This window comes from Corvus moneduloides, chromosome 3, assembly GCF_009650955.1.
Source record: "Corvus moneduloides isolate bCorMon1 chromosome 3, bCorMon1.pri, whole genome shotgun sequence".
NCBI classification, from domain to species: domain Eukaryota; kingdom Metazoa; phylum Chordata; class Aves; order Passeriformes; family Corvidae; genus Corvus; species Corvus moneduloides.
The window spans coordinates 59,848,895-59,901,493 of record NC_045478.1 but is presented as its reverse complement, the minus strand read 5'-3'; the positions used below and the strand labels follow the sequence as shown (position 1 = coordinate 59,901,493).

The following is a 52,599-nucleotide window of genomic DNA, read 5'->3' as shown; positions in this document are numbered from 1 at the left end:
CCATTTACAGAAGCTTTCTGGATGAACTCTCAGAACCCATGAACAACATTCTGTGTCTCTCCAGTAACTCTTAGCTCTCTGTGTTCTGACTCTGAGCTACAGCCTACAAAGTTCCACATAGCCTATGGCTTGCAGAGCTGTTGGGATAGATGAAGATTTCATTCCCTGATTTCTGATACAGGTCTTCAGGAGGCACCTTTATAGTTGTTGGCTGTTGCAATAGGCAGCTCTGCCTCAATTCAGTCCTCTCCAGCTTCTTCATCTGGCACAAAACAGCTGCAGCAGAGGTTGGAACTTCACACCAAGACCTGCTCTTTTAAACATTTAATGTCATATGATCCCTTTCTTACACATGGATGTGTTCTGCTCACAGTGGTTTTGGAAAGAGTTTTGTCTTTTGTTCATCTGTTGTATGCAGTTTCCTTGCTGCCCTCCCCTTCAGAAGGGTCTGTTTACCAGCAGTGAGATGTTTATCTGGAGTCCCAGTCCTGCAAGCTGCTCAGAGTAGATGGACCCCTATACTCAAAGCTCCAGCAAAAGCAGCAAGGATTAGGCAACATCATGGCTGCAATTAGTGCATACTAACTTTAAAGATTGGGAAAATATTTTCTATCTTGCAGCCATAGATAAAGATATCAGCTCTGCATTTCATCTAAAACTTCGTCCACCTGATTGATTGTGAGGACTTTGTCAAGCCAAATGAATTTGCATTATGTTTGGCTGTGACAAGCAATTTTACAAGTCCAGTGTAATGCTCAAATGCAAACAATCAGCAGAAACTGCAGATGCCACTTTTAGCAGAAAAAGTGTTTCCACACCGGTAAAGCAATATCAGTAAAATCTATGCTCTGAGCAGACTTGAAATTTTTGTTGCATTTATGTTGCCTGCAAAGACAGGGAGTGTAATAAACTAGTGTGTAGCAGCTGTAAATTCTCTGAGGATTTATCTAACCACAAATACATCGAAATGGGGAAATAGGTCTATATTAAACTGTGCAAGATGCTGCTGGAACTCAGCCACTTCTGCAACATCCTGTAATTAATTTATTATGACAGGTCTGGCAAACTGAAACACCCAATACGCTTGCAACAGACTGTTATGATATAGCTGTTTGAAAACTCCATAGTCACATAAAATGCAGGTATTAAAGGAAAAAGAAAAAAAAAGGTAGCCCAGTATTACCATTATTTCTCTATTATGTAGAAATTTTTCACCAGACTTACATTCACCAGCATGCTGGAGTGCACGTGGCAGAGTCAGTACGTCTGCCTGCATTAGCTGGGAAGGAAATTGTTGCAGAATGTATTGGCTTAGGTCCTACTGTTCTGGGATCAGAAGGAGAGTTAATGAAGTTCTGTGGACATGTTCGACTGAGGAACCTCTTTTCACACATTTTCTGAGTCAGCGCAGGCCTCGCCATGTCTTTTGGTGATGAAGTTAATAAGTGGAGCTAAGACGCTCGGTGCTGGCTTAACTTTCTTCTTGGTCAGTCCATACTTATTTTTCTGCCCGTGTTAAAGACACTTGGTTTTGTTAAATAATAGTGAGAGAGTTCCAATGAAATTGTCTGTGAGTTGCATAGAGAATTAGTACAGATTTCTCACAAATCAGTTTTTTAATATCTCTTGTCGCTCTAGTTCTTACAGAGGTGACTAGAACAGGTTGTCCTTGCATTCAGCTGCTTATCCTAAGTTCATTGCCTCAGCTAGCAGTTAAAACAAAGAAATACTGATTTCCATCTTTTTCTGGGGGCTATCTTCAGTGTTGAATATCCTGCTATTAATCTACAGCTAGACATAGCTAATTCAGCACTGCACAACTGTATAACTTGAAGAAAATCTTCTTTCTCCCCTCACAAATTTTTGGTAAGTAGATTAGGCTGGTTTGCTCCCTTGCTTGCACTGTGTGCTTTAATGTGCACAAGTTAAGCCTTTGCACATCCATTGCTGCAGGTGAGTGCTTCAGAGTACATGCAAGTAGTTATCATCACCAAGTGTTACTCATTTGGCAGTGCTGGTTTTTTTATGGACAGTAATTATTCCCTTAGTTTCACCTCAATGTTTTTATTTTGCCATTGCATCATCAGCCAGCTTTTTTCAGTGTATGTCATCAGGATTTTGACACCTTTGTATAAACACTGTATAAAGCAACTTCATGCTGTGTTCTGCATTCATTTTAGCGCTTGATGGGGATATACCATCATGGGTGTAATAGTGACATCGGCCTGAGGCTCATTAAAATAAATGCCATCCAAAGTCAAGCTCCAGCAGCCTGCATAAGCCTATAACAAGCTTATACAGGGGTGGTTAATCCCCATTGTGGTTTGGTATAATGTCATAATAAAAAAGTGACATCAGGGAAAGGGCAGAAGGGGCCATCAATGTGCTCTGCAGTGTGGCCAAGGGCTCCTGACATCCCTGCTCCTTAAGCATCAGTGCGAGCAGAGCTAAACAAGTCTGGATTACAATGGAGGGTGACTGAAAATGGCTCTTCTGTTAACTGAGACAGAACTACAGAGCCATAAATATCCCGGGGTGGCTTTCCTTGGTGATGCATCACAGATGTGCACAGGCACACAGAAGATGTGGAACAACATGTGGCTCTGCACTGGCTTGCTTCCCAATGAAGGGTGTAGCTTCACTGGACCTTGCAGGCCCTATTCTCCCAAGGAAACATCAGGACTCCCAGTTTAGACCCCAAAACTCCTGATTTGTTGCCTGTATCCAAAGGTTTGGATGAGAAGGTGGTGGGCTGCCCTTAGAGTCAGCAGGCAGCAGGGCGTCCTCACTCCACAGAGCAGGGGCACCCAGGGCACCCTCCCGTGGGTTGGTACTGAGCAGGACCAGGGCTCAGGCTTCCTGCTCCCCAGGGATGAATGCCAGTCACTGAGCCAGCACTGGGAAGGAGGGTGGAAGCTCTAGACAGTGCTTTTGCCTCACACTCGGTTGAAGTGGTAGTTACAGTTGTTTTTCCTTGCTATTCTTTCAGTCAGGGTTAGATTTTCTCTGAAAGAAGAAAAAGCCCTCAATGGCAGCTTTTTGAATTCAGTGTCTCTGGCATTTTGCCCTTTTTACTCTTTGTCAACACAATAATATGGGTTTTCAAGTCATGTTTGGGAACCTGGGCACCTGGCTCTTGCTGAGACTTGCTTGAGGCAGTGTTTTTGACATCAGGTTTGTGGGACAAGAGTTACAGACTTGGCTGCCTCCCATTAGATCCCTGAGTAGCCTGAATTCACAGGGAAAAAAATTGTCTGATAATTCTCAGGTTCTGATTGTTGGTCGACTTCTGTGTTGGAGGACAGAGACCTGTGTAGACATGGTCTAAGATACAATTTCCTGATGGTTTATGCTATCATCTAGCAACAGCTTGATTCAGTTTGCTTCATCAGGAGAGTTAATATTTTTAACACTGCTTAGGACTGACTGTTTTTTCACGCCAGTGAAACAGAAGGGAATACAGAACAAGTAATGCTGAAAGCCATTACCAGCACCACTATCAACAAAGATTTCTCCTGAGCCATGAAAACCTAGGAGAAGAAAGCTGTAAGACTCAAATATCTTCCAGCTTGAATGTACATACAAGGCCTTGCCACCTAATATTTAGCTCATGTTGCTTGTCCTAAAGACACATTTTATAAGGAGAGGAAAGAGTGACTAGTTCAGCACATGGGGGTGACACTGGTCAAACACTGTCAAGGTTTGGTCTTTTTGTAGGATGAGGTTGCTTCATTGAGTCATTTGAACTCCACCAGTTTCCCACGCTAAGATCAGTGCTGTAACATCTGTGAATGTTTTGTGTTATCTTTTTTTTTTTAATATATATATATAGTTTTGTTCCTTTTTTGTTTTGAATGTGTGGTAAAACATACTGGAAATATATTGTATCATTGAAGAAATCTATTCCTAATTTGTTTGAACTGTTGGTATATTTTTCCAGAGTGCTGCTGTATTTTCCTAGAGCTAGAATTAGCTAAAGTTAGATATTTGCTTTCTTAGGACCCAGCAATGGACCAGCACATCTTCCAAATTGAAGATGCATGTGTTTGTGCCTGCAACTGTAGCTGAATGCTGGTTAACCTCACTTGCAGAATTCTGGTGTGAACTGGAGTTTCTTGTCACGAATACGTCTCATAGGGTCAGATTGAATCCTGTAAATTGAGTAAGAACTCAGTCAGAAAGAGGAAAAGAGAATTTTCTGCCATTTGAACCTGTGCAATACCAGCAGAAAAGTGCTTGAGCAGGGCACACAGTCTGTCTGCACAGTGCAGCAGTGTGGAAAACAGGCCTGGCTCTACGTGGATTTGTAAGCAGTGGCACATGTCACACAGGATTAAGGACTCCTGGAAGGACACGCAATTTGTGGTGCTGCTCCCATTCTCCCTCCCAGCCACCCTCAGTTCCCTGCTGGCCTCCTGCCTCCTGTGTAAAACTGCAGCTGAAATGGAGAAATGGGATGGGTGGCAGCATGCCAGCTGCCTGGGCATCAGGCGCTGCTTATCTCTCTGACGGACACCCTGCCGTCCATCCCCGGGGGTGATTCACTTCTCCAGGCACTCGTGCCTCCTGTAACTCAAAGAACTTACTCACTCCTGGACAAATCTGTGCAAATATTGATGTAGCTGCCTTGTTTTACATCGGCCCTTTTGAAGGTGGTCTATTTTGTGTAGGCAGGTTGGCAGCCGGTTTGGCACTGCCATTCCAACTTTTTTGACTAGAAAGGTGTGAGTAGAAGTAGTTTTTGCTTCTTCTGTCCTAAGTTGCTGAAGTATCTGCTCTAGGAAGAAAAGCATTTGGAAATGCTTTGGAAAGTTAAATTCAAAGTTGTGATCTGGGCTCTTAGTGCTGTTGAAAACCAAGAAAACACTTTGTCAGAAGATGTTGAAATGATTATTTGTTTCCACTTTGCTGGGTTTGATTTACAGCTGTTTTTGTGACTTTCAACGGAAATCAGATTAATTAACTTTAATCTGAAACTGTTGTCTAAATAGTCAATGACCTAATTCATTGGCTGTATTTTATCAGTATTTACTGAAAAATACCAGGAGTGATTTTGAAAATATTGAAAAGCATAGAATTACATTGTCACAGGAAATACTGAAACTGTTGACAGTTTTTCACAAAGAACTTCTGTGCTTATTTAAAGACCATTTTTAGGGAAAAATCAAAAGATGAAAAATATTGATGTTGGCTATTCGAATGAATTCACTTATTTGGCAGTAAAACTGGTCTAAGTCAATAAGAGTACATAAGAAGTGTCGTGACTTTTCATTTCAGTAAGATTTTTGATACTGTCTTATATGATATTTTTTATAACCAGAGGGGGGGGGGGGGGGAAATATGGTCTAGATGAAACTATCACGAGGAGTTGATGCATAACTAATTGAAAAAGAAAAGCTGCATTCAAAAAAGAGTTATCCAAGTTTAGTTATCATACCAGGGAGATATTGCAAGTGAGGTCCCTGAGGTCAGTTCTCTGTCACTTCTATTCACTATTTCCATTAATGAGCTGGACGATGTAGGAGTATTTATAAAATGTGTGCGTGATACCAGGAGTTTGCAGGCTGTTCGTAGGACGTGATCAGAATTAAAAATTATGTTGGAAAATGGAAGTAATGGTGCAAAACCGTAAAAAAGGAGCCAATAAGATTTGTGCTAGAGGAAGAAGGAACCAAAGACAAAAATATAAAGTGGCTTTTCAGTTTTATTGCAGAAAAATGTGAGAGGTGACAGGTTCAAAGGCAAACTAAGTGAATCATCAACACACTATAACTGTTTGATAAAAAGGGTCATCTGAATGATATTAGCAGAGGTGAAGTGTGCAAGATCAGAAGATTATTACTTCTTCCCAAATTATGCTGGTGAAGCTTCAGCAGGAATACTTTGCTTTAGTTTTAGGCACTGCATACTGGAGCTGGCAGACAAGCTGAATATGGTTCGGGGAACAGCAGTGGGCATGACAAGAGATTTAGGAACCTATGAAAAGTGTGCAAGGGATTGGAATTGTTAGTGTAGAAAAGATAAGGATTGGGAGACACAATAGGGATGCTCAATAATGCATAGGGTTTTACAGAAAACAAGAAGTTAGGCAGCTCTGTTTGGTATGCCCATGTGATTTCACTACAAAGATTGTCTATTTTTTCTCTCTCTCTCTCATGGAAAAGCTTAGTTTTATCTTACAAGCAGTGTGATGGAACAAAATATAAGTTCTTCTGGATCTATTTAAATTAGATGATCATATATTTCCTTTCTTTCTCTTTGTTATGTGTGCTATTATTAGTTGCCTTTTTCTTCCTCCAAAATAGCATCTGTAAGACTCACTTAGATCAGTGTTGGTGCATAACAACCATTCTTTGAGAAGAAAATTGCAGTGAAGATGTTTTATTCATTATCTCCTCTGTCATAAATCTCTAACTGGAGCAAAACTCCTGACCCTGAATCTTTCTCCAGAACTCATGAGCCCATGGCTATTCAGTTTTAACTGTGCTGCTCCGGTGATTTATGGCATGACCTCAGGTAAATTGAACCTCCACCTCAATTTCCCTGTCTTTAGCTGAAGATACTAATATTTCTCTTGTGGACAGCCTGAGAGTTAATCTATGTAAGACTGCCTTGACAATGTCCAGTCCTCAAGCAGAATCTTAAAAGTTTAGCTGTCACCTACCTGTGACTCAGTAGTTGAAAGATAGTCTGTATTTATGGTGGGACTAAGTTTTGAGGGTTTGGGGATTTTTAAAGTACTTCTGTAAAATCATGTTTTTCAGTCATATGGCTTGGAAAGGCAACTTTGATTATTTTATTTTTGGGGCTGGCACTATCAGGCATGAGAGGAAAAAGCTCTGGAAAAGGCCTTTGTTTCTAAAGGTGGATTACTCAGCTGTAGTTGGACACTGTAACTTATTACAATACACTCTGCTGGCAGTTGTAATAGTAGGGCAAGCCCCACTGGAGCTCCAAAAATCTGGGATGGGAGTCTGGCCAGAAAAACTGAAAGCCTTGAAGTATGTTCCATGGCAAGGAAAGAGAGGTTGCTTTTCCCCTCAGGTTTCTTGCATTCAAAAGTGATAATTACCACCAAAACAGAGAGAGAAGATAAATGCTGGATAAGCTGGCAAGGAAAGGACCCAAGTTTCTGTCCGCTACAAACAGGAATGCCTGCCCAGCACATAGGATGGTGTCTTGATTTGATAGCAAAACAGAAATGTGTTAAAAAGTAGTTGAGGAGACCCTGCTTATTTTACAGAACATGAGATAATAGTGTCATATCAATAGATAGGAGGGTCATGCTGCAAATCCAGTATTTATCTCAATTGTAAGCACTCTTTCATTAAGGAGTGGAAGTGTCTTTACTTTGAAACAGGATTAATAAAGGCTGTGACCACTTAGGCTTTTGAAAAATACGCAGACTTACGTGATGATAGTAGGTAGAGGGCAGTATTCCTGGGGGGTTGTGACTTATGCACCTTCATTTCATTAATTCATTGAGCCATCTGTTTAAACTAAAATAAATACTGTGGTACAGCTGGAAATGTCTCACTGTTGAAGAACTTGGCCTTTTCCCTGTCCATTTCTCTTCTTTTGTGATCTCAGTCAGTGAATGGTTTGTAATGTTCTCACATTTTTTCTTCGTGGTCAACCCTTTCTCCACAACTCAGAATTAACAAGATTTCTGTTCAGGAAACTAGGTACTTGGTGAATGCAACCATTTGGTGGAAAGGAGGGAAATAATAGTCAGGAAATTAACTACACCACATTTTGGTTGCGTTATTTTCCCTATCCTTTCCCATTCCTACAAACCCTCTGAAAGCACTGAATCTACTCGATATATTAGTGCGAGAAATCACTTTTTGCTTGCAGTGGTTTTTTTAGTTTCATGCTACACAGAGTATGTGTGGATTTTATGGCACATGCATTGAATAATCCCACCAGCCTTTCAAGCAATTTGGGTTTTGGTGTCAAATGACGGAAGCTGGACATTTTTTCTAAAGGAGTTGCTGATGCACAGCTGAGTGCACACAATCAGTGCATTTAATTGTCCACAGCGTGCTGCACGCTTGGCCCTGACAAGGCTCCAAAGTGCAGGAGCAGCTTTAGGGACAACTTTCATCTCACACCCCTTACCCAGACTGAGCCCCTGTCAACTTCAAAATGTGCAAGTTCTGCAAATGGAGATGTTTATGAGCTTCACTGCTGGGCAAGTCTCACTGGAGTCCTTGGGGGGTGCTGGGCTTCCCTGCTCTGGAATACCCTGACAAGGACTCCAATTTACCTTTTCCTGAGTTCGGGCAGCTGGACTTCAGAGGGTCAAAACCAGAAGGAGCCCCAGGAGGCTGAGCCTGAGCAGCACTGGCCCCTTGCCCAGCTCAGTGCATGCACAGCCCTTCCAGGGTGCTCCCTTGTCCTGCCTTGGCCACCGTGTTAAAGTGCAACTTCAGAGCCTGGCTTCTCAGCCAGTGGTGCCTCGTGTAGGTCATGCTGGCAGCACCTATTGTTCTGGAGCATTTGAAGGGCATCCAAGTTTTGGCATCATTAGATTATTGCCATGGTGCTCAGGCTGCAGATCCTGAACAATAAAAGGGGTTTTACTTTATGTTCAATCACTATTAGCTGGTATCTGCAGCTTTCATCTAGTCTCCATTAATGAAAGAACAAATAATTCCAGGGACTAAATAGATGTTTGAGCATTCAAATACATGCAAAGTGATATGATTTATAAATGGGAGGAAGTTGTTTTGCAAGCCTAGAATTCCATTTGCTGTGGAATTTCAATTTAACAGTGTGAATCCAGTTAAATCCTGAAATACTACACTTAAGAGAGCAGGTTTTGTCATACTTCAGCTCCCTTTCAGCTGAAGGCTCTTAATGGCTGATATTTCTAAATCCCATTCCATTTCATTAGACGGTAATTATCTGTTAATACTAACGTGGCTGCAAAGAGGAAAACATCGTGCTATTCTCCATGATTTTGCTGATTAAAAAAGGAGGAACAGGCTTGAACTGCAGTGAGGGAGATTCAGGTAGGACTTTGAGAAAACATTGTGTGAGGAACAGAGGTCTGAAGAAACTGGGCATCACCACCACCAAGCAGTGTTTTCTATTTTTATAGCCAAGAGAATATCCAAGACTTGCTGTTGAAATCTCCTGGGAAGGGAAATGTTTTCCCTTTCACTGAGTCTGCACATGGCATTCTTCAAAGCAAGGGATATAGAAGGCACAAGTGGCACAGCCAGGCAAGTTTTACTGCAGCATAGCCAGTGATTGCCAAAGGATTGCATCATGGCCCGGCTTTCCAGCAGTTCCAGCCCTGTGGCAGACTTGTAGCTCTTGGATCTGGAGGCATCGCTTTCCCTGGCACTGCTCCTGAGGGTCAGAGTGGGCGGTTTCACCGAGGGCCGGGAATGTGACTGCAGCTCAAGAATCCCCAACTTCGGTGAGGTGTTTCGAGCTGGCCTCTTTGAGGTGAATCAGGGAGGGCTCAGCAGCTTGGTCAGCCAAGCATTTGTCCCCCATTTCCCCCTCTTTCCTCCCAGACCTGTGCATCATTCTCTGCTTACCAAAACTGCCTTATTTACAGCTACAGAGGCTTTGGCAGAGGTAAGTCTGGGTTTTGTCACAGCTGGAGAGCAGCTGCAGAGCATCCTTATGAACTCTCCACACTGAAAGCTGAGGCACCAAAGACTGAAGGTAAAAACAAGCCCAGATGTTGCCTGCCTGTTTGACTTTTCTGTCCTGCCATCACTCAGCTTTTGGTGGTGGGTAGGATGCTGTCAGAGTTTGTGACAAATCAGAGGGGCAGTTAGTTCTAATTCAAGTTGCTATGGAAAACTAATGTTGGAGGGAAAAGTAACCTGGACCAAATATACTTTGTGCGAGGCAAGAAACCGCACTGCAAGTGAGGTTACACATGCACTCAGTGTGTTATTAGAGAAGGGGAAAAAAGCCCAGTGCATTTTGAGAGGGACCTTTTGAGGTATCAGGTGATGGCAGAAAGAAAAAAGGACCTTCCCCTCTCTGCAGCCACCGTGGTGAGCCTGGTCCTGGAGGGCTGGAGGGACCCTTCACTGATGTGTGGATTCCACTGAGGCTGTCAGAGAGCTAAATACACCCTTGTTAATGACAGCCACTTAGCTAGAGAGTGAAAAGGAGGCAAATGTGTATAATACACCAATGGACATTTTCTTTTTAATGGAAGGAGGTATAAATAGAAGGAATGAGATGAAAATGAGAAGCAAAACTTAGGCTACATGTAAATGGAAAAATCTTAACATTGGGATTACGGGATCATCTCCTCAGGGTAGTAGTGGAAGCCTGTAGTTTAGGACTCGAACAACCAGACAGAGAAGGAGCACGAGGCACCACATTGCAAGGAGCAGTCCTGCGTTTTGCACTTGGATTTCCTCATAAGGCTCCTTTGCCACCACTCTCCTTGAGGATCTGAAGGAATGTTTAATGTTGATGGCTCAGCCAAACTGCAGCTTTGGGAATTCTTATCTATCCTCAAAGTCTTATCTTTTATTTCAGTTGTTTAGATTTGCTGACTTCCTGTCTACAGTGCTTATCCGAGTTTATTGTTCAGTTTTACTATTCCTTGCTTAACAATTGCTTCTTTACTCTTGACGGTGCTTCTTGAGTGATTTCTCTGTTTATCTTTACCACCTTGTTCAGGTGTTGGAAGTAACATGCTAAGCTTGGAGCTGTCTCAGCAATCCAAAGATGCAGATTTTCCCCATAGATTTGCTGGGTTTTTTTACTTGCATAGCAACCTTTTTATTTGTAGCACAGTTCTGAACTAGACATGATTCTTGCATTTCTCTACTCATGTAATTTTATTCTTGTTCAGATAGCTTTCAGGGGGTTTTTTTGATTGGTTGTTTTTTGCTCTGATCCTTTCTAGGCAAAAAAGGGTTAATTAGCCTCAGTAAAACATTGACAGTCACCGGGGACTGCTGCAACTGAGATGAAAAACAAGACTGCACCTGTATGCTGGCAATTTCAGATAGATTCTGGTCAACTATTTTTCTCTCCTGCTTTGTTCTGCCAGCTGCCTCAGTGCTTTGGATGCAGGTGGAAGGATGGACTTTGCTATCTATAAAAAAATTAAATTGTGAAGACCAACTTCCGTCTCACCTCCCCAGGGATCAAAGTGATTGCCACGGAACATGGCAAAGCAGGAAACAGGCTGCACATGGTCTCCACGTGAAAGAAATAGTCTGAGATAGATTTTTCCCTTTTTGCCTCCCTCCTTTCTTTCTTTCCCTTTATTTTTTTGGAAGAGACAGTGAAAGCGTGGAAGGAATCCCAAAGTGATTGACCATGACTGAAGGGACAAGCCACCACTGTATAGCACACACTCTGCAATATCACTACAGCAGTTCCTCGATAGAGGAGCTGTTGCAGCTCCTCCAATAATCCAAAGAAAGGCAAAAGATTGCTTGGGAGCTCTGGCTTATGTCTTGATGTGTGCTTATGAAAGAAGTTCTCACAGAAGCCCTGTAGATTTATGTCATAATATGCCCGTGTATGATGAAAATGAGTAGTCTCTCCTGCCTGTGAAGGTGCCTTCGCTGCCTGTTGTGAGCAGCAGAAAACACGTGGACTCTCTGAAGGTGTGAGATGGATTCTAACAACAACATTTCACTATTAAATAAATCTCCCAGCAGCAAATACTGCTGACACAATAGGAACTTTCTGGTGTTGTGCTACGCTGTCTCTACAGTCAGGCTTTCCTTGGCGTTTTTGACTGGTGCTGTGATAGAAATGAACAACAGGTAAATAGCAGTAGTAAGATCTGAGATATTTAAATGTCAGCAGAACATAAGACTTGCAGGATAGCAGTCCCCATGAAAGGGCTTTCAGCAGGGAGAAAACCCCAAAATATCCATTGGAAGAGTTAAAGAGTTATGCACTGTTGGCGTGGGTTTCGAAAATACTGTCAAAAGGAAAAGACGTGATTTTTTCCCCCTTTTTTCAGTGATATGAACAGATGCTTAACTTAGGTTGTTTTCTCGGGTTGTTGTTTTACATCACTGCTCTGCAAGCCCACGCCTTCAAAGTGCTGTGAAAAAAAATGAAGAGGAAAAAATACAGAAGTTGCTAAATGGAGATCAGTGAGTTACAGCAGCTGAAATTAACCCACATGCATATTGCAATGAAGTGTGTGGGGACTTTGGAGGAGGTAGCTGGGTTGGGTTTGTGTAATTTTATTTTGAGCTGCCTATGACCTTCTAATGCTAATGTGTCTTTAAACAGTGTATATTTGTATGTATAACATATAAATACAAAATAACACTTGGTATTAAGAAAGATTAACCAAATCTTACATGTCAGGGCATGCAGTACCCCAAAAAGAATGTCTTTGCCTCCTCTCCGCCACTGCAGAAAATACTCACCTGATTTGCAGATAGTTTTTGCCTGTCCCTACAGCACCAGGTACCACCACCTGCAGTGTGTGTGAGGCAAAACAGGATAATAGCTGGATGGAGGATCTTACCTGCTTTAGTATATACACAGTGTGCTCCTGTGCCTCTGTGCTGTTTGGGCTTTCCGACATGCGGTGTCAAGGCCACCCTTCGCTTTGTGTAGGAAGTCTTGCCAGTACTCGTTTTGCACCACCACTTTCAGATGCAGTCATGGGACAACACTTTGTCCCACGTGTGTCATGCAATTAGTGAATGCTCCTGTACCTGTGATTGCCCAAGGGTGCAAGTGAGGTTGTGCTTTCTGCTGCAGAGAAAATCAAAGCCTGTAATATCTTTGCATTAGTTCAACCATTGATCTAAGAAGCTGTATCAGGTAGTCTAATAAAAATTTTGCTCTCCTTGTAAACCTTGTCTGACTCTGTAGTAAATGAGTTACTTTTCCTGATAGCTGATGAGAATTTGCTTGGTGCTTGAATGGGCTTCTGAACTTTCTATCCACATTCTTCAGTTTTATCTTATGTTTGGCAGAATATTGGCATCATTAAGATAAATGATTCACTATTTCTCTTTGGTAGGGAGAGTTACATAAAGCAGTTACGATCCTATTCATAGGATGCCTTGTTTTACATCCAGATACATCAGTAATAGTTAATTTTGTCTTAAAAAGGATGAATTTAAGGTTATGTTTAGAGTCTGCATTTTTTACCAGAGGTGCTCTTTGTAAATAGGCATTTTTATGCTGTTGTGAGCTCATATTTGACATAATTTTCAAGTTATTTCAAGTTGTTCTCCAATGCAGACACGTGTTCGGTGTAAGTGCTGTAGTCTGTGTAAAATGGTGGAGGTGAAACCCGAAATGCTCTAATCTGTCAGCAAATAGTGGTAGCAGGAAAGTGAATACTCATGGCTTGAACAAATGAGCAAGTTTTTACCTCAAATGGACTGAGCCTGAAGGCAAATGTGATTTCCTGAAGAGAACTCCCTTTTTAGTTGCACAAGCTTTGGATGGACACAGTTAGTGGAGAAGGCCAGAGCTGGATGCTATGTTGTTTTGCTGTTGGCCTTTCCCTTGCCAAAGCTTTGGGTATAGCCCATGCTGACTGGGTGGGGCTGTACGTGGGGATGGGCTGGGAATGGCGCCTAATGGCGTGTGTTCCGTAGTGTGAACGCAGAAATGTTCTTGGCAGGCAGGTGGTACTGGACATGTCTGATGATGAGGCAGGGTTTGATACTCCACCTACTGAGCACATTAATGGATTCCCTAATTCAGCCCTTTGTGCTTTACACATTTTAGTGTCTCCTGTGAAATATTAAGATTTTTTTCTAGGCAGAAATCCCAGAGCTATCCTTGCCGCACTGAAAAATGAAAACGGACCATTCAGTCTTGGATCCCTGCAGAAACTTACACAAGACTTTTCGTGTAATGAAATATCTAGTTACCATACTGCAACAAAACTGTGCTCAACAGTAATAACCAAATCCATGGGAATGAATGAATGCCACAATGCCGATTTTCAAAAGTAGAAATTACATAATGAATCTTGACATTGACTTAACATAAAGGGACTGCCATAGCTCTTTGAATCCTAAAATAAGATTAAATGAAGGTGTCATATCACTTTCCCTGCCAAAGGTTTGTTTTGGCCGTCAGAAGACAGCAGTGCACAACCACTACATTTTTTTCCTTTAACAGTACTCACCTCTGAGACTTTCCTTCATGTGGGAAAGGTATGTGTGTCTAAGTGATATGAAGCTGTATTTTCTCTCAGTCCCAAAGTACAGAGGTTTCTGAAGTACTGAAACAGTACAGAAGTGCTGAAACAGCATAGGTGTTTCTGAAGGGGTTTCAGAGATCTCATCCCTATCTTTGCTCTAGCTGCAGTTCTCTTGTAGTGCTATTGAACTGTTCCAATAGCCTTAATATGATCAGATATGACTATGAGGAATAAATGCTGATCTGCATAATGAGCTAAGTGTCTAAAATATAAATAAGTGTGGTTAGTGAAGCTTTGCCTATATTAATATGCTTGTTCACTTTACCTGTGCTTAACGCAGTAGGGCATTCTGCATATCTGTTCAGTAAAGGCATTTGCATCTTTTCAATTACTTTGCTTAAATGTAAACTATTGGTGTCAAATGTTGCCCATCTTTTGAATAATCAAAAGGTAAAAGTTATCATTTAAAGTATAAATTAAAAGATCATTAAGGCTTGGGAGTGCAGTACTTCAAAGTTAGGGGAGTCAGAACTGAGGCTTGACATGCAATTAATTCACCCTCCCCTCACTCCCCACTTTTCTGTATATTCATTACAACACTAATCTTAATTATACAGTCACATTTATGTGTGTGCACCCATTCATACACACATTTACATCTGGCTCCTAGCCAGTAATTCCCATTGCTTCCAACTTGCCTTTACACCCACCTTGCTCTATGTCCCTCTGCACTGGTGTGGGGTAACCTCATCCTTGCCATGCAACAGGCTTAGTGCAGAGCAGCAGGAGGCCCCTGAGAGACCAAGGCAGCTCAGCTGAGCCCCTGTGACATTGCACCGGCCCCTACAGTACAGAGCAGGGTAGTAGGTGACCAAGTGCAGCCCCTTACCCTCAGAGGGGTGGTGTGTCCTGCCCAGGAGGGGAACTGCCAAACTGTGGTGAGCCCCTGCTGCTGCTGTGCTGAATGAAATGCTCAGAGGCCATGATTTGGTCAAGTTTATATGAATCCTCATAGGAATAAGAGTCACAAATTACACTCCTGCCTAAAATTTTGAAACCCTGATCCACAGTGTACAGCCAGGAGAGTTTCTTAATTGAAGCTAATATAAAAATACTTAAACTGGTTATTATGGTTTGAGACAAAATGACGGTGGGGAACCTAAATGGGTTTTTAATCACAGTATATGCAATGCAAAACAAAAAGTCAGTTAAAGTTCACAGACTCATGCTATGCTAACTAGGCCTACCAGGGCAAGGAAAAACGAGTTTTCCTCAACCTCATTCTCAGAAAGGGCTGAACCGTTTTTGCTACAACTTTTTTTTTTTTTCTTCGATATTTCTCTTTATTTGTTTTCCATTCTAGAGTGTGTGCTCTAGTCATTCTCCTACCTGTGGTTAGTGTTACTCAAAGAAGACACACTGTAACTGAAACTCTGAGTTCCCTCCAGCTAGTCCAGTACCACCTCAGTTGTCTGAGAATCCTGAAAATAGCTAAAAATAAACATGTTTTTCAAAGTGGACAAGGCTGCCTTTCTAAAATCAGAACAAAAAAATCTTAGCTAAGAGGAGTCTGGGTTTTCATCAGAACCATGCACATGACCAGCTACACTGAAATGTAGTGATAAGGTATGTAAATATTTTTCTACTGAAGAACATTCACCAGGTACATTTTTGGCTGAATATCAGCAATTTTGTGGTGGGGGATGATTGTGCAAGGCATATGAGATGCAAATTGTTCAGTCTTCCCTGTGTGTAGAAGAAACATGTGACTGAATTGTCATGTCTGGAGTAAGAGTTCTGATTTTTTTTCAAATCTTTAAGTAGTAACTTGCTTGAGCCTAAAATAATCAGGACTCAGACTATTCATATTTTGTAATATTTTTAGCAGCCAATAAGTAATCAGTATGTCTTTTTTCACACTTTTCAACCTTCCTTGATGAACAATTCTGAAAAATAAAGCTGTGTCATAGACTACATCAGTCCCAATGAAAATGCAGCAGTTGTGCAGCCCTGAAAGCTCTGGATTCCCTGGTACTCGAACCATGGTGGGAGGACAGACATTCACAGGATGTCCTGGAGCCTACAATTTTTTCAGTCAGACTTTCTAAGTCCTCCTGAAGAAGATGGCTTCGACACAAGTTGACCAAGCATGTTGTCCAATCAGCATGGACAGCTGTGGCTTTAAACAATGACAGCCATTGTTAGGTCAATTTTAAAGTAGGTCCTTAAAGTTAATGTGATTATGCAAATGTTGCCCTAACTACCATGGCTGTCTTATATCCTTCACAAACGAGTGCATTGTCACTTTTCATTATGTGCATACAGCCCTGGTGGTTTGGTGGTATCATTGTATCTCTTGGAAACGGACCATGTAAAGGCCATTCACTGTTGGCACTGCATTGTGCTTTTCCCCAAGCAGACCAACCTTGACCCACAAATGAGGGTGGTAGAGATTTTCAGGCTGAAACCTGTGTGTGTTATTCACATGATTACTCCCATTGACTTGGCTGGAAACTCTTGCAGCAGGCATGGAAGAATTAGGTTAAAATAAGGTTCTGAAATTAAGTCCAGTCCACTCTAAACCATGATGTATCTGAACTAACCTCTGACAACTTTCTAAGATAAAAGGTTTTCTGTTAAATCACTTGCAGCATAAATTGAAAAATTAACACGTTATTCATTGGGAAAAAAACCTCCGACATGTCAGACAACTTCTGTGTATGTTTTTTTTCCATGGTGTCTTTATGATTACTATTATTAATTTTATTTTAATAATGAAATACTCTTTTACGGAAATCTGTGATCACAAACAAGGAAGCTGAGAAATCTCAGGATCTGCGTGTTCTGGAAGGTGGCGGATTTCAGACGACTCATCAGTTGGAGGACATGACTGATTTCAGACTCTTGGTTGCTTTGCTTTCAATGAAAACCAGTGACTTGCAGTTTCAGTTCTCATCACAGAAGATGTTCTCACAGCAATTTCTTGTTTGGATGGTTTTCTCTTTTTCTGAGTGCGAGTCTGGTGTTTGTCTGAGTTCTGTCCTTCGCAACTTTTTGTTCTGGTGGACAAGAGTCTCCATAATGCAAGCACACGACACACAGCCTGTGATAGATTCAGATTGCTGGTTGGGATTTGGGCCTGCTCTGTAAAATAACTTTCCTTTATTTCTAACAGAATAAATAATATGTACATAATATATATAACCAAGAGAGATTTGCATGCGCTTACTTAAGTAAATGTAAGGGAAAATCATCACCTCCCAGGGAAGTCCTCTGCTGACTTGCAGCAGCTCTGTTATGAACACAAACTTCCTTAGGAGATTCAAGTTCTTGGAAACTGCAAGGGCAGCACACTCTGTTGCTTGGTTGTGTTATTCTACATGCATCTTCTCAAAACATCCTCATCGCTGCAACACCTGAACACTGCTCCAGAACGAGGGTGTCCTTGGCCAGCCTGTGTGTACAGTCAAGAGAAATCTTGTCTGTCCAAACCTACACTCGTAGCAGCTGGGCTCTCCTTCTTTCACAGAGCCTGGTTCTACTGGAAAGGTTGGATTAGGGTGTGGAAACCTGCTTTGGTACAGCAAGGCTGAAGCTGCAGCACCCTCAGCATTGTCTTCAAGATAGTACAGGGCCGCCTTTGGAACACTGAGCCTTCTGGAAAACTTCCTGTGCTCTACAACAAAGTGGATTTCTGTTATTGGAAATCCTTTGGAAGAAGTTAGTTATGGGTGTTAAAGAGGAAAAAAGAGCTTTTATCACTGATAGGAAGGCAAACCAAGGTATCAAATAAATTTCCACATTCACTCTGTTCAAGCTGTCACATAAAAACTAAGTTGCTCCATTGATCAACTGCCAGACAGGATGTAGCAAGTAGTTTTTGGATGTCAGACAGACAGCACAGCAAAACTTGGAAGTGACAACAAGGAGGGGGGACTGCTGGCATAATCCAGCATCGTATTTTAATCATCATCCTTGCTGCTTTGTGATGCCTGTGGCAAAATTGTGGTGCAGATGTGTGTCGGGTTCAGTCCTCCCTGGTCATGCTGGGTCTGGCTCTGAGATTCCAACAGTAGCTACTCCAGCTGGCTGCAATGAAGGCTTGTACTAGAAAGCCCTGGGTCTCAGAGCAGTGATGGAGGAGTGTCTATCACATCAGTTCTGTAGCTTATCACCATACAAACTTCATTTGTAATTCGTATTTGTTACGGGTTTTCTGTTAAAGGATGTGGCCACAAATCAGAGGTTGGCAAGGAAAGGATTACTCTAACCTCTTTGATTAAAGAAAGTTAAGGCTGTTCCTGTGTTGTTGATAACTCAGGAGGGGAGCCTGTGAATTGCTGCTCCTGGACTGCCACTGTGGGACCCTCATGGGGCAGCAAGAGAACCCATCCCCTTCCTGGACAGGTGGGCAGCTGCTGAGAGGGTGCCAAAGCTGGGTGTAACATGGCCTGTCTCGCCTATTCCTGGTGGACCTTCCAGCCAGGGGCAAATCAGCCTCCAGAAAGGCTTTTGTGTACCTCCCTGACTGGAGTATGTTACTTGAGATACAACCAGAGCTTGCTTTTCAGCGAAGATGATCCCGAACCTGGGGATACCAAGAACACCACTGTGAATGTGTGAGACCTCTGGTGAGTGGGAGTGGCAGGAGCACATCTGCCATAGGCAGGGAAATGATCCATGTCCTTAGTCCTGGCCAAGTGTGGGCTTGGGTTCACTGCTGTTATGGAGACCAGTGACTTTTATCAATCCATTTGCAGCAGTGTTTGGGCTTGACCCTGCTTTGGGGAAACAGAGATAAGTAGGGGTGCAGAGGGGATGGCCAGTATGAGCAGAGCAGAAAAGAAAAGCAAAGTATAATCTCTTTTCTTTATTATTTCACTGGAAGGTATTTTAGGCCTTTGACTGCAGCTGTTTCTCAGTTTATTTCTTTGGTGCAGGAAGGCTTAGCTGGGCAGGTAGGAGCTCTAACCTCTTGCAGATTTCCATTTTCCTGCCGGCAGCACAGGCTAGCAGTACCTTTATCTGCACAGGAAGGCTGAGCCAGCACCTCAGAGGTCTCTGCCTTGAGCTGCTAGGAACACAGATATCAAAAACCCATCACTGAAATAATGATAGCCTCCCTGCACCTTCAGATAACTCCTGTGCTGATGTACGCTGATGAGAGAGTTAATGAAACATGAGAGAGGTGGCGGGCAGGAAAGCACACCTGCAGGCACCCCTTCAAGGCTCTCTGGGGACTGACTGTATCGGGAGGGCCACAGCAGGCTTGCAGCTGGGCTGGCAGGAACTGGGAGATGCAGAGGTGGTCTCTATGGTTAGTATAGAAACCTGTCTGGGGACAGCTTCCTGAAACTTTCTTCTTTGTCTTCTTCGCTTCTCTGACAGATGTGTGCACAGAGCGCATCTTGGAGCTGTCGTGATGAGTAGTGATTTAATCAAGCAGTAGAAGTTGTTTTCCCCATGAAACAAAATTTCCTAATTTCCTTGGCTGTGAGTTGAGCTAGGCTGTAAGTGTGGATCTGCGTGGTCTGAGAAGTGGAGGCTGTTTTACAAAACAATTAAAAAGTCAGCAATTATTCTGATACCCAAATGGATTGGAAAAATGCCTTCTAGAAATGTCATGTATCAAGAGGGATTGTAAAAAACAAAAACAAGCTCAACAACCTGATCACCGGTAATTTATGGAAAAATAACAGCAGAGCGAATACATTTTGCAGCCCTTAACAATGAGCTGTGTAACCAATGCCAGCTTGCAAACACAGCTGAAGGCAGAATTTGGACCTCTCTGGTCTACCTTCATTATTTCACCTCCATCAGTCACTGAGAGCAAAAAAGTCACAAACAAGTTTATGCTGGTAGCAGGGTCTTCAGTGAAAACTGCTGAGACATCAAAGTCAAGTTCAAAGAAGAGAGGCAAACAAAGGGAACAAGTGCATTTGGTCAGGAAACATGACTTCCTTTTGAATTAAGACATTAGACTGGAGACTGAAAGATGTGACCAGGGTCTTTCCCTGGCCACCCACGTAGAACTCCACCATTGCTCCTGAGCAACATCTGGGCTCTTGACTGACTCCACCCATGCTAGGAAACAAGGACACAGGCAAAATGCAGACCAGTGCCTCAAAACCATTCTCTCCCAAACTGAAATATTTTTAACATGCTCCTTAAACACAAAACAAATCAACAACCAACAAAAAAAAAACCCAAACCCCAACATATTTTAAATAGATTTCTAGGAACAAGCCTTTTGTTCTGTGCTTTGCCATCACACCTGTGTCCGATCAGGAATGAGGTAAAAATACAATTAAATGTGGCAGGAGTAAGAAGAGGTAATGATTATGATGTTCCAGTCACAATCTTACAGAAACATCCTTTGCTTATGTGCCTGCCTGTGTGGGCTTGAGGGAGGGCTGATTGCCATTGACTTAGCTGGCACAGATAAGGATCAAGATTACAAATATGGAAAAAAACCTTCTGGCTTTTTTGAAGGATCACTCTCATGCTACAGAATATTCAGTGCTGTGCTTGCTCTCTGCTTTACCCTCAGCAGATTTATTTTGGCTCCTAACTACAGTCTGGCTCTTTCATTCAAGCTCTGATATTTTTTTCCCAAACCAATTCAAGCTCTGGCCCTTTTTCAGTTCAGGCTTATAGCTGTCACATGGACCTGTGGGAGTTGAATCCCCAGGATTCCCGGCACAGAAAGCTGAAGAATGACAGGGAACTAGCTGGGAAACACCTCACACTCTGGTTTTTTCCTTTATTTTTTGCCCTGGCTCCTTTGCCCCTTCATTTTTAATTAGTGGCATATGCTGAAATGATAATTTAAATTCTTTTCAGAAATCAAAAGAATTCCCACTGACAACATCATTAAGTTACAATTACAGAGAAGAAAAAGGTTAATAGGATTTAGAGCCAAATATCTACTCTCCATTAAAAGAGAACTTGACTGAACTTGCTTTCCTTTCATTTTGGTAGGTTACTCTAGGTTTAAATGGATCCAGGATGGCCATACAGCTGTGCAAAGGGCCACTGCTAGGTCAGGTTGCTGTCATCAAGACCATTTACACAGACCTATCTCAGGACAGCTCTTGCCTGACCAGCTCAAGACGGAATTTACCAGAGAGGTGGGACTCCTCTTGGACCTCTGAAAGGTGTATTTCAGACAGTGAGCAGAGCATGGTCACATGGGGATATTTGCGTGAGAAAGACGTGTAGGAGGTGGCACTTTGCTGTAAAGGAAATGTAGACACTATTGGTGAAGGGAAAATAATCAGCTTCCTGGGTCTAGCATCCAAAGAAAGCCTCTTCCTTTGCCCATGCTGGGCACCACATGTGTGTAGAAACATATGCAAATCTGCCTGAATCTACTGAGTGTTTTGCATTTTCAGTGAAACGAGAAAGGGGGAAAAGAAACATTTTCCTCTGTATTAGCTCTAAGAGTGTCCATCAAGAAGACAATTATTGTAAGAGTTTTACATCTTTAAAATGGATTTTAAAGCAACTGAGGGGTGTAGGGGAAAAAAAAGCCTACTCCTTTTGCTGGGCACCTGCAGGCTGAGCTTCCATGGTTCCCAGCACGGGGATAATGGTCCGTTTAAACTCAGCCAGGATTGGTGCAGTTACCGCTGGAGCTGTACAAGGCAGGAGCTTTGCCTTGAGGTCTGGTTGTAAGCTTGGCATTCCTTTTTTTTTCTTTTAAAGCTGTAACACGTTGCCTAAGCTCTGTGGCATGCCTCAAGGCAGGCCTTTCCCTCTTCCCACGTTGCACACCACCGAGTCCTGCAGGGCGTTCTCATCCTGCACAAGTGTTTTTATGGTGTGAGCCCACAGCTATGGCACAGGCAAGGGCTCCCGCAGACTTCCCCTTCTCCGTAATCCATGCCCGGCCCCGGGCTCCTGCCTGTGGTAACCGCTGAGAAACTGCCTCGGAGCTGGCTCATCCCGGCCCCAGCGTTGGGTTGAGAGCCCAAACCGCACAGGAGGGATGGATATGAAACACATGAAACAACTTAGAGGGGGCTCCTGCAAGCACTAGTCCCTTCTCACACTGAAAGCCAAAAGCACACGAGCAGGGACCTGTACAGAGGGTGAAAAAGGCCATTTTGCTCCTCCTTTTCCGTGCACTGTGTGGTTTGAGGGCCAGCATGTGGCTTCAGCTGGGAGGACTAGGCAGGTGCTGGGTAAGGAGCAAAAAGGACTGGAAGGCACCTTCGGGCCTCAGCACATACATGGCTACTCTTCCATCATGGAGCTGAAGTCTGCTCTCATGAGTATCAGTCTGACTTCAAAGTGCTTGCACCAACTAACATTTCAGCCATTTATATTCAAGCTACTCAATAAAACACCTTTTTTTTTTTTTACAGGTTGCCTTTTTATTTGTTTGTTTGTTTTGTCAGGAGTTGCTTTTATCTCTGGTCTTCTTAGGGCTGAAAGTCCCTCAGCATGTCAGCTGTGTGAGGCTCTTGCAGGTCTGTCCAATTATTTGCTGTGAAGCACAATGCACCAGGGTTTCAAAGTATATTCTCACCTCTGTTTTCTCAAGACAAGCATGAAAAAAGCCTGTTCTACAGTTGTAAGAACTTCAGAATATTTTTCTCTTATTCAATTGGTTCCTGACCTGATTGTCCTTAGATGAAAAAATAAATTAGCCAGCATTGTGGGAGAAGGGCAGTTTTGCACAAAAGGTGCAGTGAGTCTGCCACTGACTGAAGCTGACCTGGACTTCGGCATCAATAGAGATGTGCTCCGAGACCACAACATGCTCAGTACTCACTGTTTAATGCTGTGTTCCTTCCACTTCCTTAACAATCAATGAGAACCAAGGATTTTGAGGCTATGGTGTGCAAAACTCTATTCCTTGCTTATCTAAGTGTGCTGGGAAAAACCCTCTTGGCTTGATTGTTGCCTTTAACACCACCGCCTAAAAGCTAAAGACAAACAAGAGTAGGAGGCCATGCAGGTTTAAGTAAAAAAGAACACACTTTATTTATCTACAAGGCAGTACATTGTTGTATAAAAAATTAAGTGCAGATAAAGCTGCACCAAATGCTATTAAGGCAGCAAGTCAGAGGCTGTTATAAAAACACAAAAAAATAAAAAAATAAAATAAAATCAGTGTTTTGCCATATCAATAAAGATTTGATATGGCAGTACAAAGAACCATGTATTTCTAAGAACCTGATTCAGTACACAAGACCCAAGTTAGGGAACAACTAGCTAGACATGGAACAAAAGAGACAACATGAACAAGACAGTGTTCTCCCAAACATATGAAGGTGCAATGCATGCTGTTACAAACCAATGAGAAACAAAACAACACATCCACACAAAAAAAAAAATCTCCCAATAACAGTGTTCAAAAATATTGCTTATAAAAAAAGGGGAAAAAATATAAATGATGTAAAAAAAATTAAAACAAAAGGTCTGAAATGCTAGTGCATAGTCAATTAGCTAACAACAACATTTGTTTTTTTTCCATATAAAGCTCTACTGCTCCTTTTACACTAGCAGCATGTCTACACGCTAAGGTCTGTAGCAGCAAAACACAGTATTCATTTGGCATTTACAAAATTAAATTACTGAATAAAAATATAATTTTTCTCATAAATCTATGTTTCATACAGTAATATTTTTTAAAGCAAGCTAATTACCCACCCTCCCCAACACACAATGTATAATGGCCTAGAACCAAAACAGAAAGGAGTATTTCAAGAGCCATGGATGTTTGAGCATTCACGATCTTGATCAGCTTTCCCCTTTTGCCCAGACAAGCGTTTGTAGTAATGCTTTTCACTTCGGTATTTTACACCAATGCATTTTGTTCAGTGATTTAAAATATATCTGTTTGAGTACCTGCTCTTTTATTATTAAGAAAACAAAATAAAAAAAAAGAAACAAACTAAACCCCACCCCTGCCTAGCACATCACTGAAGTAACAATACTGGTGTACTAAGTCTGCTTGATCTCAAAAAGTACAAGAAAAATTATCTTTATTATAAGACTGCACTTAAGATCATTAATTACCGATTCAAACTCAATACCTAATAATTTAGGCAAGTATCGTTAAAAAAACACAAACTCTTAAGTTGGGTGAAATCCAACAAGAATATATATGCTGAGTGACTAAATGCACTTTGTGCTGCTCCCAACTGTTGTACCACAACAAAGATAGGCTCTTCTCCCATTCATGACAAGTTCTCATGCAGATGAACAGGAATTTCCCAGTGGAGGTGAAGTGTTCTCAAAACCATAATGCTTCTCTGTGTGTCGACCCTTTCACATCACCAGAGTCCTGGTGGGGAAGGTGGCCATGTATTTTCGTGCCTGATCCGTCAGAGCCATCTGATCCTCGATCTTCCCGCAGGACGCTGACTCCCAGGCATTGTTTAGATGCTAATTTAGAAGAGAGAGAGAGATTTAGGTGGAATGCTGAGTGATTTACCCATAGCCCCAGCCAAAGCCAGGCCTGCTCACAATTAACTGTTCCATGAACAGTTCCATCCAGGCAGCGGGATGTTGTCCCGTCCCCGAGAAATTGAGATCTCAACACAATAGGCAAAAAAAAGTCATCCTGACTTCTCAGTTAGCGACCACAGGGGCAGACACACCCGATGATCTGCAGAGGGGCCACCACAAGAGCCAGGATCCAAACCTTCCTGCTTCTCTTTCAGACAGTGTCTTTTCTCTAAGGCCATATCTATAGCCTTGCCTTTAATCCTTTAGGAAGGCCTAAAGGAGAATGCACTTGGCAGGCGGACTTTACAGTCAACAGCACGGACAGGCTACAGCCCACCGTTAGTGTTATGACCATGCACAAATTCCTGCCAAACCTCCATTCTAGAAAAGCAGCTGCTCTGTCCCGAGTTCCCTAAAGGAGCCTGACAGCCTCGACAGGCTGACCACTGCTGCCAAGGATTCCCGTGCTCAAAGCTGCTTTCACCTGTGTGCAGCGATCAGCACCCGCCCAACAGCTCAGCTCCTCTGGCAAAGGAGAAGGGAGGGAGGCTCGACTCTCAGCAGAAACAGCTTTTTAATTATCGTGTAAGCCATTTCACTTCTTGTGGTATTTATGGAGGCTGCAGACACCATTTAGTACAATGTTAAATTGAGATAAACATATCTGCAGAGGGCTGTGTGCGCTGTATTTATTTACTCACTACACATGTGAGACATTTCTCATTGCCTTGAGCTATAAACAGCAATGAAATTTCAAAGCTCCTGGAATTTACCAGGATACACACTTCAATTTTTTTTCTATTGAACTCTTTCACTTACCCAGTGTGTCTGCCTTTCCACACTGAAATATTCTCTAAGACCTGAATAAAACCTCTATTATCATGTAGTTAGCTGTACAAATACTCTGCATTCCAAAATGCACACAATTCTGCTTATCTTTCCGCAAGGGGATCCCAGTACTGCTGAATATTGAGAAGGTGTATGCTCAGGATCCACCAGTAAAGACAAGTCAGGAGAAGCCTTTCTCTGTTCTCCATTGCATTCAAAAAAGGATCATCTTTGCAGTACAACAACTACATTGCCCAAAGAGATGTCCAAAGCCTTCCCAACTTCTAGGACACTGGATGAATCATAATTAGTGGACTGCAAACCATCTGCTAAGAGCAGAACTGTCCTGGCATGCCCATGGCTCTTTCTGCCAACTTCTACTTGCTAAGTTCAACTTCTCATTGCAAACTTTGCAAAAGGATCCTTAAATTATTCTCTGGCCTAAATGTTTACAGAATGCTCTTCTGACTGTAAACAGTGTTATCTGAGACATACAGATAGTAAAAGGCTGGGCAACTATGAAATACAGATAATTTCACATAACATGCCCTAATCAGGGCAGCAGTAACAAACACAGGGACCGAGGTTCCTGCCTTGGAGGGCTTATAGTCCAAAAGGGACAAATGCAGTGAATAACTAAGCAAGTGTGTTAGTCCCCTGCAAACTTCTGCTGGGCTTCCCAACACATGGCTTTCTCTTCTCTGTAGAGAAGTTCCAAATGCTGCCTCTTCTCCTGGATGCCATTTTGCAAGCAAAACTGCTGAGCTTCAGCAGGAGTTCCCTTTCTGAAGGGGAATCAGGTCAGGCCTCAAATCATTTAGTTTCTGCAGTTTTTGTGGGAAAGCTGCATCTGAGAAATGAACAAACATGCCATACACCTCTTTTCTAGAACAGTTCAACCTGGACTGGCTGTGTACCTTGTGCTGTGGCTCAGCTTAGGACACATGCAAGAAAGCAGGTGTGACACACTTTCTGCGTGCCACAGACACACATGCAACACACCACAGCTTCTTTTATGTTTTGGTTAAATAGCTTCCAGGGTAACTTTTTCAAAGGCACCTACACAAGCTGGGAACCTACAACCCCCTATTGATCCTCAGTGGGACTCAGGCACCTGTGCATATTTTCCCCCTGCTGTTTTAGAGGTATTTGCATGAGGAACCAAATTAATGCCTGGTACAACGCCATCGGTTTTACTCAGAAGTCGGATTTATTCTGTACACCTCAAAAGCAGTTGGTAGTTCCCGAATATCCATCACTTCCAAGGACAGAAATATGTGTCCAACCATTATTTCCCTGTGATCCCCAAAAGCTTCAATGCACTGGTCTAGAAATAAGAGATCATCATCATCATTAAATAATGAAAACATGTAAGGAAAAGTCCATTTGTCACACTATGTCAATTTCTAAAAAATATTAGTAACTTCAGGCAAAGAGTGTCCCTGTTTCAAAAATTAGACTTAATTGTTAGTATCTACACTGAGCTCTTTGTATTAACAGACATGTGCTTAGTAGGAAAAAAAAAAAATCAGTATCCTGATATCACCAACATCTCAGCAGGCTGCTACATGTCACTCATTCCACGGAAAGCCTGGTCTTCATCCTTAACCTGATGTCAGCGTGGCAGAAGCTGCTCAGGCAGGCAGTAACCCTCTGCCCTCCCACTGGGCTTGGCTGCCCTGGGGAGCACTGGGCAGCAGGCACAGCAAGCACAGGAGGACCAGCTCCACCCCTCACTTGAGCCTGCTTGAAACAGCTTCAGCTTTGCTGTAGGGACAGAAAAGTTTTCATCCATGTATTATTTTCCCAGAGAATCAGACTACTTACACTTTTTTCCCCTATTGTGACAAACTTGTAAGAAGAGACTAACTTTGCATCTCACTGATGGTGGTGAGAGCTTTACTCCAGTGAAGAAAGCAGAATTTGACCCAAAGTAGTATGTTTTCTGATGCAGCATGTTTACTAACACAGTTTTCAATTCTACCCTTGGGGAACTCAGATAACATTTAAGTGGGTATTTTTAATAAACATTTTCTGTCTGAAGCCATGACTCTGGGCAGCCAACACAAAACAAAGCACAATGCCTGCACCTTGCTAGCCCTGCAGAGCAGTGCCAGAGGCACGTGTGGAAGTCATCCTGATGGCAGCAGTTTTCCTTCCCTCCTTGGCAGGGAGTGCTGGGTCCTACAATCCAGGCAGAGCATCTTGCTGGCCCTGGGCACACACAGCTATGGGATCCCTTAGTAAAAAGGGTAAAGAGGATGCCATAACACCTCCTTCCACACCAACATCGCAGCAAGTACTGACAGAGCTCTGTCACAGGACAGTGGCAGTGCCCCACAGACAGCAGTGCTCAGCAAATGTATCAACAGAAAAGAGAGCCAGGCAGAAGGCTACAGGCACACAGGAGAACAGCACCAGAAAACCCAACCAGAACACTCCTGTTGCAGAATGCTCATTGCATCCTCCTGACCACATTTACATGTCTAACTCTGCAAATCGATGGCTGGAAACAAAATCTTTGTAATCAGAAGCCAGAAGGCCTGACCCAAACCCCACCAAAATTGATGGACATGTTTTCATTGATCCAGTGGATTTATCCAGCTTAAACTCAGCCATCTAAGAGTGAGGTGTTTGTTTGAGGCACCTAAATTCCTAGCCAGTGGGAAGTGAAAGCAATTTCCACAATAAATATTTTCCATATACAAAATTTTTCATTGCCTCAGAGTAGGAGACTAGTCCTAATTTTGCTGTCAGTTAAAAGAGTTTAAACCTTTTCAGCCAGTACTTCCACTGTATCCACTCTTCCATCCACAGCAGTTTCTCTCTTTAAGTTAAATCAGGGAGTGGGGGTGAGAAGAAAGTATGGTACTACAAGTTCCCATAGGATAAAATTACAGATCCATGGTACAATTCCAGCTATGTCATTATGTTATTCTCCCTGTCCTTTTTCTTTTTCTCTCTCGCTCTTTTTTTTTTAACCTCAGTAATCCTACCAGTACATCCTTCTCCTGGCAGCAAAACTACCTTATTTATCCTTTAATATGCCTTCAACTGCCCTCAGGCAAATGTGAACTGTAAACAAACTGTCAAAGCTGTAACTGGGATATCCAGTTAAAGCACTTTAAAAACTTGGACCATCTAGAGAAAACAGAGCAGAGTAAGGGAAGAAAACACTGTGGAAAGGTGCTTTTCTAACAGAACTAGTCCTTCTGCACTTGCAGCCCGGACTGCCTTTACATGTGCTGTCTCCATAGCTTAAGAAAGCTCCAGTGTTAAGACACCTTTTGTGTTAGGAGCCAATGCCAAAACCAAACACTGCTGCAGTCCTGCAGCGCCGAGCTCCCAAACTGATTAAAGTGTAGTAAAAAACCTTGGGTGAAGAACTGTGTTAGAAGACCATTTTTAAATTTTCACTCTGCTGGCAGGTAGCTTCAGCAACTCCAGCAAAGTCAGTGGTGTTACAAACATTCCCACTAATTTACCCAAGCTGTGATGGTATTTAAAAATAATTTTTAAGAAGCTAGTGTATTTAAAATATTTACAAGGCTCAGACTACTAGAAGGTCTCTTATCATGTTTCCCTGCTGCAAAAAGCTGGATTTCTTGCCAGTTTTCCCTTAGATTACATGGTATGGATCATCTGCAGAATGCGCCACTAAAAAGAAGGCTTGCAACAGAAATGCAGCATTCCTGAAACAGTGAAACAGTGCACTAAACAAAAAAATTTCCTAGCAGAATACACTGGACATCACATAGAATAACATGGCTTTCTATTCTGTAAGGATGCAGAACAGGCAGAAACCCATCTGCTTATCATGACCAGACAGTAAAGACCAATTAAAAACTAAAGTGACCATAAATGAATTTTCTACCTCATTTGACAAGACAGACCACTATTTCTACCTGTCTTGGTAGCTTTCCTCTGGGGCACAGGACAGACTTTTCCTAAATGCTGGGGCTTTCCGAGTTGCTCAGAAATACAGCTTGCTAAATGTGAAAGAGTAACACGGTCCAACTGTTCAGCTTCTGTTATAAGCATGATACCAGAGCTAGAAAGAGCTATTTGATGGCACTTCTAAGAGCTTAACCCTGAAGGTCTTGGTCAGACAAAACTCCTGCTCAAGATGTACGAGCTTTCCAAGTAGGATCAATGGATGAGGTATGGAAGTAGGCTAAGCACCTGTAACTCATACTAGGATATTCAGCCCCTTCCCAGTTTTGTCCTTAACTAATCTTTTTTTTTTTTTCCCCCCCACAGATCAGAATACATTGCTGCAAATGACTAATAGTTAAGCTGTCACTTCTTTTCTTCCTGAGAGACCACCCCAGTTCAGGGCATCTGTTTGCAACCCAAATTCTGCCAGCCTAGGAGGAAAACATGCAATGACTGACCGGTAACTTTGAACCTTCTCTGGCTCCCTCAGCTGTGCCAAGCACAGCTGCTTCCTGTACACATCAGTCACTGGGGAGGGAAGGGGCAAGAAAGGGAAACCTGTGGGGCTACCTTTGCTGTGCAAATCTCAAACACAGCGTGCTTCCCCCTCTCCCTTGATTAAACAAAGAAGAATATGAGATTTCAGGACGTTCTTTTCCCCAAAAAGCCATGGAGGAAAAACAGAAAGCCTGCCGCTGCAGGACACCATGCTGCCTTCCTGGCCATTTTGTCTTACGAACAGCTGCAAATGAAACAACATTTCACTTTTTAAACTGAGAAAATGAAGCTTCAGGACAGCTCAAACACTTGAAAAAAGGTTAACCAAGCAACTGTTTTAAAATCCTTTAAACTTACTCTTTGAAGAAAATGGCTACACAAACCGCCGAAAGTCAGGAAATTCGAGCTGAAATGTGTCAGTCTGTGGTTAAAAAATGGAAAGTGACAGGAGCTAGGGGTTGAAGAACATTCTCTTTAGCTTGCAGGGCTTCTACCTTGTGTTGTTTCCTTTGTTACTGGGGGAAGAAGATATCAAAGCAGTGCTATTTTCTTAAAAGGCTCCATTTCATGGTGTCTTTTGATAGCCTGCAGGGTTAGGTGGAAGGTCTGTGATTTAGCCTACTTTTCTATCTGTTAAAATGTCTATGTTAGGACAGTTTGTATTATGTACCGCTACTGCTACAGAACATAATGTGAAATAAAATTTAACTTTTACATAGGAAGGGCCAGAAACAGAGGAGTTTTTATGTAACCTCTTACAAGGCAAAATTCAAGCACATGCTCAGTACAGATCATCTGTTTGTCTTGGCACTGGAGTATGTTATCCCAAAAGCTTAACCTTTGGAAAAGTTTCTAGTAAGGCCCAAATCTCCCTGATATCCAACTAAGTGACAAAAATATAGGGTGCAAAAATACAGGTCTTAACTAACCCCAGGAATACAAAGCAGAAATATTTGGGATCCATGCAGTGGAGAGTAAGTCCACCTCAAGGCAACATGTGGGTTTGGTGAGACATTCCTGTTCCTGCCAGTCAGACAATATTCAATGCACAACCACGATATTTGTCATGTAGGACAAAAGAACTGGCTGAACCCTCACACCTTACCAGAAAGGTCTTACACATAAGTGCCTTTACATCCAATGTCTTAGAGAGACTTAACAGGGGACTGAATGAGGATAAAGCCCAAACTCTTCTTGGGTCTATGAAGGCTTCTTCTCCCTTTGGTCTACGCAACACTGACACCACCACACTCCAGTGGTGTTATTTGGAGCTAGCTGACCTCACATGCCAAATGATGCAACATGCTGCTCCTGCTAAGTGATGGTGAATCATGTCGTGCTATCTGAAATGGTCATCAGCTGCTATTTACTAAATGGCATATGATCAGTCGTGTACCCAAAATGCAGTAAAAAATATCCTTAGAGATCTGTTTGAACATTTGTTACTCTTGCCTTCTTTGGAATTTAACAGCAAAACAATAAGTAATCAAGGATTTTGATCAGTTTATCGCTAGCTAAATATCTTTATGTAAATACAATGCAAATTATTAAAGCAATGGAAAACGGTGGGCTGGTAAATATACTGCCTCCCTCTTACCTGAGTTCAAATTGAAAAGAAACTGGAATTTTAAGAACCAAGCATATCAAAAACCCCCCTAAGCTTAGTGCTGTCTTTGTTTATCTCTTCCCTCTCCATGCACAGATCCCAAGGTGAAGAGATTGCTGTAATTCTTTCTTGGACTGAAGTCAATGAGAATTTGCCTAAGTAAGAACAGTTGGATCAGCTCCAAAATATTAACAACAGCAACGTCAACATATGCAGACACAATTAAATTTCATCCACATGAGTTCCCTCATGCTTAATGGGATCAGTGGATTTAGTCCAGTGTTTGTTTGTGTCCATACATGTGTTCATGTATGAGGGTGAGATACCAAATTCTAAACCAGGAAGGGTAGAAAGCATAGAACAACAACATGCTAAAATCTAGTCATGTACAAAACACAACCAGTCAACAACAAGCACTAAAGCTAACGTTTTCCATGCACCCTTTAGACATGCTGTGTCCTAGTCATACGAGTCCGTTTACACTGGAGTGGAAGAGGGGAAGTGTTAGGGACAGAGCAGAGGCAGTTTCTGGTGCGAAACAGAGCCAGACTACACATCCTTTCTGAGCTGCATGGGGTGAAACTCCTCCCCTCTGACATGAAGCCAAGCAGCTTTACCATTACTTTTAACCACGACACCAAGTCCTAACCAGAGTGCAGCCATTGGCAGACAATACTGCATTGTTATAAAAAGTCTGTACTTCATTACGAAAAAGCTGTCTGTGCCACCATCACAGAAACCCCAAGCCTCATTCTTCATGTAAGATTACATTTCAGCTGAAAAGCTCAATGTTTCATTAGCAGAGAGAACAATTTTATCTTCATACTAGTACACCAAGAAGCTGCATACTAACTATTTTGGGGCTTTTTACAACTACTTTTTCTTTCAGTTCAACACACTTTAAACAGTGAGAGGAGTTGGGAAGTGCTTTTTAACTGAGTTCCTACTTAAGAAAAGGTCCTCTTTATCCGAACAATGAGAATACCTGACTTTTAACATGTTTTTCCTCAGCAAGGACTGAAGAATTGAATCCAGAATGATCCACAAATTGACTCATGTAAACTTCCTGAACAAAATCAGCATGAGTGAGGACAAAAGGTTAAACAAGCCCTTTCGTTTACAGCAGCTTGTAAAGAAATTATTTTTAGATAGCAGGAAACATAACAGTGTTACACCAAAGATCAAAAGATCCTATTTTACAGACCTCTCAGATTCTTCTTTTTTATTACAGCCAGAGTGCAGGCAACTACCACTAACAGGACAACACACAGCCTATGCTGCTCAGCTACCTGAAAATCTTGCCCTAAACCTATGGAGGAGCTCAGAGTTTGGCTGGGGTCACAGACAGGTGCTGGGACGCAGCAGAGCTGAGCTCATGGGGACCAGCAGCCTCCTCCAAATCACCCACCAGGGAGCTCCAGCAACACCCTGCAGAGCTGGAGACCCAGGCTCCTTTGCCATGAGATGGATCTGAATTCAGCCCCTACATACTGCCCTAGACCAGGGGCAGTGATCTTCAAACCCTTCCCTTAGCTGTCTACCACAGTGCAGGCAAGAAACACAGTTCATGAAGAAAGAGCAGATAAACAATACCGAGTGTGAGTCTTTGACCCCTACAGACTCCCATGCCAAAGGGAGTCCTAATCCCTGCCCTCCAAAGCTGTTTTTCATCAAATGATTCTGCAGCACAAAATACAAGCCTACACCATGGCAAACTGTACCAAATGGGGACGTGTAAATTCTACTATCTCCTTTTTTAATGCCTGGCTAGAAGTGCTTAATCAAAACCAGCCTTTATTCATTCCTTCCTACTGTAAATAAGCCCTAACGTAAATTCTGGAAAGAGGGAGGAAAGAAAGGATTAGCCATGTGGACTATCTGTCTGAAAGTCAGGAACTATGGAGTTACAATTTCCTTCCTGACAGTGACTCACCCTGGGGAATGAGACACTTTCCTTTAGTTCTCCCATGTGGAGAAGGGCTACAAAATCACTCACTCATCTACCTCAGAAATACAGAAATTATGTTTTGTTTTCTGAATGACTTGCTGTGGGTTCCACCTAAAGTATACAAGAGCTGCCAAACTGGCTGCTAATGACTGGTGGGCTTTGGATCAGTGCCTGTGTAACAGCTGTATTTTAAAGTACAGCAAACGTATGTCTTTGTCAACACTTGGCAAAAGCATAAACACAAACCATAAACCCCAGCCTCACATCTGACTTGTGTTATAAAAATTACACATTCAGCCTACACTGGGGAAAGGCCATCATGGTGCTGGGCTGGATGGGTAATACTGGCCACCCCTGTGCCAGCCAGGCAGTGCTAGAGTCTCTCCTCTCACCCCAAGGCCAGTCACAAGTTCTGGCCACCACCACACCACTCAAATCTCCAGAACAGCAGTGCTGCCTACAAGAAGTCTATAGAAAAAAAAAGCTTCTGGTCCACGTTAATTCTCAGTCCTACCAATTTAACACTGCACCCAGCTGAGTTACAGTACCCCACATGTGGAGCTATGCCCTGTTTAGCTTCCTCGCACTGCTGCAGCCACAAGCAAAGTGAGATCCTCAGCCACATTCATCTGAACATGTCATTCTTCCATACTCAAAACCTAAAATCAGTCTGTGAGAAAGCAATATATATATATGGATGTATATATGTATTTTATATACAGAGGATACTTTTATCAAAGAATAGTTACCTGCAGAGGACTGGCTAGTGGCCTGTTTCTAGGTACCGCAACTGTTTTGTGAAAACTATCATCATCTTCAGACACAGGCATCTTTAAAATGGAACTGGTAAGAAGATTCTGAACAGGAGAAGAAAACAGAAAAACATTTTCAGCAACTCATGAGAACAATTTGAATTCAAATGCATTGTAAGTAAACACAGCTTGAGTGCAGAAGTTGCTACACTGGGCACAGCCACAGATGAGGAGCAGACCTCAGCCTTGTGTCTCTGGGACTTGGCTTTGCAGGAGCACTGCCATATGCAAGGGTTTTCCATCCAGTGAAAATCCCAAGTACAAGAATAACAGTAACACTGAATAGTCCTGAGTCCTGGTAATGCAAAGGGAACTGTGCTCAAGCAAGGTCTCCTTTGCAAAAACCAAGAGAGACTCTCTCTCTTTTTCACTGGTTTTTAACTCTATGATCTAGTCATTTCTACACACAGGTGCAGGCATCCTCCTAGTGTAGGCTCTTCAAAATCTGTGGGCTGCAAAACGACTGCAACTTCTGCAACCTTCTATAGGCACCACAGTGATAATTAAGAGTACCATTTTGCTTTTTATGCTTAGTACAGGAAAATGACGTGGAAATAAGGAATAAAGTCTACTTGTGGAGAAAATCAGAAAAAAATATTCTTTCTCTTCCATTTAAGAACTGAATGGGGATGTAAAACAAAGAATTCCTTTGATGGTGTGAAAACTTGTACTTACTGGCACATCTTCCATAGTAGACCCAGGTGGAAAGAGCTGAGTGTTCAGGTTTTCTCCTTCCCAGTGATTTGAGCAAAAAAAATTTCCAGCTTTATCTGTTGGAGACTCCACCTGAAAGCAGAAAAGACATGATTCAACCAGCACATAACTGACCAGGAGATCTCTGTCAGTTGCTTAATAAATTGAACAAATATATTTCACAGAGGTGCATAATGCATGTTTACAGTACTATCTTTTAAAGCAGCCCTGCTCTTTGCAGAGGAAAAAAGTTCAAGGTTCTCAAAAAATCCTCATCTAATAAAACTTTGAATACTTGCACTCAGTGTTCTGCCAGTATTCAGGAGTTTAATCCCCGAGAAAGGATTGAGAATATATGTATTTTTAGAACTTTAGTGACAAAGTAATATAATGCAATGTCCTCAAATGTTCAGGTTTCTAAGTCACTCCATGGAGCTTGGTCCCCATGGGGTTCTTCTATACTTTTCACCAATATTTGAAAGATTCAATCCAAATTCATGTCTAATTTTTCTTTTCTTTTTAAGTTTCAAACGAAAACTGCATTAGAACGGCCAAGCAAACCCCTGCTGAAAACAGGAGAAAGACTTCTATGGAAATCAATGGGAGATGAATTAGACATGCCTAGTATACTATATGGAACCGACACTAAGATCTTGGGGCTCACATGAAAGAAAAACAGACACAGCTATTTAACAGAAAAGCCATTGGTATAAGTTTCTCAGCAAAGAGTTCTGAATTAAATTGCCTCAGGTAAGTTTGAGATTTACCTCTTGTTTGATTTTCTTCAGCAAAGGGGGTCCACTTTCATGTAGCCCAGCCACTATTGCAGATTCCTCCGACTCCTGCTTGATAACATCCTGCAGATCTTCTACAAGATGAGTTGGAGTTTGAGGCTGAAAGAAAGAAACGTTATATCCAAGTCCCAGAACATCCCTCTGCACTAATATCAAAGCAACTTTTATCATTGTTTCCTTCTTACCAGCATCTTCAAAGGACCGTATTTGATTTCCTGAGCTGCAAGTGCGTTTTTGAATGGAGTGGGTGTTCTTGGAGAGCTTTCTAATATCGACCTCTTGATTGCTGGAGTCCTGAAACTTTAAAAAGAAGTAGAGGAACTTTAAAGGAAGATGCTTGGAAATACTACCTCTTTACAGAAATATTTGCGTACAGGCAGTATTGTTGTAAGACTTTGGAAAATATTTCCCTGCAATTCTATAATCCATTTTGCTTTCACAGCAGAACATCCATTTGACTGTGATAAGGTGTAATGACTTGACTTTAAAAATTGGTGAGCCTACATGCATGGTTTTCTGTATTAATATTATGTATTAATAACCTACCTCCATAGTCATAAAGTGGAAGTTTTACTCCCAACTAAGAAAAATCTGAATGTGTGCGCAAACAACTTCGCAGGAAGCATAGAATCGTAGAATGGTTTAGGTTGGAACAGTCCTTAAAGATCATCTAGTTCCAACCAACCTGCCACAGGCAGGCACACCTTCCATAAGACCAGGTTCCCCAGGGCTTCACCCATGGGTAGGCCATTCAAAACTTCTCTGGCCAGCCTGTTTCAGTGCCTCACCACCCTCTCAGTGAAGAATTCTTTCCTTGTGTCTACTGTAAACCTACCCTCTTACAGCCTGACGCACACGCTGAGCCGGCACTTTGGTTGCATGCAAACCTGAAGAAATGGACCCTCACTGAGTTCAACAAGACAATAGACTTACACGTGGTTTTCCTTCTGAGCTTTGAAAGTCTGGTCCCGGTGGAACGGGGCGGTAACTGCCATCTTATGGCCACATACCGGCGTGGAGGTAAGTGCAGGGTTGTCCAGGTTCAAGTTTTCGTGATTGGATGAGGTGTTTAAGAACTGCAGGTGTGGAAAGAAAAAATTAACAGGAACATCCAGATTACATGGTTGACCTCTTAAGCTGACATTATTTAACAGAAGAAAAATAAATTGTTTTCTTCTGATTGACATGAGTCGCTCTTCTGACCCTATGATGCGAGTAGGGGTATGTGGGGTACCTAACTACATTGTGAAAAAATACTCAATGGTTTGGCTCAGGAAGCTAGCGAGGTAAAGTCTAAAGGAAACGACACTCTGTTCCAATGAGAAACACTTTCCACCACTTTCAGAGCCTGATTTGGATTTCTCCAAATAAACTTCAATTAAGAGCAATGTGCCCAAGAAACTGGGTGAAAATGAGCAAGGGATGTTTCAGAAACAAACCCACAGGAAATGGGGTTAAATTCCACAAAGATTTATATGGGGCATCGAGGGGCTTTTAGGGCAGTAAATAAAGTGTTTATGACAGGAAAATAAATTTCCTATCATCTCTCTCAAAAGAAAGTGCTTCATTTTCAGAGCATAAAATGAAAACTGCCACCTGTGACAGGTACATGGAATGCTTTGGAATGGAAACAGCTGACTGAAAAGGAGGCAGCACTATTTGTTTGGAGAAAATTGCTCTTGCATGTGTTCTACCTAGTAACCTAAAATATTGTTTCTATTTCTAGCGTCTACAAATCTGTGAGCATAGTGGTATCCTTTATTCTGACAACAATTCCATGTATTACCTTCTAGATTCAATCTGTCACTTTATAAAAATGTGGCATGTAAGAAAATCTGGCTTTCACTGGATAAATATGATTAAAATACCTAATATGGTAACGGGAAATACAGCGGGAAATCATTACATGAAATCTTTTACTATCCTTCATGAAAAAGTGTTTCTTTGATATCGAAGACTAAAGCAAAACAACACAGACAAACAAAAAATCCAAAACACTTTTAAATAGTGCTACAGCTGTGAAACAAAGCAACCATCATCAGAAATATGAAAATGCACGCCAGGCCATTTTAACAGGCCATTTTCCTCCTCATTCCTATTCCACTCCAACTCTCATGGCCTGGGCAGAGGATGGCGACTGTGATTTGAATTTTCTGGTTGTTGTCAGTTTGTCTCACAACCTGAATGCTATTTAAATGCAGTTTGGGGTTTTCTAGGTCAATGAATCATACTGTAAGTGGACAGAGATGGAAAGTATCAAAAATGATCAGAAATGTTAAACTCTAGTAGTTGGAGTTAGCAGCAAGAGTAAAGCAAGGAGTCACACTCCCCTACAAAAAGATCCAAAGAGGCAAAAAACCAAGCCCCACAGATGAATTTAAAAGACAAGAACCAACAGTTAGCTTGCTGATTAACTAAACTCAGTGGTGAAGGCTAGGAGCAGTGAGAAGATTCAAACACGGAGTGAAATCAACAAGCACAACGGTAATTAGTCATTTGTTCCAAAGGATTAGTTTCTAAATTGTTAATACTGGGGTGACTTTTGAGAATTAGTAACATCTGTGCAGAAGTCTTGATCTACCTGCGAGGGAGAGAAGGGCAGGCTTTTGACAGGGGAGCGCTTAGGAGGAGTTGAGCTGCTGACGTCAGCTAGGACCAAGGTGCTACCGTGGCCACTGGCTAAGGGGCTGCAGTGCCCTCTCCTTTTGCGAAGAAGGACCCACGGAGCTGCACTGCCCTGTGAGGCAGATAAGGTCTTTGGTGAGCCAAGAGAGCCCTGACTCAACATGACTTTGCTCAAATTTGTGGTGGGGTGTCCTTGAGGTCTACAAGCACCGGCCCCTCTTTGCTGAAGCTGCGCGACTGTGCCTGAGGGAGCTCTGCTAGCCGGAGTGTCTGTGTCTTCAAAGAATTCAAAACTGCTGAGATCACCCCATGATGAAGGATCCTGAAACAACGTGGGAGGCACGGAGCTATAAGACAGTGTATAGTGCCACCTCATGAAAATACAGCACTAGGATATGCCTGTAACCAACAACAACAACAAAGTCTTTCCCAGTTCAATTCAGCCTGACCCTGTTCATGGGAGCAGCAACACTGTGAACACAATTTGTGTTTTGAATACATGCCTTGATCTTATCAAACTGTCTGACATCCTAGTAGTGTTGCTGGCAACTGAGTCCCTAATGAATTATGTCTTTACTATTTACTTGCCCAGTGTTTTCTGCTTGGTATGATGATGGTGCCTTTTACTACAAAAAAAATGTGTGCTGTAGACCAAGACTGGCCTCCTCCTAACATGCAATGCTGCTCTGGATGTGCTGAAGAGGACATGATGCCGTATGAAGCAGACACCTCTGCTTCAGAAGGAGATTGTCACCAGAAAACATAATTCGATGTGCTACTTCTTTACATGTAGCATCCCAGAGACTGCAACGGGAACAGGTTCATGTCAATGTCAGTCAGATACATGACATTCAAATGTGTTTTTACAGTCCATCACATGTGCCAGGGCAAGCTCCTTAAACTTTGAGAAGCAGCTATTGAGGCTACAACAAAAAAATTCTACAAAATTATGCCAGTACATGAGCAGCCACACATAAACCTATGGCATGTGTCACTTCAAATATCAATAAATATAATTTCATTACTTAAAATCTTTCACTGTGTCTCTGATTTTATTTTAAGGAGACTTAATGTTGAGAGGTTGCTTCAAGCTCCTACTGTGCAGCTTGCCAAAACTCACACTCCCATTCCAAGACATAGCAGGAAAGGGAGACACCCACAAAAAGCATATGCATCCATGCTGGAGGGCTTCATTTACGAGCAGCTGCATTTTGTTATGTCAGAAGATAAGCTTCAGATCCTGGAGCAACTCAAAGTTACTCGGGGAAAAAACCAACAAGCACATTTAGGACAATCCCAGCTCCTCACCCCTTACTCCTTGACCACGCACAAATCCACTTGAGGCGGCAAGTCTACTTACGGAGTCTATTAACTGGAGTGTTTCTGCAAATTCTAAGAGATTCTTAACATTATCCAGGATGTTGCTCTGGTGAACAATCATGCACCGTGCGGGGGATGCACTTTCCTCAGGTAAGCAACCGTGATCCACCGGTGGAGATGGAGTGCAGTGGTGGTGTTCCCCCAAACAGGAAACAGGTGCACTGTCACCACTGGTCCTGGTACTGTCAGCAATTGTGGTGCTGTGCCAGCCGGGGTAGTTTGATGTGTGGTTCTGTGTCTAAAGGAAAAAGAAGAAAAAAAAAAAAGAAAAGGGAGGGGGGAAAGGCAGAAGGAACTTAGCAATGAAATTGCACAAGGTGTCAGATGCCACTGGCGGAAAGATAAAAGTAGTTGCATCATCTAAAAGCTTATGCCTATGAAACAATTGTCAAGATGTTTCCTTTCATCAGTGCAAGATCTTAAGTAACACTGGCATTGTATTTGTTATCCCAAAGTCACCTCATAACTTACTTCCAGAATTATAGGCTATGTCATTACTAACACATAATCAATTCATACTTTGTTACTCCAAGTGCTCAAAAAGTGTCTGCAAAGTCCTTTTCTGTCAGAAGCAAGAAACGGCAGGATTTCCCTACTGAGCGCTCAGCACTGTAGAAGGCTAAATGGTTTTAGAGTTAGAGTTGCTTTTGTCTGCTGATCTCCTTTTCTTCTGCTATCCCTGTCTAATGCTACAGCTTACACCAATGCAATGAAGAGGCTGTCAAATCAACGTGGTTAGGAAAGCAGAAGAACAAATTAACAGAAGTTTCTTTCCAGTGTGATCATGCAACAGAAGAAATTGCAAAACATTAACTAAAGTTAAAAAGTGGCCAAACTAACGTATCATGCATGCAGTTCTTTGACTATTAATTTAAATATTACCCAAAAAAAAAAAAAAAAAAAAAAACCAAAACAAAAAAAAAAATCTGCTGGCTATCACCTATCTTCAAAAATGATTTTGGGATTCTTGGCTTTGGTGATGGTGTTAAGTAGTTACATAAGGGTTTTCACACATTAACATCCAATGGCATATACCACGAAGTATGAGAATTCAGTAATAGCCAGCACTTGCTCCACACATGCAGTTATGAAGAATCTAACATTATTCGGAGGAGTAAAACAAACTCTCAAACATGCACCAAGTCTGAAGCTTACAAAGTGTATAAACACAGCTGAAGGAAAGAATACAACAGAGAAGAAAAATCTAATGCACAGGCACTGTATTTTCATCACATGAACCACGGCACACTTTCAGAAACACAGATCCTGTTATTGATTATAGATCTGCAGGATTTTTACTTTTTGTACAACCATCATGTTTCCAATATTACGTCACGTTACAGAGCCCAATCCTGCTCCCACTTTGCAAAGTAAGATACCTGCAAATATTTTGGATTTTTTTTTTCAATAGAAGAATTTACAAAGTGGATACAGATTATGTATGTGCTATGTTTCATCCTTTTAAAACGGAAATATAGAGCCTTGATTAGTACTGAAGGCAGAGGGGGAGTAAAAAGTTAAAAAGACAAGCACTGGGGTAAGGCTGCTATCCCTCCATCCAAGCACACAGTGACAATCTTACTGGTAATGCCTGCTGCCCTTTCAGTTCATTCTCAGTCGACATTAGTAGCAACTCTAATTCCTTTATTCGCTTTTCTTTCTCAGGGTCTTCATCATTATAGTGTCTCTGAAATTAAGAGTTAAGGGAAAAGAAAAGATAAAGGTCTGATAGGATGTAGCAACTAAAATGCTCATGGTTTGCCGACCTGTGGTTATAACAGCCAAATTAGATTCAAAGATGAAACAAATGTCAATTGTGTTTTCCACTACCAAAGTCCCTGCTGAATTTCAGTATAGACATTTGAAATGGAGAAAGCGAAAGCCATCACACCAGATGTCAACTACTGCATTTTAAATCCACTTCAGAAGGAGCAATTATTAGCCATGTTAGAACTCCCCCATCTTCCCCATTTTCTCTTTTCACCACACTTAATACATTAAAATGTTTTCTTAATGTATGATGTCGTCTGCATTTTAATTTATCAAATATTTAAGAAATTGACTCTTGAAATGAGGTTCAAGTTATCTACCTGGATAGCTGCAGCAGCTGGCTGAGGTACATTGACAATATTTACATGCAGTGCTACTGGATATGGGATCTGACCAGGAACCTAGGCCAAAAAGCAAAAAGTGATTATTTCCATCATATTATCTGCTTGCATTGTGAATTTGTGTTAAACATACTTTGGTTTTAGGTACTTAATATTTGTAGTCTGTGGAGATGAAATAGCAAAAAAACTAAAAATGTTTACAAGAAAAGTAATCAGGTTTTTAGGAATATGACAGTGAGCATTAGAGGAAGAAAGAAAATTCACATATGAAATATTTACCCTTCCTGAATGAGAAAAGATGAATAATTATAGACACATTTGTAAGGATTTTCTAAATTGAAGTGAAAAAGCAAAAGATGCAATTTATTATCATCTAAAACTCCACAACGCAACTGTCTGAAGCAGAAGCCCGTTTCATTATTAATCATTAATAGAAAAGAAATCTGATTAAAACCAATACTTGTTTACTTGGTTCCAACAGGCAACCCACAAACAGAATATTACTAAAGAGAACGTGGGAGATTTTGACATGGAACACAGAATTAATGAGATTCAACTGATATTCAAGAAATTTAATATTCACAACTCTAAGAAATATGTTAACTGCTCCCAAGGCATTAAACCCGCTGTACCCGGTTCCACCACCTGAATGCCACCAGTTTGAAATGTACATATTTTCACCACTGAATGAAGCAAAAGTCAAAGAAATCCTCAAACACATCCAAGCCCACCAAGACGAAGAAAATCCTTCACGCTTCCTGAAACCAGGCATGGCTAAACTGCACCCATCTATTCAACAAGGCAAAACGAGCACCCCCACCACACTCACATTTTCAGGCACTTACGTTCTGTGGCTCAGAGATGTGGTAGTAAGGGTAGTCACTGCTCAGCGGGGGCTGGCTGGCCACTGGCAGCTGGGCAGGTGGCGATGGGTTGTGAGCAAAGGCCATCAAGTGGTTGTTCTTCTGAAAGCCAGCAGCTGCTGAGGAGTGACAGGCTTTGGAGGACTCCTGCAGGTAGCCCTCCTGCTCAACCTTTCGGCGCATGGTGGAGTTCCAGTGGTTCTTGATAGCATTATCAGTTCTGCAACAGAAATACAGATGTTCAAGGAGTTTCAAAAATGAGCATTTCCAATTCAGACAGGTCAAGAGGCAGGGAACTGCTGCTGGCATTTCTGTTTAAACCCTGAGCTCTTCTCTGACCTTCCTCCTTCTCCCACCATTACAAATGCTACTCCCAACTTCTCAGGAAAGATGCTCAGTATAAAAGTCAGGGGAAAAGGAAAACAGGCTACAGTTGTTTATGTACTTTTTAAAGCAATCTCTCATGGCTTAAATCCTCAAATTGGAAGAAATTGCTAACTTCAGCTTCACCTTATTCCCATGAAGTGAGGTGACAACAAAGGCTAACATCCCTTTGAGGCTATCCTATAGGAATGCCAACATCATCTTCCTATATCTTAATAATTCAGAGGAATCTTATTGTGTCTCATTGCTGGAAAGAAAGACTGTGGAGAACAGTCGTGAATAGACTAACTTCCAAGCAACTTTCCAGCTGGTCACCTAGACGACGACAACATCATGCTGTACACAAAAACTCAGCAAACAAAACTGTTGGGATTTTTCTTAGATGCACAAAAACTGAGATTCAAATCCTCACATACATGACTCAGAAAAAGCAAACTTATCAAGTTTGTGAGATTTTAAGGGTATGCTTAAAAACAGCTCTGCTATTGGAAAAAACATCACCACTGCACGGTATCATTCAAAGCAGTATCTGTGATGTGTGGAAGCTACTAAAATATTTCCAAGGGGTAATCCCTTTCTTGTTATCTTCTAGAAGGTAAGACCACAGAGAATGACTGCTTAAAAGGCTGTCATGATCTTAGGCCTTATATTTAGATCTTGAAGGCGTTTTACCAAATAGCAGAAAGAAAAGTAGGAAGGGAAACCTCTCCCTTGCTTACATTACTTGCTTGCCCACACTTTGAATCACTTTTAATCACAGCAAATAAGACACTGCAAAAGCTTCCAGTGAGATAAATATTTCCAGGACCAGAGTTTGAGGAAAAAGTTTCTCCTGTTTTACACATGGATTTTTAACAGGCCAAAATCATCTGGATGATTCAGGAGCAATTACAAAAGTTGAAGAATCTTAAATAATTCTGAATAAACAAACTGGATTTCATATTGAAGGCATATCCTTGGCTGAATGTAAATTGTGTTCCACTTGCAGAGTCTGACCCTTCCCTGTTAAATCAATTTAAATTTTGACAGTCACCACAGGCACAAATAAGACTGCACAGACATTTAGGAAACTCTTATGGTCTTGCTCTAGTTACTGGGTTTTTTACCTGTGGCAAACATTAAAAGCCTATAAAAATAGCATACTGTTCCATGTACTGACCAAACAGTGAAATTCCCCACTGAGAAAAACGCACATCAGTGTCACTGGCTTCTGAGGTTTTGGTTCCAAAATTTTTTGATTTATACAGTGCAGCCTGAGGCGTCCAAAACAGACTGCTCAGACCTGCAGCTTTTTCCTTTTTCCCTTTTTTAAGAGCCAAAGGTATATGTCATTACCGTCCAGGCAGCAACTTTGCAATCTCTGCCCATCTGTTTCCCAGCCTCTTGTGTGCCTGGTAAATAATTCTATCTTCCTCTTCTGTCCAGGAGGTTTTCTTCACTTCTGGATTCAAATGGTTGTGCCACCTCTCCCTGCACTGTTTTCCAATCCTTCCCTTCAAATGCTTAGCAATGACAGACCAGCGCTTTGGACCATATTTCTGCACGAGCTCTATTACCTTCAAAGAAGGACATAAAAACTGCCTGTATTTAATGATGCACAATGAATCAATGAAATTTTTTTCTTTGGTGAAGCAGTATTTTCAACAACAGTTCTCAAAACTGCCACAGTAAAGCTAAAAGCAATTAAGGTTCCCCACTTCCCATTCATATTTTTACCCAAAAGGAAAAATCTGGTAATAGTTAAGGCATTGCTAGACTGCAATTCTACATTACAGTGCTGTAAAGCAGCATTAATTTACTTGCATAGCAAGCTTAGAAAGCACTACACAAATACGGTCTGCCTCTGGCCATTATAATGTTGAGACCACCAAAGATTCCAGGAGTTTTGCCCCGACACCTAAAATCTGCTAGTAAGGCATTAATCAGACAGAAAGGAAAACTGATTACCCTTTGATCCTCCTCTTTAGTCCACGGACCTTTAATAAGTTCTGGGTTTAGTACCTTCTGCCATCGGTGCTGGCACTGAACATCTGTCCGATTCTAGTGAAATGTGAAATACACAAAGTGGATTATTCTTCAGACAAGATCAAAGTAGAGTGAGAATGCTCCTATTTACGTACACTTGTTTCGATGGATTTCACTGCCACCTAAGACTACTAAACAACATGGAGTCATAGAGTAAGTCTGAGAAGAAGGTGCTCAACTATCAATTTGCTCACAGAATAGATAAGGTTTTCATCACTTCTGCATTGAGGACTCCATCACCAAAACTACACACTTTATCTTCCCTATCTGCACAATAGCTGGCATGCTTTCACATGCAGTATTTCAGCAACAGCCAAAGTGTTCACAAAGCAATTATCATCAAAATCATACTTACAATTCACCAAAGTTATTTTTTTCCGCTGTGCTGAGATATTTTGTTTCATTGTCACATTGACCATCTACTGTGCAAGACCCCACCATCCCCCATTTTTGCTTGTTTGATTTTTTCCAACCCTTTCTGAGAAGTGAAAGGGAAAATAAATGTAAGGGTTTCCACAGTAATCTAACCAAATTTTTATGCTCTCCATTTGTGGAGGTTTTATATCTCCCCTGAAAATGTAACTATAAAGCAACCACTCCCCTTCCCCTTTATCAAGGAAACCTCTTGACGAAGAGTTGCTACTAGGCCTGGAGACAGAAACCAATATCCACTTACAGGAAGGAAATTAGCAATGACTTTCCAGTCTTCTGTCCCATTCTGCTCCACAAGCTTCTTCAATTTCTCATCCTGGATCATTAAAAACCCCCCCAGATATAATTAATATTGCAGTCTCTTATAATCCAAATGATTTTTTTTTTTTTAATTTGTTCTTCTAGCTTCTTATGCATCTACTTCTGCTTTCTCAGTGTAAGGGAGGGTGGTCTGTAGACTTCTCATGCTTTTAATTGCCTAAAGCAGAAGATTTTTCTACTCCTTTGGATTTTGGTAGGTTCTTTACTGTGCTGTAGGAGAAAGACTGACTTCTGTGCAGTTCTTTGACTCACAATATACATTCCCATTTTACTCATCAAAGCACTGTAACTGTTATTATTGGACTGGATTTACAGGAGGGCATGGGCGTTTAGATGCCAAGCATCAGAATAACCTTGGAATTCAGTAACACTCAGGCACTCAGCTACCTGGGGACCTCTGAAAATCACGCCCTAAGGTTTATATGTCTTACAAGTAATCAGAGTTCCAGAGATTTGCTCACGGCCTACCCACCTACAATAAATGCACAATAGAACTAACAGCTCCTTTTTGCTCCTGTTCTCTGTGAGGGCGTTTTGCATACTTGCAAATAGCAAAAAAATTTGGCCCAATCTTTTTAGTGATAAGGCCAGAAATATAGACCCTAAAGACAGAAGAATCCAATCTTATGTACTGGGAAAGATATAGTGTAAAACGAACCAGAGATGCCCCAGGAGATAAGAAGAGAAGAGTAGCTCTCTCCTTCCTCAGTTAGCATCTCCCAGTATGCTCCCAGTTCATCTGACAGGACAATGGCCATTGGACTTCATGGCCATCCTTTTCTCCCTGGCCACATCACAACCACGTCCACCTTTGTAAGGGCAGAATATGATTTAAAATAAATAAATGAAAGGCTTGCAAGAGGTGACCTGCCACTGTTTTTACATCAATACACATTGTTAGAGAAGAGAAAGTCAAAACATAACTCAAAAACTGTATTAATGTATTTCACAACAAACTCAAACCAGTTAAATGGCCAAAGGATATCCACCTGGCAAAGCAGTTTGATACCACAATTCTCCCAGAAAGTCAGCACAAGGGTATCACGACTAAAACACATTCTGACCTTGAAAAGCAAAATACATCTTGAATGCTCGGTTTTGGGACTGCTGGATTTCTCTCTTCCAGCTTTTAATTTATTTCTGCTTGGAATCATAATGCTGCAATTAAAGTGCAAAATTCCAGTGGTACAGAAGGACTGCAGCAGTTTCTGCCACAGTTGTTGGCTGCTGTGGGACACTGAACACAGGTCGATTCTCATACAGCAGTAGTTTCAGACAGAGGCAAGCAGTAACAATGAGGCACTGCTACAGGTGACTCAGAATCTGCTTCTCAGGGATTACACAGAGATTCACACATCACGTGCTATAACACAGAGCTTGGTGGAAACCTAAAAATTGTGTTTATACGTTTTACTGAAAAGGTAAGAACTATGCTCAAAGTTAAATAAAACACTGAATGTAGTTAGCGGGTCAAAAAAAGTTGTCCTCAGATATGGGATTGTCACTGAAGTAAATTTGCAGATTAGCAATATGGTGAAGAACACGAAGCAACTAGGAGAAGAACGTGATCCATGCTCTTTCTTATCTTTTAACATGCAGGAGATGAATGAACTTGGGATTTACCTCTTCACGGGTCCACCTGGTTTTTCCTAAGTGACGTTTTCCAGTCTTAGGAAGCAGACCATCATAATCATGATCATACACCTCAACATCTTCATCATCATCATCACTACTATATATACTGCAAAAGGAAACACAATGAGAGAGTGGAACATGAGGACTCGAGCTACTTAATTACAAAACTCAACACCCCCCCTCCCCCCAATCCTTGCAAAGGTTACACAGATAAAAGTTTTTAAACTTGCACAACAAGATTTTGTTCTGCATTCTGTTGTTCTAGTATTCTGAACTGGTTCTGCTGTTTTTGGTATCCACAGATACAAGCAAAAGGCTGGCAACCTTCGTATTACTGTGCATGTTTAGACCTGCTCCTAATGTTAGATCAGTGGTGAATTACACATTTGGCAAACTTTCAACCAATGAAGGTTTCAAATTAAAATACAATGTTTGGGACAATAAAGACAACTAAAGGCTGTGTCCAGTACATGAGTGAATGTTTAAGATCTTTAACGAATGCCATACATTCTGAAAAATATTAGTGATTTTGTATGTTTAGTACAGCAGATATATTGTTCCATAACAAAACAGACTTCGTAGCAAAACAAAAAGCTAAACAATAATCTTGTTTGAGAAAATGTTTATGGCACAAGTTTTTGAAACTAAGTAAAGACAGTAAATGGCAGCATTAACATACAATAAGCTCTGATATAAAATATGCCCTCCATTTATGGGTTTGGACAGATAAGGACTGGGGACAAGTTTGTTTAATATCCTGCAAGTAACAAATGAATGACTGAACCCTTCTATATTCTCCATTTCTCTAACTTTATTATCTCCAATCTATTTCTAAATCCCTCATACTGTTTTTGAAATACTCTGCTCACCTAATTCATGACTAAGGGATTTCCCCAGAGGCTATCTGTGGGTTAAAAGGACTCCATTACTCTTTTCAAAAACAGTACTTGTTCTACCTAGCTAACTAAATCTAAAAGAGAGTGTTTTGCAACAAGAGGGGCCTTTCTGGTAGACAGTATTCTGACTTTTAAGGTATGAGCAGCAGTTCTGGTACTTTAGCTAAGAGATGCTAGCCATGAGTGTTAGAAAGGAGTCAATGTAATGCTGCAAGATTAAAAACTGTGATATATCTGATGGTATGTCATGCTGTGGTATGTTAAAGTATGACTAAGACATTAAAATAAAGTTATTTTGTAATAAAATTAACAAGCGTTGCTTATGCTCTTAACCTGTTTTCAGGAGATTAAATTAAGTTGCAGTGAAGCACAGGGACTGTTAGACAAGCTGCAAACACCTTCACAACGCAAGATGCTGAACATACATTCTTTAAAAGTACTGGGCTAATCGCACCTTACATCTTCCACCCTATTTTCTGGCCTGTGTCATGGGCAATGAAAGAACATGCTTACATGCTACATGTAAGAAGTTTTCCACAGCCTGCTGTGATGTGCAAGGTCTTCCCGCAGCCTTTGCCGGGTGGCCCCTGACTCACCCACCCAGCCCATCGCTGCCACCCTCAACGTGCCCACCGCGCTGTAGTCCTGTAGCCCCACGGTTCACTCCCTATTCCCTAGACGGCATAACCACTGGGGGTAAGCCCCGATTGAAGCTCCCACTCCGCACGCACCCCTCGTTGGCAGCTGGAGCCTCCCGTGCTTGAGCAAAAGCTCCCACGCTCCAGCTGCCACGAGCGCGGCTGCTTCCCCAGCCGCCGCTCAAAGTGGATTCACTTTTCTCAGTGACACACAGAGACAGCTGCGCCACTGCCCATATGCCAAAGGAAGTTTTGTGGCGCAGTTTCCAAGTATCATTTTGAAAACTAGTTTTCCGTAGACGGCACCCAGCAGGTACGCATCCATTGGCGGCGCTTCGTGCGCGGGGTGCGGGCCGGGCAGCGCAGGGAAACGCCGCTCTGCAGCGGCCAGCGCATCAGCGGCCAACACGTTAAAGGGCTTCAGTGCGGGGCCAGTTCTGTAACCGGGTTATTTAAATGACTGGGGCCTCGCTGGCACCGCAGAGCCGAGCACACTCCACTGTACTACCTGCGTTCTCCAGCAGGAGAAAAGAGCCCTAGGATTCCGGGACGCTCGGTAGTTTCTTGAGTCAACCGGGCCCTCAGCGGTGCTCTAAAACTTTATTTTGCACCTCCGGCCGCAGCCCCGAAGCTTCCCCCCTGGGCGGCACAGCTCGGCACGGCATGGCGCGGCGCTCCCCCCGGCCGGAACAGAGGGAGTCTCCCGGACGCCCATCAGCGCTGGGCTGTTCGCCGAGGCAACCGGCTTGTGCAAAGATACACGGGGAAAAGAACGAAAAAAAAAAAGGGAGAGGTAAAAAAAAAAGTAAGAGGAGGCGTAGAGGAAATGACTCGCTGCTGTTACAGTGAATGAAGGAATTCGGGCAGCAGCCCCGTGGGGCAGAGCCCGCTCCCGCCGGGGCGGCCCCACCGGCGCCGCTCCGCGCCGCGCTCGTGGATCAGGCGGACACCGCACCGCGCCGCCCCGGCCTCCCAGCCCCGAGCAGCGGACGTGTCCCTGCGGGCGGCGCCCGCGAGGCAGCGGTGGCTGTCCTCTTTCGGGAGAGACGGGCCGGGTGATTCACCCGCAAGCCGTAGCCCCGCTCTGACACTGAAAGTACAGCCCGGCGCTCGCCCAGCGGCTCACCGCCTCCTCCCGCACCGCAAGCCCCTCTTCCTTAGGAAGGACCCACCAAGCCCCCAGTCCCACCGGACGGGGCTGGCGCGCGGGAAGCGACAAACAGGGCTGCGACCTTCTCCCCTGTCGCAGCCAGCCAAAGGGGAGGGGAGGAGGAGAGGATGCCGGGCTGCAAAAAGAAAGAGAAAAAAGCCTCCACGTGTCCGACCCGCCGTCCCCGGCTAATGAGACAACAACCCCGTTCTGTGCGCCCGCCTGGCAGCGGCGGCACGGCCACGGCCACGCGGCGCTGCCGCCCCGTCACGTCCAGTCCGCCGCCGCCGGGTCACCGCCACCCCCGGCCCCTGGCGCGGGGTGGCAGCGATGGCCCGGGCCGAGGTGCGCGGCAGGCGGGCGGGCACGGGTGACAGCTGTGGCCGAGCGCTCCGTCGAACCCGCAGCCCTCCGCCCGCGCTGCCGCGCTACGGCATGTGCGGAGTGGCGTGTGCCGGGAAAAAGCTAAGCCCCGCCGGCGAGAGCCGCGCTTCCAAGGAAAAAAGGGCCGCAGGAATAAAGGAAAAAGTCGAGGGAGCGAACCGAGTCCCCGCACCCGCCGCCCACCTACCGCCTCACCCTGCCGGGAATGAATGAATGAATGGGACGGGATGCGCTACCTGCCGCCGCCGAGCCCGCCAGACATTGTCCCGCCTTGCGGCTGCGGGGCACGCAGCTCCGTCGGACTCCGCGCTGGGTCCTGCGGCCGGCGAGCGCCGGCTCCCCGCAGGCGCGCAGCGCGGGGCCCGAGCACCCCGGCACCGGCGGCTCTGCGGCGCGTCCCGCTGGGCTGCCGCTCCCCCGGTGCCTCCGGAGGAGGGGGACGCCTCGGCATCGGGGGCGGAGTAGACCAGGTGCACGGAGGACGGGGGGGCTGCCCGCTCGTCCGCCGGGCGAGCCGGTGTCCTGCTGCCGCCTTCCCTCTCTCCCGTCCCGCGCCCCTTCTGACAGGCGCGGAGCGCGGCCGGCCGTCCGCCGCCCGCAGACAGCGGGTTACCTGTGCCGGGGTCTCCGGGACATCCTCGCACCGGCCGCTGGGGGAGAGGACGGGGGAGCCCGCGCCCGCCGCCGCGCCCTGTTGCCGGGCTGCGCCTGGGCACTCCGCCGCCGCGCACAGGAGTGCTGAGGAGCCGCGGGAGGAGGAGGAGGAAACAGGTTGAGATTAAAGAGTAAACTCTGTAAACAGAGATGCCATCAAACAAAGGGCCCTTGGACACTCCCCCTCCCGCCAAATCTGGCGCCCCTGCAGTGCGCAGGCGCCTGGCGGGCCCGTGCCGCGGCGGCGGGGCGCGGGGCGGGCGGACCGGGGCCGCGCGCCCCACGGGGCCCTCCCGCCCCGCCCATCCCGCGCGGCAGCGGCGGGAGTCCCCGGCGCCAGCGCCGCCGCCGCTCCCGCTCCGGGGGCCCTGGACGGCGCGTCCGCACCCCCCCCGTGCCCGCGCCCTGCGGCTTTCGCTGGTGGAGCTGTCGGGGCGGGGGGCAGCCCCTGTCCCCCGTGCACGGCGGGTGGGGAAGGCGAGTCTTGCCATGGGGCGAGAGCTCTCGGGCGAGACCCCGCGACCACCCCCCGGCCCACGCAGGTGCCTCCCGCCGACGGGGGGAGGGTGGGCCTTGGCGGGTGCACCTGCTCTGCTCCCCGCGTGGCGTGCGGGCTGCAGCCGCTGCAGCCCTCGGGGGCAAACACCCCCCGCTGGCAATAGAAAAGGAACTCAGAGGGGACTCAGGGGCCCGGGGCTGCGCGGGGCTTGACTGCGGTTCCCTGGCCGCGGGGGATTTCTGCTATAGTTCCCCTTGCTGCTACCCGGCGGTGGATGCTGCCTGCCGCCCCGGCGGCGGGAAGGGCGGCGGGTGTCCGATGAGCTCTAGAGAACACGTTTTTTGATACAGAAATGAGTCAGGATGTGAAAAATGGCGAAACATGCAAAGTTCCCAGGCTGCGCTGCTGCTTGAAAAATCATGGCTTTGCAACGGTTTCGGCGCACTCGTCCTTTCCTCAAAGGCCCGCGGCTCATCAATGAGCTGCCGACGGGGCGGGCCGGGCCGGGGCGGGGCTGCGGGGCCGCTCCTGAGCCCGCGGCACCGCTGCCGGAGGGCCGTAGCGGGCTGCGAGGCGGGGCGTCCCGCGGGCCGGGGCCGGGCGCTGGGCACAGCCCCGGGCAGCCCCGCACCGCCCCGCCGCGCCCCGCCCCGCCCCGCCGCGGCGCTTTGCGTCCCGAAGGCTCCCGCGTAACGGGAGTCACCGGCTCGGGCAGCGCGGGGATGGACACACAGCCGGGGCTGTCTCCCCGAGCGGACGTATCAGTTCTTGGGATCTCGTGCCAAGTTAGCCGGAGCGTGCACGTCGTTCCTGTTTTGCCCTACCCAAGCCTCCGGTAGGAGGTGCCGTCCCTACCGGCCTTTTTTTGCCTACCTGTAACATGGATCTGCTG

The 52,599-nt window shown here is 43.6% G+C and overlaps 1 protein-coding gene across 7 annotated transcripts; it reads right to left on the bottom strand.

The window, feature by feature from the left end:
- Positions 1 to 23,096: 23,096 nt before the first annotated feature.
- MYB (MYB proto-oncogene, transcription factor) lies at positions 23,097 to 51,322 on the bottom strand. Of its 7 annotated transcripts, none has more exons than XM_032101794.1 (16): positions 51,168 to 51,309; positions 47,475 to 47,592; positions 45,775 to 45,846; positions 45,021 to 45,113; positions 44,409 to 44,629; positions 42,672 to 42,909; positions 41,806 to 41,886; positions 41,298 to 41,402; positions 39,696 to 39,953; positions 38,292 to 38,657; positions 36,644 to 36,786; positions 35,896 to 36,010; positions 35,684 to 35,809; positions 34,899 to 35,009; positions 34,161 to 34,268; positions 23,097 to 24,532 (listed from the first exon to the last, which is right to left on the bottom strand). In XM_032101794.1, the coding sequence occupies exons 1-16, from the start codon at positions 51,188 to 51,190 to the stop codon at positions 24,416 to 24,418; spliced, it is 2,295 nt and encodes a 764-aa protein (XP_031957685.1). In that variant the 5' UTR covers positions 51,191 to 51,309; the 3' UTR covers positions 23,097 to 24,415. The 7 variants fall into 7 exon arrangements, with proteins under 7 accessions (XP_031957685.1, XP_031957683.1, XP_031957688.1 ...); XM_032101792.1 differs by lacking the exon at positions 51,168 to 51,309 and adding an exon at positions 50,791 to 51,160; XM_032101797.1 differs by lacking the exon at positions 38,292 to 38,657 and having other exon boundaries at positions 51,168 to 51,322.
- Between the last annotated feature and the right edge of the window lie 1,277 nt (positions 51,323 to 52,599).

Excerpts from the sequence above, each read along its gene's own strand:
- MYB (XM_032101792.1), bottom strand. The coding sequence starts at position 51,005 with ATGCCGAGGCGTCCCCCTCCTCCGGAGGCACCGGGGGAGCGGCAGCCC. Across the intron at positions 38,658-39,695 it reads CACTCCAGTTAATAGACTCC|GATCCTTCATCATGGGGTGA; the intron begins GTAAGTAGACTT and ends ACGTTGTTTCAG. Across the intron at positions 36,011-36,643 it reads GCTCAGAAGGAAAACCACGT|TTTCAGGACTCCAGCAATCA; the intron begins GTAAGTCTATTG and ends TTCTTTTTAAAG.